Source organism: Pecten maximus, chromosome 13 (genome assembly GCF_902652985.1).
Source record: "Pecten maximus chromosome 13, xPecMax1.1, whole genome shotgun sequence".
In the NCBI taxonomy this organism is placed as follows: Eukaryota; Metazoa; Mollusca; class Bivalvia; order Pectinida; family Pectinidae; genus Pecten; species Pecten maximus.
In genome coordinates this window covers 4,152,636-4,224,724 of record NC_047027.1, presented here as the reverse complement: position 1 = coordinate 4,224,724, position 72,089 = coordinate 4,152,636, and the positions used below count along the sequence as shown (strand labels likewise).

Genomic DNA, 72,089 nt, shown 5'->3' with positions numbered 1-72,089 from the left:
TAATTCAAAACAATTGCAAAAATAGTATACATTATACATGTAATATAGAAGTCTTGTTTCCTTGTACCTCCATATTTGTTCAGAAATGTAGATACTGGTATGATACTCATTTGTGATTTATTTTATTTAATCTTTAATACCTCCCTCACTAACAACCAGTATCATTGCGAGATATCTACTTTGTCCTCAAATAACCTTGACCTTTGACTCCGTGACCTTAACCTGTTATGTCTGTTGATCCGATGTAAATTTCCGACCAAATTTACTTCATAACGTCATAAAAATAATCACCAGTGAAAAGATTAAAAAAAATGAACTGGACCCTTGACCCTGATCGTTGGCCTCAGTATGCGATTTTGTGAATTGAACATCTAGACTTCATTTAATGTGAACGGTTAATTACATGTAAAACTTGAGTTATTAGCGAGTGACTGCTATAGGGCACCTGTATATTCAATATGGGGACCTATCAATTATTAAATCAGATTCTGCTGGTTTCTCAATAATGAAACAATGGGAGGGCATTGGAATTAGTCCAACAAAATACCAAGGGTATAAATCTTACTCAAGCTCGAGGCAATGACTGGTAATTTACTATCAAACGGACAAACATCACAAGCTCTTCTGGTTACACTGCAATAAATAGAAACTATACCAAATTTAGTCATCTAAAGCAACAAAATAAATCATCATCTACATGCTGAAGTATTTAAAAAAGTAAGAATAACTGTTTATCCAGAAAATTGTGTTTGTGTTTCACACAACTATTTAATGATGGATGTTCTTGATTGTAGTACTGTAGTGCCTGTAAAGAAATATATATTTTATCAACAAAATAATGCAATACTCCAGAAATAAATTACAAGGTTTTCCCGGGGTTTCTTTGTTGTTTTTCTATATAGATCTCAGAACTAGATAGTACATGGTAGAATAGAAATAATCAACTTTGTCGCTTGTCGAAGATTATTTTTCTCAATGCTTTGAGGGCTGGACCATCCTTCACAAGCCATTCTTCCTCTGCTGTGTCTTCCAATGTTTCGTGTTGACAAACGTATGTCCCTGATGTGCTGTATGGCAGTAGCCAATCATGCTCATCAACAACATGGTGTACGAGTCCCATTTTTGGAAAATGATAGTGACATATATTTTGTTTCTCCATTTTTAAGACACATTACAACTGACTTCTATATTTGACTACATGGAAAAGATTCAATATCATCAAAAATCAATGTACTTATTTAATTTGAAATTATCAAGGAGTCTAGATAGAAATTGGGTTTTATCAAAGGCAAAAACTGATTATTATTACCACTGTATTCCAATATCAGATAAGGCTAGCTTCATGTCATTAAATTTTCTAGCCCCTCATGCATACTATTGGTCTAATACCAGTTCTCTTAGCTATCGACAAATCATTTTTTCAAGATTTAAACCTATTTGACCCCTGTGACCATTAATGTAGGTCAAGGTCATTCATTTGAACAATGCCCTGCAGGTAGAGCGTAAGAATTGTACCTGCTGCCCCCATTGCATGATCGTAAGAGGCGACTAAACTTGGGATCTTATCTTTTCTCTTCTTTCCTAGCGGCTTTCTTCTTCCTAGTGTCTCTCTTGACAATGCCTCACTTTTGGCCTTTAGTTGAGCGTTCGCCGCTGTGAGGAAGGCTTTGGGTTCTGTCCCCTAGCCGAGACATACCAGAGTCTTTAAAAATGGTAGTTGCTACTTCTGCTTAGCGCTCAGCATATAAGGAGTGGGACGACTAGTTCACCCGTTGTCAGTATAATGTGACCGGGTGGGGTGTGCTGCTGGGTGTCTTCGGCAGTATGCTTCAGTGAGGTAGCGCTATAAATCGGCAAAAGTTCCGGCCTATCACAAGGAGACTTAACACAAACATATCGCAGCCTTCCCAAAACACACATACGAACTCACCTCACGCATGCATGTCGCACGCACGGGAGGCCGTCCTTAAATGACCTAAGCTGTTAATAGGACGTTAACCAAAATAAACCAAACCAAACCAATCATTTGAACAAACTTTGTAGCTCTTCACGCCAAAATGCTACCGGCCCAATATAAAGTTCTCGGGCAGTTTCATTGCTCCACACTCATTGCTCCACACATAACACTAATCTTATAGCAGCTACGACTGACACTCAATATAAATCCAATACTAACAATGAATTCATCTGTTGTGGATGCTTTCTGGCAAACATACCAGAAGTGATTAACAACATGTCGACTCCATTTCTGAAGTGGCCTGCATTGCTTGTCTTGACCAGCCTACAAAATCAAATCAGTAGTATGAATGCATAATCTGGCATCACACAGACATATGTATGAATGTTGTATGTATATACAAAAAAATTAATTTCTTTAACTAGAGTACACTTGGGTATTATAGACCATTTGTCTTATTACAGCTTGATAAAAGTCGTTAAAATGCTGTCATTCATGTCGCTTCTATTACTCATGTAAAAGATTTTGGTTTTGAACACTAACCTGTTGTTTATAATACCATATTTACATCCTGTAAACTAGTGTGCGTGCTGTTGTGATCATCGGTCCATATTGTTTAAACGGAGTATTCCCGTTGGGGAATCTCTTCCGGTTGTATTTGTCGCCGTTTCTAATTGGCTATTGTTCAGGGTATGTGTTTATTGATAATCACCTTACCTGTACATTACTCTACGCTCAGGTATCGGTCTATCTGTAGCCACATGCATGTGTGTGGTGAGTGCGTATGTGTGTTTTGGGAGGCTGCGGTATGTTCGTGTAAAGTCTCCTTGTGATAGGCCGGAACTTTTGCCGATTTTTGGTGCTACCTCACTGAAGCATACTGCCGAAGACACCCAGCAGCACACCCCACCCGGTCACATTATACTGACAACGGGCAAACCAGTCGTCCCACTCCAAATATGCTGAGCGCTAAGCAGGAGTAGCAACTACCATTTTTAAAGACTCTGGTATGTCTCGGCAATGGGACAGAACCCAAAGCCTTCCTCACAGGGGCGAACGCTCAACTAAAGGCCAAAAGTGAGGCAATGTCAAGGGAGACGTTAGGAAGAAGACAGTTGTTAAGAAAGAAGAGAAAAGATAAGATCCCAAATTTAGTCGCCTCTTACGATCATGCAATGGGGGCAGCAGGTACAATTCTTACGCCCTACCTGCAGGAGTAGCAACTACCATTTTTAAAGACTTTGGTATGTCTCGGATAGGGGACAGTACCCAAAGCCTTCCTCACAGCGGCGAACGCTAAACTTAAGGCCAGAAATGAGGCATTGTCAAGGGATACATTAGGAAGAAGAAAGTTGTTGGGGGGCAGCAGGTGCAATTCTTACGCCCTACCTGCAGGGCAGTGCAAATGCCTTGAGGACTGGTGAACATACAAATTGGTCTTCAATCTCACAACGCAATGCCCGGATAAATGGGAAACCAACTGTCCTGAGGAATGTCTCTGGGGTCTCCAGTTCGTGTTGAGCCGGCTGGCGATGCCTTCGTGCCAGTGACGTTCTCTCCAATATCAGCATAACACGTCGTCAATCTTGGAGAAAGACAAGTCAGGATGCCTTGCTCTCTCCCCATACAAGTCAATGAGGTTGTCCAACCGTACAAGGATAGCGGAGACCTTGTGAGGTATATCATTGAAATTCATATTTTCTTTCTGCAGAAACAAACTGAGTTCATTCAGGATCTTCAACACATCGCTTAGCAGGAAGATCATTGCCAACACGTTGCGCTCCAAGAGGGACGAACGAAGTCCATATATCTCTGTCTCTTTCCTTTCTTCGTAGAGAGCGTCCAGGCAGTCGATTATCGCCTCGTATCTATCGACAACACGATCACAGGCTGCCCCATGCGAGAGCCTTTGGTTTGGTCTGGTTTATTTTGTTTAACGTCCTATTAACAGCTAAGGTCATTTAAGGACGGCCTCCCGTGCGTGCGACGTGCATGCGTGTGGCGAGTGCGTATGTGTGTTTTGGGAGGCGTGTTAAGTCTCCTTGTGATAGGCCGGAACTATATAGTGCTACCTCACTGAAGCATACTGCCGAAGACACCCAGCATCACACTGCACCCAGTCACATTATATTGACAACGGGCGAACCAGTCGTCCCACTCCAAATATGCTGAGCGCTAAGCAGGAGTAGCAACTACCATTTTTAAAGACTTTGGTATGTCTCGGCTAGGGGACAGAACCCAAAGCCTTCCTCACAGCGGCGAACGCTAATTAGGAAGAAGAAAGTTTTTCAGAAAGAGAAAAGATAAGATCCAAAATTTAGACGCCTCCTACGACCATGCTATGGGAACAGCAGGTACAATTCTTACGCCCTACCTGCAGGGCAGAGATGATGCCAACAGTCAACTGAAAGTGTAAGTACAATATTTTTATGGAGGCGTTTACGCCTGCCATATTACAATCACCTACGAGTTGTGACGTCACAATCTCTCACTTTCGTTTTCGTTATATTTCCTTTCACAGTTCATTTTGTAGTTTCTTTCGGTTCATATATGATGTAGTTGAACTATATATGCATTTATGAAAACTATCAAGACTACAAATAAAGTGCTTTTACATGAAAAAGGTATATTCAGTATAAATTTCTCTTCGGCGGAAGTTCGGAATTTGAGACCTCTGGTGGTAATTTCTGTAACTAGGGGTAATGATTCGCTTAGTTCCAAGTAGTAGTCCGTCATTCAAAGTAGATGATGTGCACAGAAATGTATTAACTATGCTGATACTGTTGTGAACATTTCAGGAACTATTTTGAATAATCAATAAGAATAATGTCTTGTAAATATCTACACCTGCATCGATTTTTGCAAATCTATATTGAAAATACTGTTTGAAGGGAGATAACTGCGATATGATGACGTTACCTTACAAGTTACAGGGGACAATAGTTCAACTACTAGAAATAAAGATGGGATAACAACCAAGCGCAAACAAATTCTCGTTTTTCATAATCTTCTCCGGGTTTTTTTCCTTTGTTTACAACTTGGTAGATTTTCATGAGATTTAGTCCGATATTCAGCGATCACCTGATCTGTCTGTTTACGTGAACGATGCCACGAAATGTCACACTATGGACCGAAATGTTATCCACTCCAAACCTACATTTATCGACTATAGTTGCCTGAGATCTATGTAGTGAGCGAGCACGCGGTTGGATACGGGCTTCACACGAATCATCAAAGTGTGATGTCTGTCACTAGAAATTAATATCTATCAACATGCATTAAAGGCAAGTTACTCACAAAGTTTGCATATGTTTGTTGACCCACTGAAATAAGTGTTTGTTTATTTATGACGAAACTGTTTACGATATGTTATTAAAGCCTCGCCAGACCCCAATAACTGATCGAAGTTCATGTGTTTTAAATCCGTGAATCAGTAGGGAGAGGCTAAATCTCCGTCACTCTGTCGCGCCCGTCACTTCAGCTACACAACTTCTGATGACGTCATCTACTTTCGTTTCGGGTCTAAATGAAAATAATGCTGTGTGGTAGAGTGCAGAATCGCAAGTAATTAGTCATATCTGAATTCATTATCTAGCATACTATATATACAATCCGTCGGGAACAAAGTTTAAATAAAGCTATCTACATGTAATAACACGAAGAAAGACTTATAATCACATACAGCCCTATTAATCTCACTGTACATACGATAAGTAATATATATCTCACTAAAATGACTTACATTGATATTGTACGTATATGATTGTCACTTCTGTTCATTAATGTGTCTAAAGTTGATTATTACGACCTTTCACTGGACGATTCTAGATCTTCTGACCATCTCACTACTGCTATATTGACATAGAGCTTCTTGTCGTGTATACAAACATCACAACATCTCATTACTGACGTAAATAGGATCCCGGAGGGTCCTCACCTTATTGCATCTTTATTCTGGCCTTGTAGGAGGCACATCTCCTGGGGGTATCTTTATATCGACTTAAATTATACATAGGAGGCCTTTCACCTCAGTGCATCTCTGTACTAGCTTTTATCCTGCAACTGCGCCACGCTGTCGGAATACACCCACCATATATATATATATATATATATATATATATTTGCTGTATTCGGCAGTGCCCGAAAACTGTTGTATTTTAGAATCTTAGTAAGTGCATCAATTCGACTGAGCTATTTCAAAGTGAAACAACATTAAAAAGGCGAACATATTTGGAACATCGTTGATAACTTTTCACTTAAAAATGCTGATTTGTATGACTTTTGCAGGATACATAGAATACACACATATATATAGTCAGTGTCTTCAAATATAAGCTGTATTTTTGACTCGTAAAAAAAAGACAAAAGTGGCTCTTTACCCTCGCCAATATACAGCTTATATTTGAAGACAGTCAAGACACTGACCATGTATTCTCTATATATATGAGGTCCGTCACCTCAGCGCATCTCTATACAGACTTATATAGGAGGCATGTCACCTCAGCGCATCTCTATACTGACTTACATAGGTGGCCCATCACCTCAACCCATCTCTATACTGACTTATATAGGAGGCCTGTCACCTCGGCGCACCTCTATACTGACTTACAAAGGAGGCCTGTCACCTCAGCGCACCTCTATACTGACTTACAAAGGAGGCCTGTCACCTCAACCCATCTCTATAATGCCTTACATAGTAGGCCCGTCACCTCAACGCATCTCTATACTGACATGTATAGGAGGCCCATCACCTCAGCCCATCTCTATACTGACTTGTAAAGGAGGCCCGTCACCTCAGCCCTTCTCTATACTGACTTATATAGGAGGCCTGTCACCTCAGCCCATCTCTATACTGACTTACATATTAAGCCCGTCACCTCAGCGCATCTCTATACTGACTTGTAAAGGAGACCCGTCACCTCAGCCCATCTCTATACTGACTTATATAGGAGGCCCGTCACCTCTGCGCATCTTTATACTGACTTGTATAGGAGGCCCGTCACCTCAGCCCATCTCTATACTGACTTACATAGTAAGCCCGTCACCTCAACGCATCTCTATACTGACTTACATAGTAGGCCCGTCACCTCAGCCCATCTCTATACTGACTTACATAGGAGGCCCGTCACCTCAGTGCATCTCTATACTGACTTACATAGGAGGCCCGTCACCTCAGCACATCTCTATACTGACTTACATAGTAAGCCCGTCACCTCAGCGCATCTCTATACTGACTTACATAGGAGGCCCGTCACCTCAGCGCATCTCTATACTGACTAACATAGTAAGCCCGTCACCTCAGCGCATCTCTATACTGACTTATATAGGAGGCCCGTCACCTCAGCGCATCTCTAAACTGACTTACATAGGAGGCCCGTCACCTCAGCCCTTCTCTATACTGACTTATATAGGAGGCCTGTCACCTCAGCGCACCTCTATACTGACTTACAAAGGAGGCCCGTCACCTCAGCGCATCTCTATATAGGCTTACATAGGTGGCCCGTCACCTCAGCCCATCTCTATACTGACTTACATAGGAGGCGCGTCACCTCAGCCCTTCTTTATACTGACTTACACAGTAAGCCTGTCACCTCAGCGCATCTCTATACTGACTTGTATAGGAGGCCCGTCACCTCAGCCCATCTCTATACTGACGTACATTGTAAGCCTGTCACCTCAGCGCATCTCTATACTGACTTACATATTAAGCCCGTCACCTCAGCGCATCTCTATACTGACTTGTAAAGGAGGCCCGTCACCTCAGCGCATCTCTATACTGACCTACATATTAAGCCCGTCACCTCAGCGCATCTCTATACTGACTTGTAAAGGAGGCCCGTCACCTCAGCGCATCTCTATACTGACTTACATATAAAAGCCGGCCACCTCAGCGCATCTCTATACTGACTTGTAAAGGAGGCCCGTCACCTCAGCCCATCTCTATACTGACTTACATAGGAGGCCCGTCACCTCAGCCCTTCTTTATACTGACTTACATAGTAAGCCTGTCACCTCAGCGCATCTCTATACTGACTTGTATAGGAGGCCCGTCACCTCAGCCCATCTCTATACAGACTTATATAGGAGGCATGTCACCTCAGCGCATCTCTATACTGACTTACATAGGTGGCCCGTCACCTCAACCCATCTCTATACTGACTTATATAGGAGGCCTGTCACCTCAGCGCACCTCTATACTGACTTACAAAGGAGGCCCGTCACCTCAGCGCATCTCTATACTGACTTACATATAAAAGCCGGCCACCTCAGCGCATCTCTATACTGACTTGTAAAGGAGGCCCGTCACCTCAGCCCATCTCTATACTGACTTACATAGGAGGCCCGTCACCTCAGCCCTTATTTATACTGACTTACATAGTAAGCCTGTCACCTCAGCGCATCTCTATACTGACTTACATAGTGAGCCCGTCACCTCAGCGCATCTCTATACTGAATTACATAGGAGGCCCGTCACCTCAGCCCATCTCTATACTGACTTACATATAAAAGCCGGCCACCTCAGCGCATCTCTATACTGACTTGTAAAGGAGGCCCGTCACCTCAGCCCATCTCTATACTGACTTACATAGGAGGCCCGTCACCTCAGTCCTTCTCTATACTGACTTATATAGGAGGTCTGTCACCTCAGCGCACCTCTATACTGACTTACATATTAAGCCCGTCACCTCAGCGCATCTCTATACTGACTTGTAAAGGAGGCCCGTCACCTCAGCGCATCTCTATACTGACTTACATATAAAAGCCGGCCACCTCAGCGCATCTCTATACTGACTTGTAGAGGAGGCCCGTCACCTCAGCCCATCTCTATACTGACTTACATAGGAGGCCCGTCACCTCAGCCCTTCTTTATACTGACTTACATAGTAAGCCTGTCACCTCAGCGCATCTCTACTGACTTGTATAGGAGGCCCGTCACCTCAGCCCATCTCTATACTGACGTACATAGTAAGCCTGTCACCTCAGCGCATCTCTATACTGACTTACATATTAAGCCCGTCGACTCAGCGCATCTCTATACTGACTTGTAAAGGAGGCCCGTCACCTCAGCCCATCTCTATACTGACTTACATAGGAAGCCCGTCACCTCAGTCCTTCTCTATACTGACTTATATAGGAGGTCTGTCACCTCAGCGCACCTCTATACTGACTTACAAAGGAGGCCTGTCACCTCAGCGCATCTCCATATAGGCTTACATAGGTGGCCCGTCACCTCAGCCCATCTCTATACTGACTTACATAGGAGGCCCGTCGCCTCAGCCCATCTCTATAATGCCTTACATAGTAAGCCTGTCACCTCAGCGCATCTCTATACTGACTTACATAGTGAGCCCGTCACCTCAGCGCATCTCTATACTGACTTACATAGGAGGCCCGTCACCTCAGCCCATCTCTATACTGACTTACATAGTGAGCCCGTCACCTCAGCGCATCTCTATACTGAATTATGTAGGAGGCCCGTCTTCTCAACGCACCTCTATACTTACTTACGAGAACCATGTTACAAACCCGACATCAGGTCACTGTGCCTCTTTGTTATTGAAAAGTCGTTGGGATATTTTAGCATATTTGATTCCTGTGACCTTGAATGAAGGTCAAGTTTATTCATTTGAACATATTACTGATCCAATATCATGATCCTGGGCTTTAGTTACTAATCGAAGAGGAGAATGATGCAGGATGAAAAGTTATAAGATTACATTAGTTTAATAGGATGATATAAAAGCCAATTCAATATATGACGATTTTGACTTGGATTACAAATTTTTAAAAAATAACTCATTCACTATAATTTCATTCTTTAAAATAAAAACATGCCTGTGTGAATACAAAGTATTGAAAACATATCCTTATAATGGAAGTTAACGTGTTGTTTCTATTAGATATAATAGTATAGGTAAGTGCTAGTAAAACTCAGTAATAAAAGAAAACGTTTGCGTTACGCTTTTCATAACTTAATTACTGTATCTTCAGTGTCTTTTATCGAGTTTCCAAGTTTCAAACAAAGTACTGCAGATTATGGAGTATCTCTACCAGGGACCTACAATGGTATCATTTGTTATAAAATAAAATTTACTATAAAAATGATATTTCTTTTCTGTGAAAAATCTGAACAAAAACATCATTTTATTACAATACTATTAATATTACTTCAAATAGCCAATATTTCACAAAATTGTCCTGTCTCTCATGGATTATCAGCTGGAGGAAGTGGTGGTAGCTCCACATTCATTGGTTCTACTGGGAGAGGAGGAAATATATCCTGATGCTCACGAGTAGCTGTGCATGATGGCCCAGGGGCCGGGGTAGCGAAACTAGCGACATGTCTATATGACGTCCTAGGGTAGTGGGGAACTGGATAAGTCCTTTCGGACTTCGACATGATTTTCTTTCTGAATGTGGGGTATCTAAAGATAGTGTTTTTCATGATGATTTCAAGTCCTTTACGTTGCCCCGTACAAAAGGGCAAATGTTGAGGTATTGCCCTACTATATAGGGTCAGCTTGAGTGTATCAATTGTATCTTGTGCAGTCTATACACTCATTTGGGTTAAAGTTAACCAGTCTGCATGTGATCACATAAACATTTGTTTTTCTTATATTCCTCATGATAATAATGTTTAGACCTCTAGTACAATTTGAAAGAAGTCATCATTTTTGATGTTACATTGAATGGGGTATCCCACTACTCACAAACAGGCACTGTAGTCATTGTAGGGGACCTTAAAGTTGACAACGCAAGATAAAACGCTTTCGTTTTGAAAAAAAAAAAAAATTGAAATGGTTTGGAGATGTTCCCTGTGATAACTATATATCTTCCGGTCACCGTTTCCAAGGAAGTGGCAGACATTTTAGTTGAAGTCTGCTAGGATACGTGACTGGGAATCTGTGCCTATAAAAGTGCGGAAAAAAATCTGTCACCGATGTTACTGATAACCTTGAAAGTTTGTCTAATGACGATAACTTAACTGTAAATGACGAATTAGATATTCCTATATCCCAAAGTGAAATCATTGTTGTCTTGAAAGATGCTAAATCAGGTAAATCTCCTGTTATTGATGATTTGCTGAATGAGCTTTTTTACCAAATTTAAAGACGTCTTTACGCCATAGCTTACATAACTGTATATTGCTATTTTACCCAGTTTTTAAAAAGGGCGATAAAAACGATAAAAATAACTACAGAGGCATTGCGTTGGTAAGTTGTTTATCAAAACTGTTGACAAGTGTACTTAACAACAGGTTACTGAAATAGTCTGACCATTACCATATTATAACTGACGCCAAGTTCGATTTGTCAATGATGATTGCCCGAGAAACGAAGTCAGCAATTGATATAGAAAATACGTTGAAAATCTGCGTTTAAAAGTAAAAAATCACCAGCATAAAGGCTATCTTTGTTTGAAGTCAAATGACGTTGGTGACGTTTTTTAGTAGCGTCACAAAAAGACGATGTCGTGCTTCGGATTCCCTCATTTTTTGACACTATTAATTTTTGTATGTTTCTAATTTTGTTGTTTTTTTAAACATGAAAATGCAACAAAAAATGAATGGTTTCCCGTTGAATAAACCATATGTTTGACTCGTATGATAGAATATTTCGACAATGCTTCATCATAGTGTTTTTTGGACAAATTTTTAATCGACCCTTTTATTCAGACATAATGACAGTATGCTTACACTCCAATTTTGTACTGTTTGTAAACAATTATCACTATTCTCTGCAAGAAAGTCTTTAAGATAATTTAGGTATATGTCAAATAAAAATGGTGATCAATTTTCCTCTTGTTTTACTCCGACATTACAATTGAACTTTTCAGAAAACTCATTTCCATTCTCAAAAGATTTAGTATTCGCATATAAATTACCAATACCATTGAACATTTTCCCCTTATATTACTGTTTTGTACTTCTTGTACTCCAAAGTTCAAGTCTCCAAACTGAATAAAAGGTTTCCTGAAATCTATAAATGAACCAAACAATTTTGTCCAAAATGAAAAGTTAATATTAGTTAAGGCATGTAGAATGAAAATACATTTTGTATTGTCGGTGTTTGAGTGATATTTCCTGAATACGGTCAGTGCACGAGATATAAGATTGATTTCGTCGACCATCTTGGTTGAACCTTTCCAAAGCATGATACTAAACTGATTACCCTGTAATTATCTAAATGATCTGGATCCCATGAATTCTATTGGAGACACATATCATTTGTTTCTTTGTAAGTTTTGATTCTTTACTGTGTGCATAGTTAAATACGGTCACTCAGCTGACGAAGCATGCTTCTTTGGCTCAGGAGATAGATCATGCCTTCTCACGCCGGAGACCCGGGTTCGATTTCTGTCGGGCAATCGGAAGTGATGTCTTTTCCCCTGTTCTTTTATTGAAATATAATGCATTTTGTATGCATTTAGGTTGATTATTATAGGGGTATATATATATAACCTGTGTTTGTTTTAAAAGAGACACAATGTTGACGTAACCAAAGGTTTTCCATGCTGGTAGGGGGCTCCCCAACCGCTGGAAAAATTTTTGTTCGTCTTTCTTCTTTTTTGTTTGTTTCTAGATTTCAATATGATAAAAATTATTACTAACAAAATTATCCAAATAAACAACACGTAAATTTAACCGAGTGAGTGTAAAAAAGAACGCATGTAGATGTCCTGAAAGAGAGAAAAGAAAGTGACACTTTACTGTTGTTTTTATATATAAAACATGTGTGTATGAAAGAGAGCGGCAGAGTATACTAGTTTAGAGTGTAAATTAAATCAAGAAATATTAAAAGAAAAAGAATATGATGAATGAAAAAAGAAGAAGAAATAATAATAATAATATTAATAATTATTGTACGATGATGAAATGGCTCGGTGCTGTAAATAGCACCAGATACTTCGATGTCAGATGAAAAAATATAGCACGTATGCAGTTACAGACATTTTAGACAATTAACGTCACAAACTAATAAATACTACCCCGCAAGGTTTATATATTTAAAAAAAAGTATTATTATTTATAATTTGTATTGATGGAGTTACGAAAGATGTGACTATATGAGCCAACTCTGAGTACGAAAAAAAATAAAAAAAAAATAGGTTGATTTATCATTAACATTAATTAATATTTTTAGGTAAGAAAACCTCATATTGAATGTGTAGAGATAATATATATCAGCAGCAAATATAGCAAAGAATTGTGATAATTTAGACATTGCTTTCATTCATAAATACAAAATAATGTTCCTCAAAAGAAATAAAATAAAGATGTCATTCAATGTAATTGAGATGCATTTTTTGGTTATAATGATATGTTCAATATAGACTTTGTGCGCTTGTTATAATTATTTCAAATAATGTTTCCAACATACTGTCTGTTAATAGTGATGAAGGGAAGACAAGATTTGATTTGTATATATTTAGAAAGTAATCATACACTTGTAACATTTTTCTATTCCTGTAGTATTTTTCTATATTCTATTTAAAATCATTGCTTGTTGTATGTATCCGTTGGTAATGCGATGGGAAACAAGCTGGGCCGTTAATCCGTGAAGTAATTAATTATCCTCGCCCGTGGCACTACTCATCCGCACGGCTCCCCCTCAGTGTTATTCCCCCCAGTGTTATTCCCCCCCAGTGTTATTCCCCCCCAGTGTTATTCCCCCCAGTGTTATTCCCCTCAGTGTTATTCCCCCCAGTGTTATTCCCCCAGTGTTATTCCCCTCAGTTTATTCCCCAGTGTTATTCCCCCCAGTGTTATTCCCCTCAGTGTTATTCCCCCCAGTGTTATTCCCCTCAGTGTTATTCCCCCAGTGTTATTCCCCCGTGTTATTCCCCCAGTGTTATTCCCCTCAGTGTTATCCCCCCTCAGTGTTATTCCCCTCAGTGTTATTCCCCCCAGTGTTATACCCCCTCAGTGTTATTCCCCCAGTGTAATTCCCCCCAGTGTTATTCCCCAAGTGTTATTCCCCCCAGTGTTATTCCCCAGTGTTATTCCCCCCAGTGTTATTCCCCTCAGTGTTATTCCCCCCAGTGTTATTCCCCTCAGTGTTATTCCCCAGTGTTATTCCCCCAGTGTTATTCCCCTCAGTGTTATTCCCCCAAGTGTTTTTCCCCCCAGTGTTATTCCCCTCAGTGTTATTCCCCCAGTGTTATTCCCCCTCAGTGTTATTCCCCTCAGTGTTATTCCCCCCCAGTGTTATTCCCCCCAGTGTTATTCCCCCTCAGTGTTATTCCCCCAGTGTAATTCCCCCCAGTGTAATTCCCCCCAGTGTTATTCCCCTCAGTGTTATTCCCCTCAGTGTTATTCCCCCAGTGTTATTCCCCCTCAGTGTTATTCCCCTCAGTGTTATTCCCCTCAGTGTTATTCCCCCAGTGTTATTCCCCCCAGTGTTATTCCCCAGTGTTATTCCCCCCAGTGTTATTCCCCTCAGTGTTATTCCCCCCAGTGTTATTCCCCTCAGTGTTATTCCCCAGTGTTATTCCCCCAGTGTTATTCCCCTCAGTGTTATTCCCCCAAGTGTTTTTCCCCCCAGTGTTATTCCCCTCAGTGTTATTCCCCCAGTGTTATTCCCCCTCAGTGTTATTCCCCCAGTGTAATTCCCCCCAGTGTAATTCCCCCCAGTGTTATTCCCTCAGTGTTATTCCCCCTAGTGTTATTCCCCCCAGTGTTATTCCCCCTCAGTGTTATTCCCCCAGTGTAATTCCCCCCAGTGTTATTCCCCCCAGTGTTATTCCCCCCAGTGTTATTCCCCCCCCCAGTGTTATTCCCCTCAGTGTTATTCCCCTCAGTGTTATTCCCCCCAGTGTTATTCCCCTCAGTGTTATTCCCCCCAGTGTTATTCCCCCAGTGTTATTCCCCTCAGTGTTATTCCCCCAGTGTTATTCCCCCCAGTGTTATTCCCCTCAGTGTTATTCCCCCCAGTGTTATTCCCCCAGTGTTATTCCCCCCAGTGTTATTCCCCTGTGTTATTCCCCCAGTGTTATTCCCCTCAGTGTTATTCCCCTCAGTGTTATTCCCCCGTTAGTATATAAGAGAGAGCGGTTCTATACTTTACATTATTATTATACAATACTGACACAGTATCAGAAGTAGAAATATGAAAGTGGAAATTGTTTACATAGGCAATATTCTTTTACGTGAAATTCACATGAACTTCACATGAATTTCATGTGAATTCTTTCATGTGAAATTCACTTTTTTTTGCCCTTTTCACGTGAAATTTTCACATGAATTTCACGTGAATTTCACACGCTGTTCACCTTAGATTCACGTGAAAAAACTAATAATCATTGTGTTTATAAACAATATGCTAATATGTTGTAATTTATAAAGAAGCCTTCCAAAAATATAGTAAACAAAGCAAAAAACATCAAATAAATTTATAATGTTTTATTAAATCAATATTAAACAACATAACATTTTACACACCTTACATACTTCCAACATCTTCTATCCTCCCTTCAATTCTCATTTTCGTTTCTCTCACTACACTCCTTTTATTTCTGTTTCCAGCTTACTCTTTTACACTAGCATTTAAATGCTTCTCTATTCTCCCTTCCTCTATAACATTCTTATCTTCTCCCACTTCCCTTTCTTGAATCCTTTTGCAATTTGCAAATTTTTAAACAGTCTTCACTCATGGCATGTAGCATCTTCTGTCAACTGTTAATTAAATGCTAACATAAAAAATGCCTGTGTCACAGCAGAAGGTACAACAGTAAGGTGATTTTGACGAGTTGGTGGTTTTCTACATAGTTGAACTGATGTTCGAATTCAGTTCCACAGACTTTAGAGATTCCAGGGCCTGAGAAGCAACACTCTGTAAATCTGGGCAGAAATCCGGATCTGCCTCCTGGGAATTTGTCAAGACATGTTGATTGTTATTCCATGATAATACCAGTTGATCTAATCCAGCCATTTTCACTCGACAAGCTGACCACAGCACAACTCTTTCAGTCGATGATGGTCGATGAAGTTTCTTTTCAGTTTTTTCCTTTAGGTATTTGGAGACAGGACTACAGGCTGAGGGATCAGATCTACACCTCAACACAACAAAAGTGTTTTTGCATATTTTTTTTGCAGTCTGGAAAAGAATAGAAACTTAACGTTATATAATTTTGGCACAAAGTGTTAAACCAATAAATCAGTATTTATTACATACTGATTAGGTTAAAAAAAGGTTTCATAAATCTTAGTAAGCATTGAGACTTCAAAGTAATTGTATAATTGAAATTGCAAACTACGATTGGGATACTTGATTGACCAATAATATTGTTCAAATAACTAATGGCCAAGAGGGCCTTCATCACTTACACCCGGATATTTCAGTAATCATGGCAAAATACTCTCCTGAAAGTTGTACTACAAATATTTTCCTACTTTTTGAGCTGCCTCTCCTAACAATGGTTCAAACTCAAAGGTGGACTAAATCATGTTATTCTTAAATAAGGATGCTTAATGTTTTTTTCTTTTTTCCCTTTTTTGCTATTTTTATCCTATTGAGCCCCTATTTCTGGCCCTATATAGGAGCCATACCATGTGTTTATCATCATAATCCATTCTGGAATTAAGAAACAGTTTGATATTTAAAGGAAATGTTGATGGATGAATGGATAACAGACATTGAGCCATGGCATAAGATCACTGGCCCTTCAGGCCAGGTGAGCTTAAACCAGCATACTATTGGCCTAATATCAGGTCTTGGTGACTCTCGGCTATGGCAAGATTTAAAAATATTTCACCCCTGTGACCTTGAATGTAGGTCAAGGTCATTTATTTGAACAAAATTGGTAGCCCTTCACCCCAGCATGCTAAAAGCCTAATATCAAGTCCCTGGGCCTCTTGGTTATTAAGGAGAAGTCAATTGAAGATTATAGCCTATTTGAACAATGTGACCTTTAGTGACCTTGAATGAAGGTCATTTATTTGAACAAACTTTGTAGCCCTTTACCCTAGTATGCTACAGACCCAATACCAAGTCCCTGGGCCTCCTGGTTATTGAGAAGAAGTCGCTTGAAGAGTATAGCCTATTTGACCCATGTGACCTTGAATGAAGGTCAAGGTCATTTATTTGAACAAACCTGGTAGACCTTCACCCCAGCATGCTACAGGCCCAATATCAAGTCCCTGGGTCTCTTGGTTATTGAGAAGATGTTGCTTAAATGAAAAGGTTGACGCCGGACAGACGGACGGACGGACGACGGACGCCGCACCACGACATAAGCTCACTTGCCCTTCGGGCAGGTGAGCTAAAAATCAGCAATGCTCAGCTGGCATTTAAAACACATGAACATATTTTTCATCGGCTATTTTTCATTGTTACCCATATTATATAACCATTAATTAGAAAGAATATATATAATGTCTGTGTGACATTTTCATGTTTTTACAGAACCTACATGCTACTCACACTGGGTCTGGAGGTGACGGGCTTACTATGTAAGTCAGTATAGAGATGGGCTGAGGTGACGGGCCTCCTATCTAAGTCAGTATAGAGATGCGCTGAGGTGACGGGCTTACTATGTAAGTCAGTATAGAGATGCGCTGAGGTGACGGGCCTCCTATGTAAGTCAGTATAGAGATGCGCTGAGGTGACGGGCTTACTATGTAAGTCAGTATAGAGATGCGCTGAAGTGACAGGCTTACTATGTAAGTCAGTATAGAGATGCGCTGAGGTGACGGGCCTCCTATGTAAGTCAGTATAGAGATGCGCTGAGGTGACGGGCTTACAATGTAAGTCAGAATAGAGATTGCGCTGAAGTGACAGGCTTACTATGTAACCCTATATAGAGATGCGCTGAGGTGACGGGCCTCCTATATAAGTCAGTATAGAGATGCGCTGAGGTGACGGGCCTCCTATATAAGTCAGTATAGAGATGCGCTGAGGTGACGGGCCTCCTATATAAGTCAGTATAGAGATGCGCTGAGGTGACGGGTCTACTATGTAAGTCAGTATAGAGATGCGCTGAGGTGACGGGCTTACTATGTAAGTCAGTATGGAGATGGGCTGAGGTGACGGGCCTCCTATGTAAGTCAGTATAGAGATGGGCTGAGGTGACGGGCTTACTATGTAAGTCAGTATAGAGATGCGCTGAGGTGACGGGCCTCCTATGTAAGTCAGTATAGAGATGCGCTGAGGTGACGGGTCTACTATGTAAGTCAGTATAGAGATGCGCTGAGGTGACGGGCTTACTATGTAAGTCAGTATAGAGATACGCTGAGATGACGGGCCTCCTATGTAAGTCAGTATAGAGATGCGCTGAGGTGACGGGCTTACTATGTAAGTCAGTATAGAGATGCGCTGAGGTGACGGGCCTCCTATATAAGTCAGTATAGAGATGCGCTGAGGTGACGGGCTTACTATGTAAGTCAGTATGGAGATGGGCTGAGGTGACGGGCCTCCTATGTAAGTCAGTATAGAGATGGGCTGAGGTGACGGGTCTACTATGTAACCCTATATAGAGATGGGCTGAGGTGACGGGCTTACTATGTAACCCTATATAGAGATGCGCTGAGGTGACGGGCCTCCTATATAAGTCAGTATAGAGATGCGCTGAGGTGACGGGCCTCCTATATAAGTCAGTATAGAGATGCGCTGAGGTGACAGGCCTCCTATGTAAGTCAGTATAGAGATAGGCTGAGGTGACGGGCCTCCTATATAAGTCAGTATAGAGAAGGGCTGAGGTGACGGGCCTCCTATATAAGTCAGTATAGAGATGCGCTGAGGTGACAGGCCTCCTATGTAAGTCAGTATAGAGATAGGCTGAGGTGACGGGCCTCCTATATAAGTCAGTATAGAGAAGGGCTGAGGTGAAGGGCCTCCTATATAAGTCAGTATAGAGATGCGCTGAGGTGTCAGGTTTACTATGTAAGTCAGTATAGAGATGCGCTGAGGTGACGGGCCTCCTATGTAAGTCAGTATAGAGATGCACTGAGGTGACAGGCTTACTATGTAAGTCAGTATAGAGATGGGCTGAGGTGACGGGCCTCCTATGTAAGTCAGTATAGAGATGCGCTGAGGTGACGGGCCTACTATGTAAGTCAGTATAGAGATGGGCTGAGGTGACAGGCCTCCTATGTAAGTCAGTATAGAGATGCGCTGAGGTGATGGGCCTCCTATGTAAGTCAGTATAGAGATGCGATGAGGTGACGGGCCTACTATATAAGTCAGTATAGAGATGCGCTGAGGTGACGGGCCTACTATGTAAGTCAGTATAGAGATGCGCTGAGGTGACGGGCCTACTATATAAGTCAGTATAGAGATGCGCTGAGGTGACGGGCCTACTATGTAAGTCAGTATAGAGATGCGCTGAGGTGACGGGCCTCTTATGTAAGTCAGTATAGAGATGCGTTGAGGTGACGGGCCTACTATGTTAGTCAATATAGAGATTGCGCTGAGGTGACGGGCCTCCTATGTAAGTCAGTATAGAGATGCGCTGAGGTGACTGGCCTCTTATGTAAGTCAGTATAGAGATGCGTTGAGGTGACGGGCCTACTATGTTAGTCGATATAGAGATTGCGCTGAGGTGACGGGCCTCCTATGTAAGTCAGTATAGAGATGCGTTGAGGTGACATGCCTACTATGTTAGTCGATATAGAGATTGCGCTGAGGTGACGGGCCTCCTATGTAAGTCAGTATAGAGATGCGTTGAGGTGACATGCCTACTATGTAAGTCAGTATAGAGATGCGCTGAGGTGACGGGCCTCCTATGTAAGTCAGTATAGAGATGCGCTGAGGTGACGTGTCTCCTTTATAAGTCTGTATAGATTTGCGCTGAGGTGACGGGCTTACTATGTAAGTCAGTATAGTTATGTGCTGAGGTGACAGGCCTCCTATATAATTTAATAAATCAGTATAGAGATGCACTGAGGTGACGGACCTGCTATATATACATAGGGAATATACATGGTCAGTGTCTTGACCGTCTTCAAATATAAGCTGTATATTGGCGAGGGTAAAGAGCCACTGTGAAGACACTGACTTGATATGTGTATTCTTTGTATCCTGCAACAGTCATATAAATAAGCATTTTAAAGTGAAAAGTTATCAACGATGTTCCAAATATGTTCGCCTTTTGAATGTTGTTTCACTTTGAAATAGGTCAGTCAAATTGATGCACTTGCTAAGATTCTAAAATACAACAGTTTTCGGTCACTGCCGAATACAGCAAATATATATATATATATGGTGGTTGTATTCCAACAATGCGGCGCAGTTGCAGGATAAAAGCTACATTATGTAGTACAGAGATGCACTGAGGCTGAAAGGCCTATGTATAATTAAGTCAATATAAAGATACTCTGAGGTGACGTGCCTCCTATATAAGGCCAGAATAAAGATGCAATAAGGTGAGGACCCTCCTATTTACGTCAGTAATGAGATGTTGTGATGTTTGGCCTAGTATACAAGAAAATGTAATGATGAACTGAATTAAAAGAATGGCTTTCCGTCATTATAGTATAGCTCTATGGCAATAGCAGTAGTGAAATGGTCAGAAGATCTAGAATCGTCCAGTGAAAGGTCGTAATAATCAACTTTAGACACATTAATGAACAGAAGTGACAATCATATACGTACAATATCAATGTAAGTCATATTATTGAGATATAGACATCTATACTTAATTTTCCTATGTCAGCACTACAATGTACGGTGAGTGTGATTATAAGTCTTTCTTCGTGTTATTACATGTAGATAGCTTTATTTATATAGTATGCTAGGCCTAGATAACGAATTCAGATATGAATAATTACCTCCGATTCTGCACTGCACCACAGCATTATTTTCATTTAGACCCGAAACGAAAGTAGATGACGTCATCAGAAGTTGTGTAGCTGAAGTGACGGGCGCGACGAGGTGACGGAGATTTAGCCTCTCCCGAATCAGTAGGCGATGGCTTGATGGCGTGATGGAATTCGATCGTTTAGTTTTTAAAACTTAGAAAACTGGCACATATGTCGTGGTGGTAATTTTGTACTGTCCCTTCCCCGACAAAGACAATATGTAGAATCTAGATTTTGTGAGAAGATTTACTGCAGTAGCCAGGTATAGCTTAATACAAAATGATAATTGAACCAGCTTGTCTTATTTATATATTCAGCTATTCAACCTGTTCAAATGTTTTCATGTGATCTACGCAAAGCTGTGAAATGTTTGTATGACATATGCTATTTAAACAATACAAAGTAATTGTAGATTAACAAAATGTATACAAATTGCTTTTACCCTATTAGACTAATAGATCTACCAACTTTTTGTTGTTTTATACTGTTTTCATGTTATATGATTAATCAATATAATAGGACTATAAAACTTTCTCAAATATCAATATTCATGTTGGATTTCATGTCGCAAACATTATAAATCCCTTAAAATAATCACCAATCTCCTTATTGGTCTCCAGCAAGTGTGGAAAAATGAAATTCTTTTTGTCAATAATTTCATTTGTTATGAATAAATGTGTAACCATTTGGGTATTTTCAAATATTGACCTTCAAATCTGTTAAAACTACATATATACAAGCAACAATCTGCGGGATGTCAAATATGGAAGACCGTTTCAGGTTAAATTACCAAAAATGCTTAAGTACTGTTTCTTACCACGGATCACATATAATAGGATTTTTGACTATTATGTGTTATTGCTACTTAAGTGTGATTTTTTTTTCGGCTTAAGTGACAATGTATTTCTTTGCACTTATAATTATGTGCAACAGACATCGCGAGAGTTTAATTCACATACATATATTATTGACTCCTACAAAAAGAAGCTAAGCGAGTGGTTGACCGACGAGAGGCATGCTATCAAATCTCATATTGACTTAGTATTCAGATTGCTCATATCATATTTTATTGTTCCGGCCTGGTGATGAAAAAAAATCATGGCGGTTTATATGAACATTGTGTTTCATTGTCTGGGAGATATCAACTGATATTAACAATGTCAGCGGCGCCTAGACTCAAAAGATATAGCATTGTTAACAATTGACAAATATATTTTAGTCAGCTCTAGAAAAACATCTGCATTTATGAAAGTAACTAACTCCTTTAATGTTTGTGTCAAAATTAAGTATATATAACGTACAAAAACGTCAAACTTCTAATATTATAGATATGAAACATACATTTATGCTGACTGCCTGATAATATAATTATAATACAGTATGTACAGAATTTACAATCCTTTGACATTCAGCTCATAATATACACCATCATAATTATAATTTGATCTGTCGTCGTGCGTCGGTCTTCTTCTCAAGACCCAGATATAGCAGAATGGGGTACAAAAGGTTCTTAAGCTGTTTTATCAAAATGTGTCGCATTCCCCCTTGGAAGGGGATACATTTTACTACTGTAAGGAAACTCATCCCACATATTTTAGCACAATTTGTTTCATTTTCATTAGAAATTGGTTAGCATGTGGTCAGGGGCTAAATTTTCTCAATGACATATCAGAGAATGTCGAGGTCAACAACTTAATGGGGTCGAAAGAAGGTCAAAAATAAAAATATCAAATTGAGCATTTTTTTCATTTCATATGAAAGAACATACCAAGTTCACTGAAACAGAATGTGCATATTTTATTGTCATCAGATGAAAAATGACCGAGATATGACACTTGGAGAAGAAAAATAATTAGCTATTTTCCAGCCAAAATTAAAAAATAATAAATTGCATGTAAAAGATTTATGCTCTTTTATCTACATACACATGAAGGCTTGATGTTTGGCACATCATAACATGTATAGCTGGCTACAAATGTTATGCTTATCTTTGACCTTGACCTTCATTCAAGGTCACAAGTATAGTAGTGTAAATCCTGTTAGCCCGGTAGATTATGTAAGTGCTGTTAATTGCGATTTGGGTTGGGTAGGTAAGTGTCATACTGGCCCAGCATCAAGATGGTCAGATGGGTGATACCCCACTGGGACAGAGATAGGCTTGACACTTTACCTGTATAAATAGTTGTTTTTGTATTTTGAATTAAAGTTATTATTTCTAATTGATAATAATCATTTAGACAATACTATTGGTATCATTTGATAGTGTAAGTTATGTAGTTTATGGAAGTGTTTTTATTAGTTTAAACAATGCAGTAGTTTGGGCACTGTATTGATTTATATGTCATTTGAGGTATCTAAATATACTTAAAGTATAAATTGAATTAATATGAAATGTTGAAGTAAAATATTATTAATAGGGTTATAAACTAGAGTGTGTCATCTAGAGATGCTAGATTATAGATTTTGGATATCAGTATTGGTTTGGTAAATAATGAAGTTTAAAGATGATAGAGAAACACAGTACTGGGGATTCAGAGATCAACCTGTGGATTGGTAGGTGGCCTTAGGGGGTGACTTCTCTGAGGGTCAGAGAATCTTTATATGTATGTGAGATGTATGTGCGAAAAGGGGGAGAGAAGAAATTAAAGGAGAGAAGAGCGAAATAATTAGAAAGAGGAGAACAGAGAGAGAAGGAAGAACAGAGAACAACAGAGAATAATAGAGAACAAGGACAGAATATTGGAGAGTTAGTAAGAACAGAGATTTAAGAGATTCAGAAATAGAGAGGATACTAGAAAGGAGAACATTGTGTAAATTGGATATATATGTTTGGATGAATAAGAAAATAAAGAAGAAAAACCTAAAATTGGATTTGGACTTATTACAACGTGACAACAATTATTAAAACCCGACAACACAAGGGTCAAATGATGGGGGAAAAAATCAAAGTTCTTTTAAAATTATTGATTTGGGTCACATTTTAAAGAATCTTTTTTAAAGGTGTGTGCAACGTATCGAGGTCAAATAATCAAAATGACGCAGATATGATGGCACTTTGAAAATGAAATTCCTGCCAAAATTCAAAAATCACCCAAAACTGCACATACACATGAAGGCTGGATTTTTGGCATACAGATACATGTACATGTGTGACTGGCTACAAATAGTATTTTTATCTTTCACCTTGACCTTCATTCACATTTTAAAGAACCTGCTCTTATGAAGGTGTGTGCTTAGTTTCAAGGGCAAATTATCAAAAATGATGCAGATATGGCCCTTTGAAGAATGTTTTCCTGCCAAAATTCCAAATTATCCATAAATTGCAATTCAATTGTTAGCTCACCTGGTCCAAAGGAACTGCTGGTGGGAATTGAACAAAATTTGACTGGTAGGATCATTATGGGATGGGGACTAGAAATTATACAAATGGTGGGGCTGGGGGCTGAGGGGCCGGTCAAAAAGGGTCAATTTGGCTTAATTGATATAAACTTCTCTGGAACTAAGCGTTGGATATCGCTCATATTTATCTGGTAGCATCCCTGTGGGGTAGGGATTCAAAATTGTACAAATGATTGGGCTGATCTCCCGGGGGCCAGATAATGAGGCCAAAACGGGTCAATTTGGCTTAATTAAATAAAACGACTCCTTCTCTGAAACTAAGCAATGTATATCACTCATATTTGACTGGTAGCAGCCTTATGGGGTATGCATGTAAAATTGTACAAATGGTGGGGCTTACCACCTAGGGGCCTGAGGGGTGTGGCCAAAAGGGGTCAGTTTTGCTAAATTGATGTAAACAACTTCTCTGAAACTAAGCAAGGGATATCTCTCATAGTTTTCTGGTAACATTGGTATGAGGTAGGGAATCATATTCGCTTGGTAGCATCCCCTTGAGGTAGGGATTCAAAATTGTACAAATGGTGGGGCTGACACCAGGGGCTGAGGGGCGGGGCCAAAAGGGGTCAATTTGGCTAAATTGATACAAACAATTAATTGTCTGGAAGAAGGCGGCGGATTTCTATCATATTTGATTATTTTCATCCTAGCTAGGGATTCAAAATTGGTAAAGCTTTTCCCACCATTGAAAACTGATTACTTTTGTTTTATCTGTGAAATCATTCAGATCCCCACCCGATAATCATACATAGCCTTGCTTGGCATCAAGAGATGAACACAATCCTGATGCAAAAATAGGCCCTGTGTTCTTTCCCCACCCCAAGGGACTTCTAGTTTCTTTAAACACAATCATATTGAATTTGTTTCAAATATGAAAGTTTTCTTCAATACAATTGTATTTTGCATGTTAAACACTGTATATTTATATACAGTACCTAATCGGCTAGTGTCTACATCTTGGTGGTAAATTGAAAAACAACAAATTACAAATCACAGTTTATTGTTAATATTGATATTGGATCTAGCTATTAAAATAGATGGAATTGAAACCCTTATTTTGAAATAATTCTCCTTAAAAAATGTCTTTGTTGAATAAAGAAGTAATAATTTTTAAAAGTCGTCAATCTAAATTTTGATATTATTCTAAGATCAAAATAGAGAGGAATAAGCAATTTTTTACAAGATATTGAAACACATTGCACACTTTCAACAAAAAAGTAGCAGACACTCCTGTATTTTCAATACATGTCGTGTATTGTTATAGCGTATCTAAATGTGTATCATATCCTTTCGACCTTTCTAATACCTAGGCCTATTAGGTATAATTACGATTTAAACACATAAATGCAAGTTTTGAACTACTTAAGTATAAGGTTGGTTTAAAGTATGAATGTTAACGACATGTACCCAAGTAGAAGTTGGTTTGAAAAAAAAAAAATGTTTAACTTCTTAAGTAAAGGTTTGTTTGAAATTAGAAATGTTTAACTACTTAAGTAGAAGTTGGTTTGAAACTTGAAGATGGTAAAAACCATTATGTACATCGGAACAGTCTAAACCATTACATTCATCAGGACTGTGAAAACCATTTTGTCCAGTTGACACACTTAAGCAGAAATGTTTCATCATGTTGATGTTTAATTTCTATTCTTGCTATATTTCAAATATCACCTTTTACATCTGACTAACGCCTCCTGCAGTACTTCCAGTACTTTGATTAATATTAAAATTAGATTTTTAATTCAACACTTCTTCATGTGTGTTGTATACACTACATAACTGGAAACTAAATTTTAATGTCTAATTTGGTTTGGTTTATTTTGTTTAACGTCCTATTAACAGCTAAGGTCAATCTAATGAACATATCCACCAACGTAAACATACGTGTTGTTCGTTCAATAACTTAAATTCGGTACTTTCTATTACCGAGGTTTTTCATATCTTGAACTAGGTGGAAGCGGTATATTGCATTGTAGTTAAACTGCAGTATTTTACTACCTACCGTGTCCACACAAAATCTAATCTTGGGTGAATATTTTCATTGACACCACTGTTAATAAAGCGGTTTGGTTTGGTTTATTTTGTTTAACGTCTTATTAACAGCTAAGGTCATTTAAGGACGGCCTGCTGTGCGTGCGACATGCATGCGTGTGATGAGTGCGTATGTGTGTTTTGGGAGGCTGCGGGATGTTCGTGTTAAGTCTCCTTGTGATAAAGCGGATTAGAAAAGCATGTTTTTGAATTGGTCAAAAAATTTAATGAACTTATCGATTAGTGCAGACTTGCATTCACCGATTTGGTGATGATTATGGATGACAACATTCATTGAAGTATTAAGTTTAGTGTAACACATCTGTATACCACAATATGTGCCGAACCGTTAAGTCTAGTTTTAACGTTTCACTCCTATTTTGAACATACATTATTCCAGGGAATCAATGTACGTTTATAATTGATAATAAAACAATGTTGATAATGTATTTATTTTCATGTCAAGACATATACTGATCTCTTTCAGCCTCCTTTAAACAAAAGGCAGAGCAACACACATGAAGCAAGTGCCAAAGAAGAAATTGATGGTGGCGAACTGGCTTGTACAGGATCATCTGAAAACGGTGACAATATTGAACAAGCTGATGTTAATGAACGACCAACTACATCCCAATAAGTGCCCAAGAAACTGTTGGCAATGATGAAAAAACACCTGAACAGCCACCGTAGGTAATTCGCAACAGGCTGAAACACAACATGAAACTGCCACTTCAAACCAGGTTACCGGTATACAAGATCCTAGACTAACAACAGGCAGTTCACAACATACTATGACGCAACACAATCAAATGCTAAATACCAAACCCACATGCAGGAATGCCAGGTTCTCAAACATCAAACCCTACATACACAAACCTTTCATCACACACAAAAACTCGCCTTCCAATCACTGCGACTACGACATCTAGTGGCAAGACCTTCGTTTAATTATCTTTAAGAGGAGGACACGGTGGCCATTCAGAATGACAAAATCGAACTGGTTTTGAACAAAACCGTGTAGTGAAAATCCATGGAGAGTGATCTCCCCTGGTTGGAACTTGCTCCGTGCACGAGCTGGAGGTGCGCTCTCGTATATAATCCCGCGAGGTGACGGAGAGCGACCTCTTTGATCCTGAACCTATACAAGAACAGACCACACAGCATGCCCATTATCGTATTGCAGTACGTGTTTCACGTGCAGTTGGTGATTTTCATGCAACAATTTCAGACAGCATACTCGCACCTCGCGTACAAATAATTACGGCTACGCACGTTTGTAATGTCACCAAACGACAGTCACGCTTGTTTGTTTGGGTCTGTTTAGCCTGCGGTGAAGCGGGCTAAAAATAGAAGTAGAGTTGATCGGTAAACAAATGAACCATCGGCTTTTTCCGACACGAACCGATTGTTAATAAGTCTACCCACGGCTTCACTCGTCCAATCAAATTGCGTGTCATAAAATCGTTTGGGTAACGGAAATTCCCGAATCAAACCACATGTAGCAGGAGGCCGCCATATCATTTGCATGAATAATGGCTCATCGACTCCTGTCGAACTGGGTCAGTGGGGCATCTAAACCACCCAAGCATGTTAACAGTGATACAACACCACAGGCGACTGACACAAACGATCACACCTCGGGAAAAACGACGAGGGCTAAGAAATTCCAATCGAAATGGTTTTCAGAATTTACTTGGTTAAAATGTAAGGATGATGTGTATTGATTGCGAAGAGGCCAATGGCAAAGAAAAATCTAAGTATGTGCCTGTTTGTTGCAGTAGTGTCGAAAAACGTTGTTATCTTGGATTAAATACTGCTGAAAATAATAAAAAATAACACCCATATTCATTTTATTTTGTTTTAATTCAAATATTAATTCACAAATTTCAGAATAGGCATGAAATAGGTGCATGGTCATAGTGCATGTACCCCCAGTCAAAAAAAGTAGTGGGCATGCTGCCACAAAACGCGAGTACTGTTTGGGTTTTGGGATACGGGAGCATTCATTTGTCTTTTAGAGAAGGCTGGTGAGAACCCACACCAGTTTTCTCTACACCCGAATGTGTGGGACAGATCATTCTTGATCTGTCGAAATGTATCATGGATAAGTTTTATTACAAGTACCTAAAACCCAAATACAGGGATGGTATAAAATTACTCATGACAGATACGGATAATCTCCTGTAGATTTGTCATTGCCAATGACTTCAGCATTCTTATTCTAGCAGCTGGATTAAACCACAAACACCATTCAAGTTCTTCACAAGCATGGTCTCCATTTATTTCACTGCGTATGATCACATGTATACAGACAATAACTTCCGGTACAAGATATTAAGGATGCTTGACCGTTACTTTTAACTATTAATTATAATATTCCAGTAATACACATGTAGCTTATACAATGACATGTATATGTGAATACTACAATCTCTTCCTTTTTTCTCAGACTAGAACTTATAGGTTTTTCAAATAATAAAACTAAATATGATTTTTTTCCAGTTAAACGTTTACTGTCTCTGATGTATAACTGTCCATAAGTAATATTAATTTCAATAAACACTTGTTTCACTAAAACTACCTGGTTCTATTATTTTAAACATAATTGATAAATTCCTCCATATAATATGTCCTCATTCTAGTCTTATCTATCTGATAACTAGTATAAATTCTAAATAAACCAAATTAACGTTCATAATAGAATGAACTATTGAAATGAACATGTATTCATCTATATACAACACTGTCTTTGAAGCGTGCTGGTAACTGTCCTTTCGTTGCGCGCGCGGATCGTCGGAGCGGTATATCAGGACTACCTGGCTTGTCCATTGCGTCATCTATGACGTCATCAAAATCCACATCTACGTCATCATGCGATCTTATCGGTTCGCTATCATTTTGTCGAAAGTTCTTCCTGCAACTTTCGGTTAGATTGCGCTCTTCATCGTTTCTGTCATGATGCGCGTCAACACTCTGATCTGGTTGCGCGTCACTAGCTTCATCGCGTTTTTCCACACGAATATCTGGATCCTTGAATACTGAATTCCTATTTCCATTCGAATTCCCATTTCGCTTAGACTTTTCATGAAACTTTTTCACACTGGTAATATTTCGCTCATATTTCTGACCACAACTTTAACTGGTTTCGGATCAAACACTGGATCTAACTTATTTTCACGATCTTTCCTTAGCAACACTTGATCGCCTACACCGATAACACTTTCTTTCGCTCTTCTTTTGTCGTCCCCATAGACTTTTCCCTTTTCTTTGTTTTCGCCGTCGCGATCCCGTACCTTGATGTCGATGTCTGTTGATCGATATTCCAAATCCGGTAATTTGGTTCGCAGTTTCCTTCCATAAAGAAGTTCCGCGGGACTGATTCCTGTTGTGGAATGTGGTGTGGCGCGGTGCATCATCAGATACGTCTTGAGATCGTCTTTCCAGTTATGCTTCTCAGCATGATCGATCCGTATTCGTTTCAAAATAGATCGGCTCTGTCTTTCGACCTCCCCATTTGCCTGGGGTCAATGCGGCGTTACGCGCCTATGTTCAATGCCAATTTTCCTTCGAAACGACCGGAAATGATCACTTTTGAATTGTGGTCCATTATCGGTAGTGACACTCACTGGATTTCCAAAGGAACTAAACAGTTTTTTAAGACTAGCGACAGTCTTTTCAGCTGTTATCGACTTACTTATGCTGACCTCTACCCATCTCGAGTAATAGTCAACAACGACAAGCAAGTTGTCTCCTGATGGCAAAGGTCCCAAAAAATCAATAGCAATATCTTGCCATGGTCCTTGTGGAAGCTCGGTGCGGGTCATAGGTTCAGACTTCGATGGATTACTTACGAGTTGACACCCATAACATGCTTTACAGTGACTTTCCACATCCTTATCCATCTTGGATACAAACCTTTGTACGCAGTCTCTGCTTCATCACAACTATCCCGGGATGTCCTTCATGACCTATTTCCATGACCTCAGAGATGTTGGCATAACAATCCGAGTACCCCTGAGTACTAGATTGTTAACACATGACAGTTTTTTAGAGAGCTACGGAAGGTTTAATAACCCGTCCTCGCCTAGTTTAAATCGGTCCTGTCCCAGCATATCTTTGTTTATTATCTACACTGTCCTCATCCGAAGACATCTCATTCCGAGAAGTTTTATCCTTTGTATCCTGCCCCTGTGTATCTAGCCAGTTTTTCGGCGGGTTTTGCCCCACATGAAGTTTTAAGTGGTCAACATGGACACTGATTGGTTTTGCTATACTGTCTCTTTGTATTTTGCACGTTAGTGAGCTGACTACCTCAACAATTAGATATGGTCCTGTCCAACCTAACCCCAGTTTCTGGTTTACCTTAGGAAGATACCATCGCCACACCCACATACCCGTTTCGTAATCTCTTTCCCGCAAATGATTGTCATGATACAGAAATTTGCAAATTGAAAATTCTTTTGCATACTGTCTTTTAACCATTCCACATACTGTATAGTTGTTTAATTTCGCGGGGTGAAAATTTCGCGTTTTTCTGTTCAGGACTATTTCGCGGGGAGAAAATTTCGCGTATTTTCAATTTCTTACAAACATGAATTATATAGGGAAATATAAGAAATTATACTTACGATGTACACATTTTATGTGACTATATCGTGAAACAGTAGAAACTACATGTATACTTACGATGTACATGTTCTGCTTAACAATATGCTTTAAATAAAGATTGTTTATTATTCATTGTCATAGTGGTCACTCATCACAAGGTGAAAAATATTCACGGGTATTTAATTTCGCGGACATTACCTTTACCGCGAATATAGCGAAATTAAATCCCCCGTGAATAAAAGCAACTATACAGTATTCGACTGGGCAATCGTAATTCACACCTGGTGGATTTCCTACCATTAAATACACAGCAAAAACTTGTAATACTGAATTTCTGATCAAATTTCGTTGCTTATTGAATAAAACAGGAGGAAGGAAATGGTTTGTTATAAGTTCTTTCACAATGACAGACTTAATCGTTTCCTTTGGGGTTTTTTGCATTGTTTAGGGGATTAACATTTCCCCCTTTTCTCTCTCCAAATGTTACCATTCCTTGGTGTAAGAGCTTGGACACCAACTGTCCTTAATACTGTCATAGTGTTGCGTAGTGTTGGGAATCGATTGGGAAATCATAATCGATAATCGGTTGAAGACAACTTATTAATTATCGATTATGTAATCGGTTGGGACGGTTGCTAAATAGTCCAACATAAGTTACAACTTACATGAATGAAAGTTACAACAGTGAACAGTCATTCTTTCTGTCAATATTCGCTAAAAATGCATAGCAGCAACGCTGGTCTCTCGAGACGAGCAACAAACTTTTTAAAGTACAACCAAAACTTAAACATCAAAACCAAGTCGGAAGGATCGTAGAGAGGAAATAGTCCTCTCTCGGCTCCGTACCGGGCACACATATCCTACTCATTCGTTCCTTTTGAAACGAGAGGATCCACCGGTGTGTTATGCATGTGATGCTCAATTCACAGTGGAGCATTTTTTAATAGAATGTTCCGATTTCAAGCACATTCGTGATAAATACTTTCGAGTCCCGGATATGAAAACCCTTTTCAGTTCCGTGGATTCGAAAACAATATTTAGCTACTTGAAAGAAATCGATCTATTTTATAGACTTTGATGTCTTTTACGTTACTGTCTTTGACGTTCTATTTATATAACAATGTTCACATAATCTATTCGTACATATACATATTTTACCATTTTTAACCAACTTTTTAGCCCACCATCATCAGATGGTGGGCTATTCAAATCGCCCTGCGTCCGTGGTCCGTCGTCCGTCCGTCCGTCCGTAAACAATTCTTGTTATCGCTAATCCTCAGAAAGTACTGAAGGGATCTTTCTCAAATTTCATTTGTAGGTTCCCCTTGGTGCCTAGTTATGCATATTGCATTTTGAGACCAATCGGAAAACAACATGGCCGACAGGCAGCCATCTTGGATTTTGACAATTGAAGTTTGTTATCGCTATTTCTCAGAAAGTACATAAGGGATCTTTCTCAAATTTCATATGTAGGTTCCTCTTGGTGCCTAGTTATGCATATTGCATTTTGAGACCAATCGGAAAACAACATGGCCGACAGACAGCCATCTTGGATTTTGACAATTGAAGTTTGTTATCGCTATTTCTCAGAAAGTGTTGAAGGGATCTTTCTCACATTTCATATGTAGGTTCCTCTTGGTTCCTAGTTATGCATATTGCATTTTGAGACCAATCGGAAAACAACATGGCCGACAGGCAGCCATCTTGGATTTTGACAATTGAAGTTTGTTATCGCTATTTCTCAGAAAGTACTGAAGGGATCTTTCTCAAATTTCATATGTAGGTTCCCCTTGGTGCTTAGTTATGCATATTGCATTTTGAGACCAATCGGAAAACAACATGGCCGACAGGCAGCCATCTTGGATTTTGACAATTGAAGTTTGTTATCGCTATTTCTCAGAAAGTACTCAAGGGATCTTTCTCAAATTTCATATGTAGGTTCCCCTCAGTGCCTAGTTTTGCATATTGGGACCAATCGGAAAACAGCATATGGCCGACATAAGGCCATTATCGCTAAATCTTAAATTTTATATATAAGTTCCTCTTGTTTGAAAAGTACTAGAGGGCTGTTTCTGAATTTACACAGATTAGTAAGACTTAGAGGAAGGGAAAGTAGAGAAAAGATCAATCTGACATTGAACCTATGAAGATCATTCAATGGTGGGCGCCAAGATCCCTCTGGGATCTCTTGTTTATCATAATGATCTAAATATACAATACGGATGCTTTTAAAAATGACAAATTTTATCTGATTTTAACTTACAAAATAAAACATGTTAGTATATTGTTTGGCCCTAAATGACCCTAGTTGTCGATGGGCCGTAAAACATAAACAAACAAACACACAGCATAGCAGAAAAACAACTGAGCTATGTTTCAGACTCAATTCAGCGAACCCGGGGGAAAAGTGAAATTGACTTAAATTCGCGGAACACCGATTGTAAAACGAAACTAGTTTCGTGCACTTAGTCTAACCTCTGTTGGCATATGACCACCTGCACAGTTTGCATATCGCCTTCGTCATATCCAGATTTTCTTTGGTTGCCCGCCCCCCCCCCCCCCCCCCCCCCCCTTCTCTTATTTTATAGAACCCGAAATGGGTCCAAACCCGCGACCGGGCTTTGCCGCCTGGATAGATTTGGGCAACCGCGTCCATTTTATTTTACAGCGGAAGTACCTTCGGAAGGTTACACGTTCGGAACATTTTTGTTACTTTCGTTTTCAATGTACCAAATCTACCGCCGATGGACCAAAACCAACTACGTTACAACTGTTTCATAATAAGGAAATCACAATCGTTTTCAATTAAGAAAAACAGTTCTAAAACTGTTAATAACATTTCTTTTTCGGATATGATGTGTTATATTCACTTGATAATAATAGTACATGTAGTTATGTATGAGTTACCTCCCGTCCTATATAATCGATTGTTAGTTAGCTTTCATAATCGATAGTCTCTACCAGGACAAGAAACAATCAATTATCGATTATAATCGATAATCGTCCCAACACTACTGTTGCGTACATCATACACTGTAGGATTTTTATTGTGACCGCCTTAATGGCGATAATGTCCAAAATGTTGCTCTAAAGTGAATTGATTAAAATGATGAGTTAATACAAACTTAGCTCCTTCATTCAGCATAATTTTAAGGCATTTAACAATGGAGTTGACACTAACTTCAACCCACCCAGTCAACTTCATACCATTCCTTTGAGACTTGGTAAAGTCACCAGCTCTGTTTAAGTCTGGGTTTCTTTTGTTTCTCCCCTCATGTTTCGCACATTGAGACAGTAAAAAAAATGTTAATATTCCTCACAAATTAAACAGTCTCGCATACCTCCTCTTGATAAGTTCCTCTAATGCATTGGCCACTGAATTGCTCAAAACGTGGGCTGCAAGAAAACCTTTGATACAGCCAAGTCAATATGAGCACGCTTAAGTTTAGGACACGGATTATAGATGGCCAGTCGCAATGTTCTTCAAGCAGTTCCACAATGTGAAGCCGGGAGATATCTTTTCCATTTTTCCACAACTTCCTTGTTTGCGAACCAGTCTGTTGTCAGTATAATGTGACCTGTTGGGGTGTTCTGCATGGAGACAACGCATATACCACAGCCTCCTAAAACACACATATGCACTCACCACACGCATGCATATCGCAAACACCGGAGGCGGTCCTTAAATGACAGTAGAAGATAGTTTCTGCATTTCTAGCACTTGATTTCATATCGAATCTCAATTGGAATAGCCTGTAATTTCTCCTGAATGTTTATCATAAACAAGATCTTCTTTCATCCTAATGTCATCAAACAATAGTCCTACATAGCACTTGTATTGTTCATCCTCTGAATAAAAACCGTTCTTATCCGCTTCTTTCCGCAACATTTTAACATCTCCTTGAAATCCTAAAGCACTTTTAACATAGTGAGAGTAATCGAACAGAGTTCTAGCACTTGGCAAAACCTCATTCCCGCATTGCATCATATGCTTTTGAAGACTTCTACTTCTACTTAAGATAGACACCTGATTTCCATCGCTAATGTTTATAAGTAAAAATTGGTTCGGTTTTCTCTATATTTTTCCCAGTACGTGCGACATGCATGCGTGTTTTGGTTTGGTTTATTTTGTTTAACGTCCTATAATATCCCAAATTCAGTCGCCTCTTACGATCATGCAATGGGGGCAGCAGGTACAATTCTTACGCCCTACCTACCATGAGGAAAGACAACCTAACCCGCCATAAAAGAAGCATATCCAAGGTCCCATAACGTCTTTGGCAGATGAGTCTGCTGACTCGGATACTGGGTCCCAGCAAGCAACAGTAGCCATCGAATTCCCAGACTCAGATGAAGAATCATTGAAGGAAACCGACCCGGGGGATCTAAGGAGTGTCATTGGGTATATCACCTCCAGTGTATACTGTGTATATATTATTGCTACCATTTCTTGAGCAAGGCATGCCCAGAATATATTTTTTGTATATATAGGCACTTTTGAGTAACCCCCCCCCCCCCCCCCCCCCCCCCCGACACGTTACATCATTTTCTTGAAGAGCTGTATGTAGTTTTATGGGTTTAATACAGTTTACCATTATTGTATTAAGACGAATTGTTTTGCATAATTTAAAAAAGAAAAGAAACAAGAGGCCCATGGGGCCTGTATCGCTCACCTAGTTGGATTAGACCAAATGTTGAAATAATGTTCATATTCAAATTGTTTTATTTGTAAAACTCTAACAATGCTATATATGGTTATAGTGTGGGAATCCGAACTGCTTTAAAGATTAATGAAGTCCAGACTCTCTAAGGTCTGAAAGACCTCAAGAATTGTTTATAGAACATGCATTCATCACTTTATGACTAGTAGCGATTTAAAGGAATTACCTCTATTTCACCTATTGGGCCCGCCCCTTTGGCCATTCGGGGGTCAGAGTCACAATTTATGCAAAATCTGTTCCCCTGTTTCTGACCAAATTGGGTTCAAATCCATTCATCACTTGATGACTAGTAGCGATTCAAAGGAATTACCTCTATTTCCCCCACTGGGCCCCTCCCTTTTGGCCCCTTTAGGGTCAGAGCCACCATTTATGCAAAATCTGTTCCCCTTCCCCCAAGGATGTTTCTGACCAATTGGGTTCCTCCCTTTTGGCCCCTTTAGGGTCAGAGCCACCATTTATACAAAATCTGTTCCCCTTCCCCCAAGGATGTTTCTGACCAAATTGGGTTCAAATCCCTTGACAACTTTATGACTAGTAGATATTTAGAGGAATTACCTCTTTTTCCCATATTTGGCCCCGCCCCTTTGGCCCCTCGGGGGTCAGAATCACCATTTATGCAAAATCTGTTCCTCTTTCCCCAAGGATGTTTCTGACCAAATTGGGTTGAAATCCATTCATAACTTTATGACAAGTAGCGATTTAAAGGAATTACCTTAATTTCCCCTATTGGGCCCCGCCCCTTTGGCCCCTCGGGGGTCAGAGCCACCATTTATGCAAAATCTGTTCCCCTTCCCCCAAAGATGTTTATGACCAAATTGGGTTCAAATCCATTCATAACTTTATGACTAGTAGAGATTCAAATGAATTACCTTAATTTCCCCTATTGGGCCCCTCGGGGGTCAGAGCCACCATTTATGCAAAATCTTTTCCCCTTCCCCCAAGGATGTTTCTGACCAAATTGGGTTCAAATCCATTCATAACTTCATGACTAGTAGAGATTCAAAGGAATTACCTCTATTTCCCATATTTGGCCCCGCCCCTTTGGCCCCTTGGGGGTCAGAGCCACCATTTATGCAAAATCTCTTCCCCTTCCCCCAAAGATGTTTCCGACCAAATTGGGTTGAAATCCATTCATAAATTTATGACTAGTAGCGATTTAAAGGAATTACCTCTATTTCCCCTATTTGGCCCCGCCCCTTTGGCCCCTCAGGGGTCAGAGTCACCATTTATGCAAAATCTGTTCCCATTTTGCCAAGGATGTTTCTGGCCAAATTTGGTCAAAATCCAATAAGAACTTTATGACTAGTAGCGATTTGAAGCAAATGTTGACGGACGGACGGACGACGGACGCTGCGCCATAGCATAAGCTCACCGGACCTTGGGTCCAGGTGAGCTAAAAACTATTCCTTCACTTCCCCGTCAAATGTTGTAGTACTCTAGCAGAGTGTGCTGCATAACATCGACCCCGTGAGACCTGACGATGTTATATGATCTAATCTGACCTAACTAACGTAATCACCCTTTCTACAACTATGCAAATACCTTTGTATGAAATAGGCGGGAACTCTTGTCATTTTCTCGAAGAGATGCGTGTAGTTTTATGGGTTTACCATTTTTGTATTATGACGGCTTGTTTTACAGAATTTTATTTTTAACGAACACTATATCCATTTTTATTTTACCGTAGGATATTATCAAAGTTAATCATAGGAAAAATATGTTTAAACGCTGGTATGAATACTCTTACCCATGAATTACCAAATTAAAAACCTGACTTATTAAACATTATCTAAATGTTTTCATAAGCTGTAAACGAGAGCAGCAGAAAATGAATCGATTGGTTTGGTTCATTTTGTTTAAAGGGGGAGCTGCCCTATAAATAGCTCGAGATCTCACGAGATTTTCATAATGGACGTGGCAATTTCAAAATAAAGCAGCCCCCTGCTTCAGCTTAAAAATCACTGGATAACAGTAGATTTATCAATTAGTTTATAATGAAATTTGTCGCATACATTCATCTAACTGGTAGTTACATACAGAATGAAAATTAGAAAAGTTAATGTTGTAATATGTGTGTAATGTTGATAAATACATCGTCGTCCGGTAGTCAAAACCTCGTAACTGCACTTTCACTTTTTGTGAAAACACATTTTTGCACTATTTGTTATCTTACCGCCCCAAAATATATCATCTCTCAAAAGCTTGTATATGTAGCCCAACGAAAAGTTGCATTTTCATCATGTGATCAAAAACACGAACTTTCATTTGGCATGATATAAGGATGACAAAACATTGTATCTACAAGGAATTAAATGCATGGCACCAAGCAGCAAGAAAACGACTGACATGCGAGTCTTTTTTTATAATTCATGTTATGTAGTGGTAAAATCAGTGATAATAGAATATTCTGTTCTATATTTATCGAAAGAAAGTGATTATAGAAATATCAACAGCATCGGATGATAAATTAGATGTCTATTGATTCATTGGACAGATTTTAGAGATACTTTTGTGAATATGGGTTCGAGATCGAATTTTTAAAATATCCATTTAACGATTAGCCTTCATTGATAAACATTGAAAGTAAAAGATACATTTTAATAACTTTCATACTTACGAGGTTTTGCATGTCATACGGGAAGCATGTTTTAGCGGAAAATTATACATTTACGAGGTTTTGCAATTGAAATTCATTTAGCTACGTGGTTATGCATCTATGTAACAATAGATATTAGTTCCATGAAGTTGCTTAATCAACATACAGTTTACTCAATATTATGTGTCCACAAATACACACGAGTAGTAGGTAAAGAGTAGTGTTCTGCTTTCGATTCCAGGTAATGTCAGGGTCTGACTCGGATACAATATCTGAAGACGATTGGGAATGTGTGACATGTGGAGAAAAACCTGTTGATGCTGGACATTTAGAAGACCCAAGTTATACTTAGAGAAAGAACTATATTAAGAATCTGATAAAAGTATAGATGATGGACAGACAGAACACACAAGGATATGGTTCTTTCTTTTACAGACGTTGATTTTGCAAAAAATACAACAGGTGATGATTCCAAGAACAGGTAGTTCTAGAGGATGGAATGACGTCACAGACAGTTGTGTATTGTGATGTAAGAGAAGTTGTACACACCGATGTATGGGAACAGACAGTGGTAGGTGGTGGTGCTAGAGAACAGACAGTGGTAGGTGATGGTGCTAGAGAACAGACAGTGGTAGGTGATGGTGGTGCTAGAGATGACACCGAGATAGATTCAGAAGAATTAAATATAGATGGTGAGGGAATAGCAGAAAGACCAAGGGTAAATAAAAAGCGCGATCCAAAATCACAGAGACAGAAAAATTATCTTTTACGAATGAAAGGCAAAGGCTATAAAGGGATGAAGAAAGGCATGGAAGGGAAGTATGAATATTCAGTAAGGAAAGCACCAAAAGTTCTAGGTCCGAGGGCTTGCGCTTCAACGTGTCTTACTTTACAGAAGAATACAGGAATGAAATTTTCCATGCATTCTGGGAAATGGGTTGGAACCCAAAAAGAGTATTTGTGGCTAGTATGGTTGATTCAAAGGAAACAGACAAAAAAACAAACAGAAACCCAGCAATCAAGGCGGAAACGAACACTTCTGTATCACTTGAAAAAGAGACACTCGAATTCGAATATGCAAACATGTTCCTGTCAACGCTCGGTATAGGGGAGTGGACAATGTTGTCGTGGACAAGGGAATCAAAAGGTGGCACACATAAGTCCTCACTCACGACCAGAACACCGAATCGTGCGAAAGAAGTGAACTTGCGTAAAACGGATCATGCTACATATTTCGTCAGGTCCTTACCGAAACTTCCATCCCACTACTGTAGGGCATCTACTAACAGGTTATATCTGCAACCGGATATACAATCGTTCATTGAATTGTATCGTCAGTACAAGGAATTTGGTGGAGAAGAGGTCGTTAGTGAACGGACCCTTAGGAACATATTGGATAAGATGAACGTTTCCATTTTCACCCTAAAAAAGATCAGTGTGATATTTGTTGTGGCTATGAGACCAAAAATGTGAGTGACAGTGTGTATACCGAACATATACAACAGAAGACTGGAGCGAGAGCGGAAAAGGCAAGTGATAAAGAGGCTGCTTTAGCTGGTGATGGCAAGGTTATAACTGTTGATCTGCAAGCGGTACTGTTAGCACCCCATTTAAAAGCCAGTGCCATGTATTACTACTATAAGCTAGCATGTCATGACTACACATTGTATGACCTTGCGACTGGCCATGTTTGCTGTTATTTTTGGCACGAGGGTGAAGGGGATCTTACAGCTAACACTTTTGCTTCCTGCATTAATGATTACATACAGCGTGAGATTGGGTTTGGTTTGGTTTGGTTAAATTTGTTTAACGTCCTATTAACAGCTAAGGTCATTTAAGGACGGCCTCCCGTGCATGCGACATGCATGCGTGTAGTGAATGCGTATGTGTGTTTTGGGAGGCTGCGGTATGTTCGTGTTAAGTCTCCTTGTGATAGGCCGGAACTTTTCGACACTGACCATATTTAGCGATGGGTGCACATATCAAAATATGAATGTCACTATGGCAAATGCTCTCCTAAGCATTGCAATGGAGAAAGGAAAACAATATACCAAAAGATACTAGAAAAGGGTCACACTCAAATGTAATGCTACAGTGTCCATAGTAGTATGCGCAACCGGTCTGTTTATGTACCCGCAGATTATGTGGATATAATGCAAAATGCAAGGCTTAAAAAGCCATATGACGTACAGTACGTCAACTACAATTTCTTCAAAGATTTCACCAACACAAAGTTGTACAGCTCCATTCGCCCTGGAACAAAAGTCGGTGACAAATGTGTGACCGATCTCAGAGTGTTAAAGTACTGTCCAGACGGCAAAATACAGTACAAAAATTATAGTTAGCTTCAGTGAAGCGGAGTTTCAAGAATTTCCAAGGAAAGCAAAACTTTCGCACACTATGCCCTGTCGCGCAAGTGCCCTTTATAAGGAGCCACTCAAAATTAAAGGGACCAAATTCAAACATCTGATGGACATTAAATCCGTCTTTCCACGCGACTACCACAGCTTCTACGATGGTCTTAACCTTGAATGAAACAACATACGCACACGTAACATTGCTGAATGATGATGACGAACATACATAATATCATGACCTTGTTTAAACGGCAGTTCTTTATGTTATCACACTTCAGATTTCTTGAAGTACTTTATAGTTTGTAAAATAAAGTGGATAACTATATTAAGTGTTGCCAGCAAACTTTATTATTTTTTTTTTTGTATTTTTTTTGTGAATAGCCTATATTAAGTGTTGCCAGCAAACTTTATTATTTTTTTTTGTAATTTTTTTGTGAATAGCCTGTCAAACTGCCTATGACAATATCCAGGTATTAATATTACAATTTTTTCATACTTATTCATTAATTATTTCTGGCTGGCACTGCTCAGATCAACAAAGAAGCTACAGACACTGATACCACTGGAAATGAACAAGAGGTAATGTTTCGTTCGCAACCTATACCTATTCTTGTGCCTTATCTTAGGACCCTAGATTATGATAAGCTCATTGTGGTGTCCGGTGGCCTCTGTCAACAATTGTCTTCTTCTTAACACCTCATCAAAATTTAACTAAATTTAGTTGGAAGAATGGCAATGCTGGCCATGGGCATCTAAAGACAAATACGTCCATGTCGGGAAAATAGGCCCAGGGGTCTTTTCACAACCCCAAGACTCAAGGTTTCTCTGGGTGATATTTTCAAAGCAGTCGACATCACCACCCCATAATCATACACATAGCATTAATAGCATTATCAGGCATCAACATATAAAGCTATTAACAAATAGAAAATGAACATAATTTTGATGATTGTTCAAATAAAACAGGTGAGCCATACAGGCCCTCTTGAGATCTTGTTATGTTTAGTTACAAAGACAGACATGTAGGGAAACCTAGGTTACTATTTAGGGCCCTAAAAGCCCTAACAGAGAAAAAAGAAAAACAATACAAGGTATATCTATTGTTGTCATGATTAATCAACGATGGACTCCAAATATTAATGTCATTCCATTACCTAATAACCTAGAAATATGCAAGTGTATGATAATATTAAATAAGTGTATAATATTAAATAAGTGTATGATCATATTAAATAAGTGGCCATGTTCATCTTATTTATAAGTTCAATACTTTTCTGACACAATCAAGTATTTTTTCCTGTACATACCGCTTTATTATTTGTGTAGAACTTTTTGTACTAAATGTGTTTAATTCGGTATAAAACATTCACTTAGTCAGGTAATCATAATAAGTAGTGAAACTGGCAGTCAGAAATAATAAGTTCTATTAAATTGTTGCAGGTTCAAGGAGCTGCAAAGAACACAAATAAGACTGCTGCAACAAAAGAGGTATGTAATCAACAAAGTAGAAATCAAACCATCAATTGGGAGTGGAGGTGGGGGTGGGGGTGTCAAAATGTCAATTGTAGGCTTTAACATAAGAAATAAGAGTAACACGTGATAGAACAATAAAACAGCTTCTTAATACAATGTCTTCATTTTGCTTGAGTAGCAGTGAAAGGGGATTGCTCTGTAACTCAGTGGTCTATGAAATATCTTTTGAAGATCAGTCGATGATTGCTTACTACAGGTAGTAGGGTTTTGTTTAATACTGAGAGACAATCCAATCTAGCTGAAACAAAAGACTTTTAAACTGACTAAATTCAAAATTGTAAAAGATGATATTCCATGTGATTTTTCAGACCTTTGATTTTGACTGATATGTGTGGTATTGAAAGATCTGAGATTTCAATAGTTCATCTGTGCTTTTTCATGATCTTTACATCCAAAACTAAACATAACTTTCTTACTTTCAAGTATATGTATGTCAATTTCTGTTGACCCCATTTTCTGGTAATCAGTGAGCTCAAACAGCAGTTTTAGTTTCAGTTAGGTATTTTTCTTTGTCCTTAGGCCTTTCACGATAGTTTCTCAATAATCTCAATAGCTTTTAATAATTGTCCGATTAGTTGGTACATAAGCCGATGACAGTAGTGATGTAAAGTGTTCTATCAACTGTAATTTCTGAAAAATTGAATATCCATAACTTGAAACATATCTTAAAATTAATACTCCATCCATTTTACTTTCAGGGTCAGAACGGTCGAAAGATTGTGGTGTGCTACGAAGGGTCAGGTGACAACACAGACAATGTCTGCATTCCACAAAGAGATCCGGCCTTTCTGGATGGTCTTGAAGATGATGAAGTGGGCATTATTCAACTGCATGTATCAGAGCATGCATCTGGCAAGACATCATGTTCTACGCAAACAGAAACAGTTGTCGTTATATCAGGTGACGATGATCCCCGGAAGATGTTTAACAAAACCACTAAGGATATGGCTGTTCAGTGTTCCCTAATAGACAGTTCGATGTCCTCCAAAATGGATGGAATGGACACAAAGTTAACCAACATTCCTGCAATCCTAAGCGCCATCAACATCGGGAAACTGGAAAAAGTGATAACAATGTTCGATAGTTTCACCCCCTCATTAACAGACTTTGACATTGATAATGTTTTAACTTCATTAACAGACATGCCTCAGCCGAGCCCTGCACCATCAGCTCCTTCACCAACACTTCCTCAAATGATGTCACCTCATATGCAAGCAGTATCTCCAACTCCAGCAGTCTCAACAACTCCAACAGTAATATTACATAGACCAACTTTCACCACAGCAAATGCTACACCGCCCATCGCTCTGATGACGACAGTTCCTTCACCACCAGTAACAACACACAGGCCAACTTTCACCACAGCAAATGCTACACCGCCCATCGCTCTGATGACGACAGTTCCTTCACCACCAGTAACAACACAGAGGCCAACTTTCACCACACCACCATCAAATGCAACACCGCCCATCGCTCTGATGACGACAGTTCCTTCACCACCAGTAACAACACAGGCCAATTTTCACCACAGCAAATGCTACACCGCCCATCGCTCTGATGACGACAGTTCCTTCACCACCAGTAACAACACACAGGCCAACTTTCACCACACCACCATCAAATGCAACACCTACCGTTACTGTGATGACGACAGTCCCTTCACTAACCCAACATTTTTTAAGCTGTTGTTCGGATGGTAGGCTGGTGGAGATAGGTTCATTCAATGATATGACCTACGTGCCAGGAGATGCTGAGGTGAGGGTACGACAGCCAATTATAAACAGCACAATGGGCAGGGCATGTCCCACAGTAAACTTTGCATGGACCCTGGCGCAAAAATTGTTCCAGGAAGAAGAGCTTGTTGGGCGAAACTACCGAGGGAAGAGAGGAAAGGTGGCCTTGTCCCCAAGACGAACACACGCCATTGAACATTGTGTTGTGGCTTGCTATGGACAGTCTTATGATAACCTAACTGAGACCCGTCGGGCAATTAACACTGGCATTCGAAACCTTACCTACAAATCCAGATGCCAAAAAAACCTATATTGATTCAAGTGAATAATTAGAGACTACAAATCCAGATGCCAAAAAAACCTATATTGATTCAAGTGAATAATTAGAGACTTGTCAAAGCTATTAGTGACCATGATGTTGACATCATGATGATAGTGAGAACTTGTTATACACTGCTTGATGATAGTGAGAACTTGTTATAAACTGCTTGATGATAGTGAGAACTGTTATAAACTGCTTGATGATAGTGAAACTTGTTATAAACTGCTTGATGATAGTGAGAACTGTTATAAACTGCTTGATGATAGTGAGAACTGTTATAAACTGCTTGATGATAGTGAGAACTTGTTATACACTGCTTGATGGTAGTGAGAACTGTTATAAACTGCTTGATGATAGAGAGAACTGTTATAAACTGCTTGATGGTAGTGAGAACTGTTATAAACTGCTTGATGATAGTGATAACTGTTATAAACTGCTTGATGGTAGTGAGAACTGTTATAAACTGTTTGATGATAGTGAGAACTGTTATAAACTGTTTGATGATAGTGAGAACTTGTTATAAACAGCTTGATGGTAGTGAGAACTGTTATAAACTGCTTGATGGTAGTGAGAACTGTTATAAACTACTTGATGATAGTGAGAACTGTTATAAACTACTTGATGATAGTGAGAACTTGTTATAAAGTGCTTGATGATAGTGAGAACTGTTATAAACTGCTTGATGATAGTGAGAACTTGTTATAAACTGCTTGATGATAGTGAGAACTGTTATAAACTGCTTGATGGTAGTGATAACTGTTATAAACTGCTTGATGATAGTGAGAACTGTTATAAACTGCTTGATGGTAGTGATAACTGTTATAAACTGCTTGATGGTAGTGATAACTGTTATAAACTGCTTGATGGTAGTGAGAACTGTTATAAACTGCTTGATGATAGTGAGAACTGTTATAACTGCTTGATGATAGTGAGAACTGTTATAAACTGCTTGATGATAGTGAGAACTGTTATAAACTGCTTGATGGTAGTGAGAACTGTTATAAACTGCTTGATGGTAGTGAGAACTTGTTATAAACAGCTTGATGATAGTGAGAACTGTTATAAACTGCTTGATGATAGTGTGAACTGTTATAAACTGCTTGATGGTAGTGAGAACTGTTATAAACTGCTTGATGATAGTGAGAACTGTTATAAACTGCTTGATGGTAGTGAGAACTGTTATAAACTGCTTGATGATAGTGAGAACTTGTTATAAAATGTTTATTGTAACCATGTCAAATACAGTGATTAATGATGACAATGAAGTTCCAATAAAAAAAATTGGAAGCCTGTTAAGAATTTTTTGATCTTTGCTGCTTACAGTAAGGTTAGGGTTATTCCATTGAAATGTCTCCCTGACACATGAATTCCAAAATCAGTTTATTTCTGTTCCTAGTTAAAATATTGGATAAATTCTATGTAAGGTATTCCGAAACAAACACTGGAGGTATGATAGATGTTTGAGCTGAAAATGCTAAACTGAAAACTGATGTTTTGTTTAACTTCTTTTGGAGGCATGTGTATTTAAATTTGATAGGTTGTCAGAGAATCCATATCTTTTCTAGAACTTTGCGGGCATTCTCTATATATTACATGGTTTATGAGGGTCCCCTCTCACACATTCAATCTCAGCTGTATGCCTTATCTTAATCCGATTTTAGAAGCATGTTTAGAAGGAAAGTTGTGATATTTTAGTTTCATCCATACATTTGTGATTATTAAATACAAGGGTAGATATTTTCCCACTTCTTCATGGATTTTTTTTCTCTGAATTTTTTTTTTCAAAATCAAAACCATTTTAAAACAATTTTACTGCAAATGTTATTTTTTATTTATCAATACTGATTTTTCTTTACAATCATAACTAACGCTAAAATGATCATAATCCAATTGCATTACATACTTCTTTAGCACAAAATCTTCAAAATCATTTTCTATACCGCATGTACATAATCCTTAACAGTGTCTTACATTATGATGATCCACCCAACAAAATCATATACATTTGTTTTGCACCTTAAAGCTAAGCATCATTTACATAACATAATTCTGTACAGCTTTGATGAAAAAACCAACATAATTATTGACTAAGTTATCTGAACTATTTGTATGAATACACTATCCGAAACATCATTTGTATTATAACATAATTATTCAAGTAAAGAACCTAAAAATAATCAAAATTATGTTCATCACAAAATAATTCTCAACATAGTTTGTGTGCACATAACAATGTTAAATGCTAAACATAATTCTATACAACAAAAACATAACAATCGGACACAGAACAAGAGGCCCATGGGGCCTGTATCGCTCACCTGGTTGGATTTGACCAAATGCCAAAATAATGTTCATGTTCAATTTGTTAATACATATACAAAAATGTACTCTCTGAAAGACCATATGGATTATTTTTACAACATAATGGTGTTTAAAGAAAGTAAGTCCCTTAGGGTGGGGAAAACCCTTTGGCCTATTTTTACATAAGAATTGTGTTTATCCCTTAATGCCCAGCGATACTATACATAGTTATGGGATTGAGGGTCACGGTAACCATTTATGCAAAATCTGTTCCCCCATCACCACGGATGTTTCTGATCAAATTGGGTTCAAATCCATTTAAAACTCAAATCTCTATTTCCCTTATTTGGCCCCCTCCCTTCAGGCCCCTTGGGGGTCAGAGTCAATATTTATATAAACTCTCTTTCCCCCTTCCCCTAAGGATATTCCAGACCAAATTTGGTTCAAATCCATTCATAACTTTATGAATAATAGCGATTTAAAGGATAAACCCCTATTTCCTCCGCCCCTCAGGCCCCTGAGGGTACAGAGTAAAAATTTATCCAAACTCGGTTCCCCTTCTCCCAAGGATGCTCTTGACCAAATTTGGTTAAAATCCATTTAAAACTTTATGGCAAATAGCAATTTAAAAACGAATCTCTATTTCCCCTATTTGGCCCCGCCCCTCAGGCCCCTCAATATTTATACAAACTTCCCCCCCTTCCTCTCTGGATGCTCCTGACCAAATTTAGTTAAAATCCATTCGTAACTTAATAATTAATAGCGATTTAAAGGATTAACCCCTATTTTCCCTATCGGACCCCACTCCTCAGTCCCCTGGGGATTCAGAGTAAAAATTTATACCAACTCGGTTCCCCTTCTCCAATGAATATTCCTGACCGTATTTGGTTAAATTCTATTTAAAACTTTATGACTAGTAGCAATTAAAAGACTAATCTCTATTTCCCCTACTTGGCCCCGCCCCTTAGGTCCCTAGGGGTACAGAGTAATAATTCATATAAACTCTGTTCCCCCTCCCCTCAAGGATGTTCCTTACTAAATTTGGTGAAAAGCTATTCAATACTTTAGGACTAGTAGCGATTTAAAGGATTAACCCTATTTCCCCTATTTGGCCCTGCCCCTCAGGCCCCTGGGGTTCAAAGTAAATATTTATACAAACTGTGTTCCCCTTCTGCCAAGAATGTTCCTGACCAAATTCCGTTCAAATTCATTCATAACTTTATGACTAGTAGCGATTTAAAGGATTAACCCTATTTCCCCTATTTGGCCCCGCCCCTCAGGCCCCTGGGGGTTCAGAGTAAAAATTTATACAAACTATCTTCCCCTTCTACCAAGGATGTTCCTGACCAAATTTGGTTCAAATTCATTTATAACTTGACTATCTTAGGAGGCGATTTCCTCCTAAACTACTGGACGGATACTTATGAAACTTCACATGAGTATTGGTGGGGGGCAGAAGGTGTGCAACGCGCATGTTTCGTAACGAAACAAAATGGCCGCCATTTCCTGGAGGTTTCTGATTGGTCGAAATTTAGATATTTTGGTCGATTTCGGTGAAAATAAGTACATAGGGGTATTGACGGATGCCGAACACAATGGTACGACTGCGGGGCGTTTGGGGGACTTCTGTAATGGTTTCCCATTACAATTAGTACTTGTTGTATTAATTATTAACACTTGTTTCATATGAGATTAATTCAAGTCACAAATCTTAAATCATTCCTTGCCAGAGACTTAAATTACCTGGCTTGTCTTAAGTACCCTCAAATTTCTTAGATTTTAGAGTCCAAGGAATCAAAACACGCATAGTGAAGTGTAAAATTTTAAATATTTTGGGAGTCCTTTGTCAGATTAAGGAGTAAAATTTCAGTTTTCTTAGTCAGAGAAACCACTGATTTAATACTTGTTCTTACAAACTTTCTTCTTAATAATAAAATAATAAAAGTTCACAGCCATGTGTTATGCAAAATTAATACAATTGTGTAGTACGATTGCAAGAATTTAAATTTTTTTTAAAGTGGTCATCACATTTGATTTTCAGTTTCTGCAAAATTTTTAATGTATATATCCACTGGATTGATATTTTCTTATATGTAGTTTAGAGCATTTCGATGACTCCATGGTAGATTCTGATTATAGTCCAAATGAAAGTGAAAGTTTGCAGTCAGATTCAGACAGTGAAGTTGATATAAAGAGGTATGAACTCCAACTTAAGGGGTATTAAATGTTGACCATTCTGTTAAATTTATTGAAAGCAAGCCAATTGATGATGACATTGGCTGTTCAAATTGCCCGTGGTTAGTCGCCAATCCTTTCAATATTACCGGATATTGCTATTTCTTGAAGATCACTGGATTGATGCTTATTAGAGAAACAAAATGGCTAACAGGCAGCCATCTTTTATTTTGTGAATGACATTTTGTTATTGTTATTTCTTGAAAGTAACTGGATAGATCTTCTTCATGTTAAAGCTTGATAATAAAAGTTAATAGCAAAAACGCCGGTGATGGCAAGTTTTGTGTAGTCAATAATTATGCTCTGAGATTTATAATCAGCACTACAGCTTTAAAAAAAAAACCCATTAACCACTTGTCTTGTATTTTGTGAATGGCATTTTGTTATTGTTATTTCATGAAAGTTACTGGATAGATCTTCCTCAAATTTCATATGTAGATTAGTTGTTCTGTTTTTAAGAGTATTAAACAGAGAAAAAAAAGGGAAAATATCTAACTTTTAAAGAACAAATAAGATAAAATGATAGTGGACACCCAAGATCCTTGTGGGGTCTCCTGTTTAGGAATCATACCCATCAAGGAGACACATTTTTATCGTTTGAAAACATTTTATTTAAATCATCTGGAGAGTTTTATACTCTCGTCAAACACGACGGGAGTGTTATGGTATGGCGACCGTCCAGCATATAAACTTGTGTTTGTTTAGAGGTCTCCCTTCATTTTTAGCTCACCTGGCCCGAAGGGCCGGTGAGCTTATGGCATGGCGCAGCGTCCGTCGTCCGTCCGTCGTCCGTCCGTCAACTTTTCCCAATAGGGGAATATTGCATATTCTTTAAAATCCTTCTTCTGCAGGAATAAAGGGATTTGATCCATGTTTGGTCTGAAGCATCCTTGGGTGAAGGGGAACCAATTTTGTATAAACGGTGGGTCGGCCTCCCAGGGGCCTGAGGGACGGGGCCCAATAGGGGAAATATAGCAAATTCTTTGAAATCCTTCTTCTTCCGTAGGAATAAAGGGATTTGATCCATATTTGGTCTGAAACATCCTTGGGTGAAGGGAAACCAATTTTGTATAAATGGTTGGTCTGGCCCCCAGGGGCCTGAGGGGCGGGGCCCAATAGGGGAAATATAGGAAATTCTTTAAAATCCTTCTTCTTCTGTAGAAATGAAGGGATTTGATTCATATTTGGTCTGAAGCATCCTTGGGTGAAGGGGAACCAATTTTGTATAAACGGTGGGTCTGGCCCCCCAGGGGGGGGGGCCCAATAGGGGAATATTGCATATTCTTTAAAATCCTTCTTCTTCTGCAGGAATAAAGGGATTTGATCAATGTTTGGTCTGAAGCATCCTTGGGTGAAGGGGAACCAATTTTGTATCAACGGTGGGTCTGGCCCCCCAGGGGCCGTAGGGGTGGGGCCCAATAGGGGAAATATAACAAAATCTTTAAAATCCTTCTACTTCTGTAGGAATAAAGGGATTTGATCCATATTTGGTCTGAAACATCCTTAGGTGAAGGGGAACCAATTTTGTATAAACGGTGGGTCTGGCCCCCAGGGGCCTGGGAGGTGGGGCCCAATAGGGGAATTTTGCATATTCTTTAAAATCCTTCTTCTTCTGTAGAAATGAAGGGATTTGATTCATATTTGGTCTGAAGCATCCTTGGGTGAAGGGGAACCAATTTTGTATAAACGGTGGGTCTAGCCTCCCAGGGACCTGAGGGGTGGGGCCAAATAGGGGAATATAGCATATTTTTTAAAATCCTTCTTCTGCAGGAATAAAGGGATTTGATCCATGTTTGGTCTGAAGCATCCTTGGGTGAAGGGGAACCAATTTTGTATAAACGATGGGTTGGCCTCCCAGGGGCCTTAGGGGCGGGGCCCAATAGGGGAAATATAGCAAATTCTTTGAAATCCTTCTTCTTCCGTAGGAATAAAGGGATTTGATCCATATTTGGTCTGAAACATCCTTGGGCGAAGGGAAACCAATTTTGTATAAATGGTTGGTCTGGCCCCCAGGGGCCTGAGGGGCCGGGCCAAATAGGGGAAATAGGGTTAATCTTTTAAATCACTGCTAGTCATAAAGTTATGAATGAATTAGAACCAAATTTGGTCAGGCACATCCTTGGGAGAAGGGGAACAGAGTTTGTGTGCATTTTTACTCTGAACCCCCAGGGCCTGAGGGGCGGAGCCAAATATGGGAAATAGAGATAAGTCTTTAAATCGCTACTGGTCATAACATTTTTCATGGATTTTAATTAGATTTGGTCAGGAACATCCTTGGGGGAAGGGGAACCGAGTTTGTATAAATTTTTACTCTGAACCCTCAGGGGCCTGAGGGGCGGGGCCAAATAGGGGAAATATAGCAAATTCTTTAAAATCCTTCTTCTGTAGAAATGAAGGGATTTGATCTATGTTTGGTCTGAAGCATCCTTGGGTGAAGGGGAACCAATTTTGTATCAACGGTGGGTCTGGCCCCCCAGGGGCCGTAGGGGTGGGGCCCAATAGGGGAAATATAACAAATTCTTTAAAATCCTTCTACTTCTGTAGGAATAAAGGGATTTGATCCATATTTGGTCTGAAACATCCTTGGGTGAAGGGGAACCAATTTTGTATAAACGGTGGGTCTGGCCCCCCAGGGGCTTGGGAGGTGGGGCCCAATAGGGGAATATTGCATATTCTTTAAAATCCTTCTTCTTCTGTAGAAATGAAGGGATTTGATTCATATTTGGTCTGAAGCATCCTTGGGTGAATGGGAACCAATTTTGTATAAACGGTGGGTCTAGCCTCCCAGGGACCTGAGGGGTGGGGCCCAATAGGGGAATATAGCATATTTTTTAAAATCCTTCTTCTTCTGCAGGAATAAAGGGATTTGATCCATGTTTGGTCTGAAGCATCCTTGGGTGAAGGGGAACCAATTTTGTATAAACGATGGGTCGGCCTCCCAGGGGCCTTAGGGGCGGGGCCCAATAGGGGAAATAGAGCAAATTCTTTGAAATCCTTCTTCTTCCGTAGGAATAAAGGGATTTGATCCATATTTGGTCTGAAACAATCTTGGGCGAAGGGAAACCAATTTTGTATAAATGGTTGGTCTGGCCCCCAGGGGCCTGAGGGGCCGGGCCAAATAGGGGAAATAGGGTTAATCTTTTAAATCACTGCTAGTCATAAAGTTATGAATGAATTAGAACCAAATTTGGTCAGGCACATCCTTGGGAGAAGGGGAACAGAGTTTGTGTGCATTTTTACTCTGAACCCCCAGGGGCCTGAGGGGCGAAGCCAAATATGGGAAATAGAGATAAGTCTTTAAATCGCTACTGGTCATAAAATTTTTCATGGATTTTAATTAGATTTGGTCAGGAACATCCTTGGGGAAAGGGGAACCGAGTTTGTATAAATTTTTACTCTGAACCCCCAGGGGCCTGAGGGGCGGGGCCAAATAGGGGAAATAGGGTTAATCCTTTAAATCGCTACTAGTCATAAAGTTATGAATGAATTTGAACCAAATTTGGTCAGGAACATCATTGGGAGAAGGGGAACAGAGTTTGTATAAATCTTTACTCTGAATCCTCAGGGGCCTGAGGGGCGGGGCCAAATAGAGGAAATAGGGTTAATCATTTAAATCGCTACTAGTCATAAAGTTATGGATGAATTTGAACAGGAACATCCTTGGGAGAAGGGGGAACAGAGTTTGTATAAATTTTTACTCTGAACCCCCAGGGGCCTGAAGGGCGGGGCCAAATAGGGGAATAGAGATTGGTCTTTAAATTGCTACAAGTCATAAAGTTATGAATGAATTAGAACCATATTTGGTCAGGAACATCCTTGGGGGAAGGGGAACAGAGTTTGTATAAATTTTACTCTGAACACCCAGGGGCCTGAGGGGCGGAGTCTAAGAGGCCCAAGGGTCTTTCCCCAGCCTAAGGGACTTAGTTTCTTCAAACATAATTAGGTTGTAAAAATAATCCATAGGGTCTTTCAGTCCCTTAGAGAGTATGTGTATGAATAAATTGAACATGAACATTATTTTGACATTTGGTCAAATCCAACCAGGTGAGCGATACAGGCCCCATGGGCCTCTTGTTTAAGTGATCCTTTGAAACTTAGCATGTAATAGAATCATGATATGTAGTTTTGTTTCTCTGAACGGTATTAATTTTGATTTGACTGTTTTCGCAAAAGTTATTGCCCTTCGTTTATTTCAGTATTTAATTTTTGTCAGGAGACCGCCTTCAATCGTATTTAGCCCACCATTCAAATCGCTCTGTGCCGTGGTCCTTCATGCTGTGTCCATCTGTCTATAAATAATTCTTGTTATTGCTATTTCTGGAGAAGTACCAGATGGATTTTTCTCAGACTTCATATATGTGGGTTTCATTTGGTCCCTACAGAAGGGACATTTCACAAACTTCACATGTAATTGTCCGTAGTTGTGCCAATTTGTTTTGGATTCAAAATTTGAACTGGAAATTAACTTTACTGCAATAAAATGGAAATTTGACACATATGAGAAACAAAAATATGTTGCTTACAAACTACGAAAACAGGTACAATGTGTTTCTGTATTGAACAAAGATTTTCAGCTAGGTCACCTGAGCCAAAGAGTTTTCTACAGGTACTCCAGTTTCCTCCAAAATTAAAGCCCCTAAAATTGTCCTCTTCCATCTCGGAGTTGGTAATAGTCATTGATGCAAGCTTCAGGCTTGTTTTTCAATAACATAAAATAAATATTTTGATCATTTTTTGTATCATATTTTTGGTTAACAAGTATACTTACACAAGCCAAATCCACTCCCTCAAAGCAAAGACTAAGGACTGGACTATGAATTGGTTGCAAAATTCTGCCATGTTCAAACAGTAACAAAGCATTGTTTATTTCTTTCATAATTGACTTGTTAACCTCTAAATTATGATATCCATAATTTGTTTTAACCAGGAAGAAGCCAAGGATGATCTTAGATGAATTAGATGAAGTTGAAACTGTTGCTGCAACTGCAAAAAAAAAACAGCAATGAAAAACCAACTCACAGATGACCAACTGCATACGAGTCCACTGTCTCAGACTAAAATGAACAACCAATTCGCAGATGACAAACTCCTTACAGCTTCACTGTCTCAGGATACAATGAACAACCAATTCACAGATGACCAACTGCATATGAGTCCACTGTCTCAGATAATGAGTCACTGTCTCAGACTACAATGAACAACCAACTCACAGATGACAAACTGCTTACAGCTTCACTGTCTCGGACGATAATGAACAACCAACTCACAGATGACAAACTGCTTACAGCTTCACTGTCTCAGACTACAATGAACAACCAACTCACAGATGACAAACTGCTTACAGCTTCACTGTCTCAGGATACAATGAACATCAAACCAACAGATGACAAACTCCTTACAGCTTCACTGCCTCGGAATACAATAAATAATCAACTCACAGATGACAAACTGCTTACAGCTTCACTGTCTCAGACGACAATGAACAACCAACTCACAGATGACCAACTGCTTACAGATTCACTGTCTCAGACGATAATGAACAACCAACTCACAGATGACAAACTGCTTACAGCTTCACTGTCTCAGACAACAATGAACAATCAACTCACAGATGACCAACTGCTTACAGCTTCACTGTCTCAGGTTACAATGAACATCGAACCAACAGGTGACCAGCCATTGTTAGGTCCACTTTCTGAGACTACAGATCCTGATCTTATGTCCAAACACAAAGTTTCGCCTGTCTTGAAAACAGAAGACGGAAAGAGAATATATGATAAACGCCATGCATGCTTCTTTTGCCAGAAGACCTTTTATAAAATATCTGATCATCTTGAGAACAAGCATTCCAAAGAAAGAGAAGTAGCAGAGATTCTGTCTAAACCAAAAAAAAGGAAGTGAAAGGCAGATTATGTGGAAGAAACTAAGAAACAAACGAAATTTTCATCATAACCTTAAAGTAATTACTGAAAAAGATGGATACCTAATAGTAGATAGGCGCCCTCAATTTGGGAAAGAACATCAAGAATTTCTACCATGTCCTCATTGTTTGGGGTTTTACTTTGCTGTTGATCATGGAGACATGCTAAAGACTGTCCCTTGAAAGTGGAAAAAACTGAAACAGGAGCTGATGAAGAATTTTCAAAATTAGTTCTCGCAGGAATGAAGAATGATGAAGTGCTAGATGCTGTGAAATCTGATAAGACAGTTTTATTGTTGCGTTCAACAATGCTGAAAAAGATTGGAAAATCTCGAAATGCCCAGGTACGACAAAAAATCAGAGAGCTTGGCAGACTTTTGATTCAATTGAGAAAGAAATCTGAGCCTGCTTCAACATTTGAAGACTACCTTAACCCAAAGAAATTTGATGCTATTGTTGAAGGAGTGCGTAGTCTTTGTAGAGCAGAGGACATAGATGATACAACAGAGAGAGGGTGCCCAAAGTATGGTAGACCATCTCTTGCACTTAAGCTTGGACATTCCCTGAAGAAAATGGGGCAAATAAAACGCGGACAAGCCCTGAGAGATGCCAATGACTTCCGAAGGAAAGAAGCAGAAGCTTACATAACCCTGCATGAAAGTGAATGGGCAGAGATGGTAAGTGGACATGCACTTCAAAGCATAGCAAAGAAGAAATACAATGAGCCGCATGCACTTCCACTGACAGAGGATGTTGTGAAATTCAGAAAATACTTGTTGGATCAAATGAATGAACTAGGAAAACTCTTAGATGAATCTGAAGTGTCCAACTGTCTGGAGAAATCTCACCATGGTCACTCTTTGTCGGGTCACTATCTTCAATAAAAGAGGCGGAGAGACTGGGCAGATGCTTCTTTCCTCATATTTGAGAAGAACAAAGAATGGGAGAGATGCGCAAAATGAAGAAATTGTATCTACATTGCAACCAATTGAAAAACACCTGATGGACAGGTAATCGAGGCCTGATTTTATATTTTTTTTTTATTGCAGTATTTGATTTTTGTCTGAATCTGTTTTAACACTCTTTCAGCGTGATTCGTGGGGAACATTTCCCTTCCCCAAAATAAAGACACACTTCTTAAATGTAACTGGTTTATGAGGAAGACGATTTGTGAGGAATCTCACTGAGCTGTTTTAACACTCAGTGTGATTCGTGGGGAACATTCCCCTCCAAAATAAAAACACACTTCTAAAATGTAACTGGTTTATGAGGAAGATGATTTGTGAGGAATCTCACTGAGCTGTTTTAACACTCAGTGTGATTCGTGGGGAACATTCCCCTCCAAAATAAAAACACACTTCTAAAATGTAACTGGTTTATGAGGTAGATGATTTGAGGGATCGCACTGCACCGTTTTAACACTCTTTCGGTGTGATCCATGAGGACCATTGCCCTTCCCCGAAATAAAAAAAAAAAACACTTCTAAAATGTTATTTGTTTACGAGGAAGATGATTTGTAAGGAATCTCACTGAGCTGTTTTGACACTTTTTTGGTGCGATTCGTTGGGAACGTTCTCCTTCCCCAAAATAAAAACACTTCTTAAATGTAACTTGTTTAAGAAGAAGATAATTTGTGAGGAATCTAACTGAGCTGTTTAACACTCTTTCAGTGTGATTCGTGGGGAACATTTCCCTTCCCCAAAATAAAAACACTTCTTAAATGTAACTTGTTTATGAGCAAGATGATTTGTGAGGAATCTGATTGAGCTGTTTTAACACTCTTCCAGTGTGATTCGTGGGGAACATTTCCCTTCCCCCAAAATAAAGAGACACTTTAATACATGTATGGTCCCGTCAGTGGCTTGTAGACTTCAATCCCCAAAAAACTGAAACTATGCTAATAAGTCGAAAAAGAAATCCTATTAATCATCCCTCTATATATATGAACGATACTCCTATAAATAATGTATCTTCTCATACACACCTGGGTGTGTTCTTCTCAGGAGATGGTCGTTGGATAGAGCAAGTAAATTACTTAATTGCCAAAACTTCATCTAAAATCAATATGATGAGATCGTTGAAATTTCAGTTGGACAGAACATTTTTTCAAACTATTTATTTCTCTTTTATAAGACCACTACTTGAATATGCCGATATTGTATGGGGAAATATTCCTAAAGAATTGGAAAAAAAACTTGAAAATTTTAATATTGAAGCTGCACGTATAGTAACTGGCGCAACAAAGCTAACCAGTACTGATAAATTGTTCAATGAGGTAGGATGGACTAGTTTATTTGATCGTAGATAAAATCGAAAAATTCTTCAATTTCATAAAATATTCTATCAATATACTCCTCAATATTTATATGGTCTTATACCTAACACAGTTTCGGAGGGACATAACTATGATACAAGAAACTCGGACCAAACATTTGTCACTCCAATATTTTGCAAAACTGCTTTTTATAAACAATCATTTTTACCCTCTACAATAGATCAATGGAATAAACTTCCACCTCACGTTCGATCAAACCCATCTGTTTCTGCTCTAAAATCTTACCTCGATCAACAGTTAAGCAGGAACATACCTAGCCACTACACATTTGGAACCCGAAAGGGTCAAATTTATCATGCTCGTCTACGAATGGAATGTAGTTCCCTTAACAGTTATTTATATAATAAAAACATTGTTCAATCTCCGCTTTGTCTGTGCGGGCAAGTTGAAAACGCTACCCATTTCCTTTTAGAATGTGCCAGGTATGACGACATAAGAAGGCAGTATTTATATTCCTTACCTTTTAATATTACAACAGATATCTTACTTTTTGGGAACCAAACACTTTCACCACAAGAAAATAAGGTCATCGTCTTAGCTGTTCAAGATTATATACTTAAAACAAACAGGTTTTCATAAAATTTTATTTATTCCAAAAGCATGTTTTTGTACTTAAAGTCAAGTTGTCTGTCTGAACAATCTGAACTCTACACCAAGTATTCACCATTTTCCTTTTCTTTTCCTTGCTTAAACTTTTGTTATTCAATGTTAATATATGGTCTTATATGCCAATAATATGTTGTCCATCCTCAATATATTTGCTGTTTATGATAAGGTGATAGATTTACATAAGTGTCTGAGACACTTGTTTCTATTTCCTATTCTGTACATCCAATTTTGTAACTATACATGTTTTTGAAATGTCTGAATAAAAGAAAGTTTAAACTAAAGAGACACTTCTAATACAGAGGTATAGAACTTAGAAACACACTTTCGTGAATAACTAAAGTTGGAGCTGTGGCAGTGAACCCCATGTTTTATCAAGGAGAACTAGCTACATATGTAGGCTAGCTAAAGTATGCGAAAATTTAGGTAGGGTACTGTAGCCTAGAGAGTTCCTGTTATATTAAACGGATAAAAGTATTTGAAGTTTATTGGGAGGGACGATTCGAAGGTAAAACGCATATATAAAACATCCACATAAATGTTACTTTTTGTCTGTTAGTGTTAGAATCCTGGATTAAAAATGCTGTGTTGGCAGATTTAACAGTAATAGAGTTATAGTAGGCATAGTGTTTGCTAATTTTTATTGGAACATGTACAGTATAGACTGTAATCCTAACGAAGAAAAGAGAAATAAATGTGCGAGAAGTTTATACTTAATATTTTGAGAAACAGATTTTATGGGGAGACATTTTACATAGCTTTACATTATACATGTGCCTATTGCCTAGCCCTAGCATGCACGTGTCATTCAGCTTTTGAAACATTTGTTTACATGTTTGCATTTTCAAATACAACTGTTTATTAAATAAATTAATTTATATTGCATCATAAAAGGATCTATTTCATTTTCTGCATTGATAATTTCAGAACTATATATTCCTCCTTTAAGTGCATTTAGATATAGTCTGTGTATTAATTTAGAGAATGCCAAGCTGTATTCATGTTGCATAAGGACTGATCTCAACATTGAACCAATTATCAAGCAATGGATGCTGTTACAGTTCGGGAACTTCCAGTTGGAATAGCTTTGTTTGTTTGTGACATGGAATTCAGTCAAGCAATTTCATTTTGTAATGATTTTTCCATGGATGTGATGGACACCAATGTGTATATTTTCAATGCAATAATATACTTTGATGAGAAAGAATTACAATCCAGCAAAGCATTTTGCTTTCAAAACCATTTTGATGTCAAGTTCTTGTTGCCGCATTAAAAACATTATGACTACATATGTCATATTGAAGTTCTTAGTAGGTATGAAATTAGGATATCATTTTTCAATTATTTGACAGGAAGTCAAAGTAGGAATATACATAATAATGTATATACATATATATTATATTATTACCTAAACAGATTTTACTTAAAAAAATAAAAGTCGATGTTTTGAAAGGCGACATTTATATTCCAAAGAGTGTTCTGAATATGGTAATTAATAAGTCCATTCATCATTTCATATGTATTGATCATAGGAAAATATCTTTTAGGAAAAAAAGCACCATTACATGTACATGGTAAAAGAGCGAACAGCAGTATTTAGGATTTTATATGTGACAGTGCAACTATACTAACCACCTGATTCAGAATGCAATGGACCAAAAAGACCAAATATCATTTAAATCATGAAAACTAAGCATATTATTTTCCAAAACCTATTAATTTAATTTTGCATTTTATATATAACCAGTGGATTACATAGAAATAGATGGGTTTTTTTTCCTTTTCGTTCCATAGTGCATAAGGTGCATAAAAATGTCTCATTTATCCATAAATGTTAGGTAGGTGTTAAACCCTGCCAGATTTTATTCTATTGCACCAAAATCTTAGTGACAGGCCAAAAAAACTTTTTATTTTATTGCATTTTATCCTGTAAATTCAACGAGTCTGGATCACTTGTAATTGTCCACCTAGCCCGAGTTCCTCTTGCCCTGATCATGATTATGTCTGTTGTAGTCCATAAACGTACCACAATATGAAAATGTGGAATTCTCCCAACACCATTAGGAATGGAAAGCCACTGATATGCTAAAAATATCCTAACAAAATCGGTGTTTTTGTTGTGTTTTTTAAACTTTACATTATGTTCAGTAATGGGACGATATTTCCAGTATTTTTATTGCCTTAACTTTAACAGGATATGGTGTTTTTGCTACAAAAGATGGGTGATTTTTTTTGGAATTTTTTTGTCTTGTGTATCTACATAATACACCATTTAAATTAAAAAAATTCTTATAGAATTGTAAATAAAGATTTATGTTCCATTTGTTCATGTTATCAAATTATAAAAGGGAAGAAAAAGAGGTAAAAGCAGAGAGAAGATAAGTCTGACATGGAACCTATAAAGATCATTCAATGGTGGGTGCCAAGATCCCTCTGGAATGTCTTGTATGTAGAGGTTCATGCTACACTTTTACCATTTGTGTGATATTTTATAAGAATATTGTGAACATTATATCATGTGTTGTGATTAAAACTTTTAGCTCACCATCATCTGATGACTGTCTGGGATATTGAGTTTTTACTATTTTACAAAAATTCTTAGATTTTGCTCAGATATCTTAGAAAATTATTCCAGTACTCCAGGAAAAATGAGATTCTATGTATTAGATCACTTCTAATTTAATGGTGGTCCTTAGGTAAACAAACCTGGAGTTGTCCTGTAAATATTTTACTGGAATAGCCCTAACTAAATTTTGTAGGAGGAAAAAAGACATGAATCAGTGAATTTTACTCAATACTGTATATTTAAAGATCTAAGATCTGTATTAAGTTTTTCATTCATTATTTTCAGACTTGAATACTACACCTGTTTCAGTCACAGATTCTCAAACAAGTACTGGTAATGAAATCAAAGGTATGAATATGTTGACAATGTTTATGTCCGATGTTATCACTATTACCTGAATCACTTTATTATTACGATATACATGATGACAAAATGATCCCTATCTGTAATAAAGGCCCCCATATCAGAGATACGGTGCCCTAGCTATAGTAATCACTCTGTCAGCCTGTCAACAAATTTTATTCCTGACTATAACTTTGATGTTTATTGATCGTTTTACATGAAACTTGGTAAAGAAAATTGCACTCTGGTCAAAAGTCAAAGTCATCAGGTTCAAAGGTCAAGGTCAAATTTTGTATATATTCACTATTGGAAACATTGTTATGACACCATGAAGTATAATGTTGCTTGGATTTTAACAAGAAATCAACATATCAAAGGTCAAGTTCATTAGGTCAATGGTCAAGATGGACATCTAGTTGTGACACTTTGAAGCAATTTGTTGGTCAGGATTAAATAAAGAGTCAACTTACCTACGGACAAGGTCAAATTCTGTATCTTTTTAGTGATGATCATTTTGTTATGATATTATGAAGCAAAGTTTGTCAGAAGTAAGGAAGAATTCCACTGATCATGAGCATGGTATAAATTGGGAGATTGATAACGTGTGAATGCCCTTGATTTCCTTGCAACTGGAAAAATATGGGATGTAAGTCAGAGGTAAAATGGTGCCCGTTAAAAGTTTGTTGCCTAGTTGAACCATGATGTTATAGAATAATTTAAAGTTTGAAATAAATGCTAACAGCTTTCAATCTTAATTTTCAGTCACACCGGTTTCCCATGGAATGAATGGACAGAGAGTTTATGACAAAAGGCAAGTTTGTTACTATTGTGGACAGCTATTTGCTAAAATTTCTGAACACTTGGAAAATAAGCAAAAGGATCAAATGGAGGTGGCCAGAATTATTGCTATGAAAAAGGGAAGAAAAGAGAGGACATTGGCATGGAAAAAAATTAGGAACATGGGTAATTTTCAGCACAATGTTTTAATTATGTCAACAAATGATCAAAATGATAATGATTTGCAGTTGATTGTGGATAGACGTCCGAAGAATGTCAGGTCCTTGAAAGAATTCTTGCCTTGTAGTTTTTGCCTGGGATTTTTCCTGAAGAGTGAACTCTGGCGCCATTCTAAGACCTGTCCTTTGAAAATGCAAGGCTCCGAGGAGCAAAAGGAGACACGTGTACAGTTATCATCTAAGTTACTGCTTGAATCATCAATGGCTTTGACAAAGAACAGTTCGGTAGATCAAGAGTTTTTAACAGTTGTTACTGGTATGAAGCAAGATAATGTGCTAGATTGTATTAAAAGTGACAGTCCAGAATAGCTAATGTTAGACAAAAACTTCGGGAATTGGGTCGTTTGCTAATTGAAATGCGCAAAACAACTTCTTTACAAAACTTCAATGACATCCTCAAACCTGGAAACCTTGATAACATTACTGAGGTTGTTTGGAACATTGCTGCAACATCACAGTCAGGTGAGGAAGCTTTCACAAAAAGAGGTCTGCCAAAATATGAGAAGCCATCTTTGGCTTTAAAACTTTGACATTCTTTGAAAAAAATGGCAGAAATGAAGCGAGGATGTGCAATACGAATTGGAGATGAAGTTGGGCGAAAAGAGGCTGAAAACTACATTATATTGCATGCAACTGAATGGAATGACAAGATCAGTAGCCATGCTTCTCGGACGCTGTCGAAGCGTCATCATAATGATCCAAACCTCCTTCCACTAACAGAAGATGTGGTAAAGCTGAGGCGCTATCTTCTTAATGAACAACAACACATTATTCCACTACTGCGTAGTACTCCGTCAGTCAACACCTGGGGAAACTTGGCACTGGTTGCACTTACTCGTGTGACTGTCTTTAATAAAAGTATGTCTGAGAAACTTAAATCCATAAAATACAAATGTTTCATCAATTTCAGAAATGTGATCCCAGTAATGTGAACTGTTTATTAACCATGTTTTTAATTTTATATGCCAATCTTTGATGTGATAGAAGTCTACTAAATAACATTGTGAAGCAAAGTTGGTCGGAATCAAACAAAAAGCAATTCATGTTAAGTTCATAAGGTCACAAATGCAGTTTAATTTTATAAAAGGGCGTACATGAGGCTTTTCTTGTTGATACTTATAAACCCTTAAATTGCAACGACATTGTGGGAGGGTATTTAATCTGGAACATCAGTCAAGTGTTTTCATTAATTCTCTGCACATTTTTTCCTTATAAACAGGAAACAACAATTTCATGTTTCCGGACAGGGAAATCTCGCGTGCCACTAGTGCTAGATGATGCGGTGTAGCACACCCTGTAAATGCTGTATAGCACTCCTGACATCACAATAGATTTGACATCATTTTCAATTTGTGACATCAAAACATGTATGATTAAAATGGTGTCAACATGCATATATCTCTTCATGTTTTGTACCCATAGATATGTGATAACCATATGTCCCCACAAAATTGTCAAAATCATGTGATGACATTTGTACGATTGAAACAGTAGAGTGAATTGATCACACCCTGGGATGTCTGGCAATATATGATTCCTTTAATTTTATTTTTCAGGACATTCCAACACTCCAGGAACAGAAACAAACAAGTCGCACGGTCTATTTATGCCCATGGTTAACCAAAGAACAGAGACAAACGAGGCAACCGGTTTATCTATGCCCATAGTCGACCCTGGAACAGAGACAAACGAGGCAACCGGTCTATCTATGCCCATAGTCAACCAAGGAAGAGACAAACGAGGCAACCTGTCCATCCAAACAGAAAAGTAAGTTATCAGCAGTCTCGCTGTACACAATCACACAAAATTATTACTGTTGATGAGTCATATATGTGATTAATGAAGCACCACTGATAAAAAATGACCAAAATTATGCTTAACAGTTACTGAGTGTCAAAGTTCTTGGTTTCTGAAGCTGAATGATGTAAAATTCAAGTTAACCTAACCAACATAATTTTAATTTAATGACATTTGTATGATTGAAACAGTAGAGTGAACTGATCACACTCTGGGAAGTCTGGGAATATATAATGAGTCCTCTAATTATTTTATTTTAGGACCTTCCAACACTCCAAGAACAGAGACAAACGAGTCACCCGGTCTATCTATGCCCATGGTCAACCCAGGAACAGAGACAAACAAGTCGCCCGGGACAAACAAGTCACCCGGTCTATCTATGCCCATAGTCAACCCTGGAACAGAGACAAACGAGGTACCCGGTCTATCTATGCCCATAGTCAACCCAGAAACAGAGACAAACGAGTCGCCCGGTCTATCTATGCCCATGGTCAATCCAGAAACTGAGACAAACGAGTCGCCCGATTTATCTATGCCCATGGTCAACCCAGGAACAGAGACAAACGAGTTGCCCGGTCAATCTATGCCCATTGTCAACCCAGGAACAGAGACAAACGAGTCGCCCGGTCTATCTATGCCCATGGTCAACCCAGGAACAGAGACAAACGAGTCGCCCGGTCTATCTATGCCCATGGTCAATCCAGGAACAGAGACAAACGAGTCGCCCGGTCTATCTATGCCCATGGTCAACCCAGGAACAGAGACAAACGAGTCACCCGGTCTATGTATGCCCATGGTCAACCTATCAACAGATATGGTGTTCGACTTGGACATAGATTCTGATGCTTGTTCAGATGTTTTTCCTGCCCTTGAACCTGTGATGGTACCTTTTATTAATTATTACCGTATTCGACGCTGGAATTAGCACCCAGGGCGCTAGAAAAATTTGAAATATGAAAGGGTACTTACTATGACTTTTACAAAACAAAATAGATCACAATTTAATGAAATAATTCTGTTTAAAGTAAGTAACAATAACATTCAAAAGTAATCATATTATACACTAATCTGCTACATTGCTGTAGTGTTTGTAAGCTTTTCAGGATTTATTTGCTGATGAACAGACTCAGAAAGTTTCTCAATCAGGAATAAAGGTAAATACCAAACCGACCAAAACGTTGTTTTGAACGGCTGAAAAATGGGAAGTGGCGCTAATTGGGTCGAATACAGTATGTTGATTTTCATTTACATATATAGTATATAATAAGTTCCCCAAAACAGCTGTCAATCGGTTACACACTCAACTAAACCTATTGGTGTGAGAGGTGATCCAAAAGTATAGACTAATGCCTTTTGTTATTGTGACCTTTGAAAACTGGAATATGTGTTTATTTAAAAAAAAATCTATATAGAATCTTATTTACTATACAGTGGAATCCTTATTTGCATACACTATTTTCTAAAGAAAAATATACAATTAACTGGAGTATGCAAATATCAGGAGTTCTGTCTTCATTCAGTTAGTACCGGAACCACGGGAGATGCGTGCGCAGCTTCATTATTCATAGCGTGCTTTCTACTTCAGAAAATTCAGTGCGAACTCTGTTTCACTGAAAATTTCTTCGTTTTTATCACATTTATAACGATTGTATGATTATAAAAAGTGATTATTTTGATTGTGTAGTGTACGATACACAATTTGACTTAAAAATTGTCGGGAGCGTACCCATAGAGGCGCAGTTATTCCCGAGACTTTGCCCGAGGGGCTGGTTATCCTTTGTCCACTTGGCGGGTCGTATAGCCGCCATCTTGGGGACTCAAAGGATTTTGAAAGAGTTTGATTTTGTTGGGGAAATTCTCGGTAACATGGAGCCCCGCCTTCTATAAAGGATCTAGAAAATCCGAGAAACATTCAAAGGCAAAATCTGTGACTGGTAACTCAAAAACTGTCAAAAGTATCCCTTCAAAACCGTGTCAGGAACACGACCTCGACCTGTCAAAGGCCATGGAGGTCGAAACACAGTCAAGTGAAGGCCTAGGTCACACTCCGAGGAGTGAAAGTCGGCCCGCACTGGAGACAAATCCTGTACAGAACAAAGACTCCAATGATTTGTCAAATACCATGGCAGCATTTATGGGTAATATGCAAAGTCTCATGGAACAACAAATGCGTATGTTCCAGATGATACCCATGGATAATGGCGGTCACACCCGCGACTATTCCGACAGTGATGAGGAGTCAGAAATGGACGTCTGTGATAAAATTGACGAAATTTTACAGGACGATGCTCGGTCTATGCCAACATCGGTAGCTGGTGAGAGCTCTGGGACTAAAGCTAGTTCGTCAAACGACGATCTCCCACAGTATCTTACGGAAACGACGAAAGAAATTACTGCCGAGGAACCGACTGGTCCGGACATAAAAAATGAAAAATTGGCGGCCTTAATCACAGACATAATCAGTAAACGTATGTCTGAGGACAAAATCAAGGCAAAGATGGCCGATTATCCTCGCCCAGCTAAAATAAAAATGTTTGTGCCGCCCAGATGTAACAGCACAATATACAGAAGCTCAAATCAACATATTAAGCAGCGTGACGTCACATTTCAACAAACGCAGAAGCGACTTGTGTCGGGGTTAACTCCCCTTGCCCGAGCTCTCGAACTTTTGACAGAAATGAGGAAAAAAGAAAACACCTCACGTGCCGACATCGATGAGCTGCTTAAGCTGACTATGGATGGATTTCTTCTTGTGGGAAATGCATCACAGATGTTTAGTCAACGGCGTCGTGAATTGATCAAGCCTGATCTTAATAAACACTTCGCAAATCTGTGCTCCGTGAGTAACCTGTTACAACAGAGCTGTTCGGGGATGAACTTTCACAGGCTGTCAGAGACATAAGTGAAACGAACAAACTTTCACATAGCGTGTCCAAATACGCTTATGGTAACGTCAAGGGTGCTTCCCGATATAACAACAAAGGGAAGGCTGGCTGGAGGCCTTACAACAACAAACCCTATGACAGGCCGCACTACAATCATGGCGGACCAGGTGGTGGTAACTACCGTCAACAAAATCATGGCCATGGGGGCCCACCAAACTATCACAAGAAGTCAAAAAACTTCAAGAAGGGACAGGAGCGAAAATAACTTTGCCCGACACTACTCCTGTCCTTACCAAGGTAAGTGCTGATAAAGATTGGCAATATTTTTTAACATGCACTCTTCCACAACTGCCAAGGCAGGTGGAAAACTTTGTAGCAGGTAACATTAAGAGCAAAATTCAATTTTGGAAAACTCTTACATCTGATTTTGTACTGCTGGAAGCTATCAATGGTGTAAAGATTGAATTTGTTGATGAACCCTGTAACAGTCTGTCATATGGCAATGTTCAATACAAATTCAGTGAAAAAGAAAAACTGATAATCTCTCAAGAAATTGAAAAACTGCTAAAAAAGCAAGTTTTGGTGGAGGTAAAAACCTCTAGAGATCAAGTTCTTTCGAACATTTTTATACGTCCCAAGAAGGATGGTTCATTTAGAATGATTTTAAATCTGAAAGAAGTCAACTAATCTGTTATTTATCGCCATTTTAAAATGGATACTTTGAAGACTGCCATTAATTTAATATCGCCAGGCTGTTACATGGCATCAATAGACTGGAAAGATGCATATTATTCAGTCCCAATACATCATAAACATCAAAAATATCTGAGATTCATGTTTGAGGGGAAAGTGTATCAATATACTGCAATGCCTAATGGCCTTGCCTCAGCCCCACGTATGTTTACTAAAATCACAAAACCATTTTTTTCAATGTTAAGGAAACTAGGTCACACTAATACATCATATATTGATGATTCCCTGTTAGTAGGTGATACAAAAAGAGAGTGTAGACGGAACGTGATCGACACAGTGTCATTGTCAGCAAGCTGTGGGTTTGTGATCCACCCACAGAAGTCTATTTTTGAACCTGTACAACAAATTGAGTATCTTGGTTTCACTTTGGACTCTGTGAATATGACAATCTCTCTGCCGCTGCGTAAGCGAGTTAAAGTGAAAGATATGTCTTTGTTGCTCTTAAATACACCATGTCCTACAATAGAAACAGTCGCACAGTGTATTGGGGTAGTAGTGTCGTCATTCTCAGGGGTACAGTATGGTCCACGTCATTACAGGTCACTTGAAAAGGACAAAATCAGGGCTTTACAGAAGTCAAGGGGTAATTATAGTGCCCAACTGCAGCTTTCGAAGGAAAGCAAAACTGATCTCCAATGGTGGATCAATAATGTTGATAGTGCTATGGCTCTCATTTCGCACCTACCTCCATCAGTCATCCTTACATCTGATGCTTCAAAGAAAGGATGGGGAGGTATTCGGTATGACAAAGATGGCACTAAAATGCAATCAGCAGGGGGAAGATGGTCAGAATTAGAAGGTAATCAACATATCAATGTCTTAGAACTTAAGGCTGCATGCTTTTCTTGTTAAGCATTGTGCAGAAACGAGAAGAATTGTCATATACGCATTAATATAGAAAACACCACTGCGATTGCATACATATCGCACATGGGGGGTAAAACTCCAACTTGTAATGCATCAGCAGGGCAAATATGGGACTGGTGTGTTGACAATAAGTTATGGTTAACAGCTGCGCATATAGCAGGTCGAAATAACTCTGACGCAGATCTTGAGAGCAGACTTGAGCATGACAATACTGAATGGAAGCTAGATTCCAATTTATTTCATAAGGTCACTCAACATTTTGGTAAGCCTGAGATCGATCTTTTTGCGAGTCGTCTCAACAATCAACTGCCAAAGTATGTCTCTTGGCGTCCTGATCCATATGCTCTAGCTGTAGATGCATTTACATTTCCCTGAAACTCTTTTGTGTACATTTTCCCTCCATTTACACTTTATGGGAAAATTTTGCAAAAAATTAGACTTGATAAAACAGAAGCAATTATTATTGCTCCATATTGGACCACTCAAGCTTGGTTCACACAAATTGTGAAATGTCTGATAGATTGTGTTTTTATTATTCCCTACAGCAAGAAGACATTGACTCATCCTCATCAGAGGGAAAAACAACCGCCCAGGATGACACTTCTAGCATGCAAGGTTTCCGGAGTGCAATCCAAAAATGGAGATTTTCTCAAGAGACTCAATCAATCTTGTTGTCCTCATGGCGTGATGGAACCTACAAACAATACAACACTTACATTCAGAAGTGGTATCAGTATTCAGACCAGAGGTCATGTGATCCCATGTCACCATCTGTGACGGACATATTGGAATTTCTCACAAATTTATTCCATGGAGGCATTGGGTATAGTGCACTGAATACGGCGCGGTCAGCCTTATCAACATTTATATATATTGACAATCTACCGTGTGGAAACCATCCCTTAGTGAAAAGGTTTTTACGAGGTGTATTTCAACTACGACCAGCGCTACCGCGTAATGCTGTTACATGGGACCCTCAACAAGTACTCGTGTTCCTGGAACATTTAGATTGTGCTACAATTAAAAATCTCACCCTGAAGCATACGGTGTTGTTGGCATTGTTGACAGGGCAACGGGCCCAGTCATTACATCTGTTAGACTTGAGAAACATAACAAAATTGATGCAGAGTCGTGTATTGTTAATGTACTTACACGATACTTGGCTCAAACTGAACAGCTCCGAGTAGGGGCCACCCAGTTGCTCATAAGCTACCAAACGCCTTATAAACCGGTGACTCGTGCAACCATATCCAGATGGATTAAGACAGTGTTGTCCCAGGCTGGGATTGATATGACAATTTTTACGCCACATAGTACGAGGTCAGCTTCTACTTCCGCTGCACTACTGACTGCATTACCTTTGAGTACTATCCTTAAAACAGCAGGTTGGACAAATAAGTGTACCTTTGGGACATACTATAACAAACCTGTGACAGACCCTGTCTACAAGATTTGTTTGTAAAAATGTTGCAAATTTGCCTTTTTAGTGAGATTGGACTTACATGTGTTACATATGATGGATACAGCATTGACTTGTATTGCTAGAATAAATATGTGTGTTGATCATGAACCTCCTAATAGATCAGATATGAACTGATGACTTTACAGTTATAGTAGAATAGTAGTTATACTTAGAGTAGTTATTAAGTACATTGTACTATCATTTTCCTTTGGATTGGTATTTATAGTGAGGAACAGATAGTGTTATAACTTGTGAATGCCTGTACAAGTAGTGTGATTTCAGTTCATGTTCTAGTCAGGATGAAGTCATTTTTATCATGTTATTGGTAATTATAATGATGTTTGAGAATAAGTTTTTGTTGCATTGTCATGACAATACTTGAATTGATACTGGTGATTATTTTGAATATAACATTTGACGTTATTTCGTTCTTTGTTCTTTTGTTCATGAACGCTGTCTTTGAACATCTCCCGTGGTTCCGGTACTAACTGAATGAAGACAGAATTTGATAATTAAATGAGACTTACCTGGAAGTTGAAATTTGATTGTAATTCTGTCTTCATTCCGGCTAGTACAAGGGATCACGGGCCCTCCCTTGTTTACCCCATCCCTTGGTTGGTAATTGTAAGTTTTAATTTACATTGGTTACACAGTTAGTACTAGTGGTTGTGTACTTTTCTCTGTGATCCCTGATAGTTTATGATAGCGTTCATTCAACTACTTTGAAGAATGAATAATGAAGCTGCGCACGCATCTCCCGTGATCCCTTGTACTATTATTTGATTATTATTATTTGATTGAGACAAACCAGATTTGACAACTACTTCCTACCCTAGGTTACACTACGGGAGGGGGAAAGGTAAGTTAGGCAAGCGAACACAGGTGGTGTGTGTAGGCACAAATGCAGGTGGTGTATAGGAGTAGATAGATAGGAAATGCTACTATTCCAATTCATACAATGCAACTCTCAGTAAATTCCATTGCAGGATTATAAATGGACATCCTAGAGTTGGACCACCGGGAAGATGGGCTCGAGGACCTCCTTAGGGAGGTCCAAGGGTTATTAGAACCCGAAGCCCCATTGCCATCGACCCCCAAAGGGCCGGTGGGTGGGACTTCTCCCTCAGGGACTCCACCGTCCACAGGGACGGAGGAGTCCAAAACGTATGCAAATCCGACTCCTCAATTGGAGTCGGAGACTTCCTCGCCCCCAGGGCCCGTCCGTGCTCCCCTGGCAGAGCCGGAGAAGACGGACCTCGAGGGCGACAACATTCCCTCTGAAACGTCCGGGGGGGGGGGGGGGGGGGATACCCCTTCACCAACCCGGGGCCCCACTAAAACACCGGACCTGCCTTCTGGGGAGACAGAATCTGATCCCCGGGAGGCCAGTCCAGAGCCCCGACAGTATCCCCGGGGGATACCCTTCAGGACTGCTGATCGCCCGGACGGGCCATTGGCTGTCCCGAAGGTGCCCCTAGGGGTACCGCTGCCCACTCTTAGGCTCATGGAGGAAATAAAGGCCACCGCGGTTCCATTGGAACCCCGCGTGGCACCTTCCACGAGCCACCCCACATCCAGACCAGTTCTCTCGACCCCTGCGGATGAAGCATCCCTGCTGATACCCGGGGTGGTCCCCGCGGGAGCCGAGGGGACATCATCACCAGGAAGCGCTTCCTGGGGATGGGAGGACACCGACCGTGTCCTCCACCCTAGGAAGAGGAGGAGATCCCGGAGGAGGCGGGGTAACACCCCCAAATCCGGGCTCCCCGCTTCAGAGTCTCCCCTATCCAGCAGGGAGGGGGATTAAGAGGGACTCCGGGCCCAAAACGACCTCTGCCCTCGCTGGGCCGCCCTCCTATACAAGGAGGGGGCTCAGCGAAGACACACAAGCGAAACCAACAGAGGGCCCGTAAAAGGGAGAGGGAGGCCGCGTCCGATGCGCAGTTTGGCTTCGCCGTTAAGCCTACAGCATTGCCGGCGACCTCCCTAGCCGGGAAGCACCCAGAATGGCCTCTGAGATCCCGGCCGCGTCCGGCAAACACCGACGGTGATTCAGTCACCGTCCGTGTCTGCCAGGATGGCGAGTTATGCCCCCTTTGCGGTAGGGAGGTGACCAGCCTTCGGTTCATTTGAACTTCCTTGCTAGCGTGGACGGTGGTTGTTTCACATGCCGGCAGAGGGGGGCCTCCAGGATCTCTCACTTAAATGGCCACTCTGGTCATCATGGGACCCTGGAGGAGAATGTGGCCCCGTGGATCGCGGGCCTGAAGCGCATGCTCTGCACTCAGGCCCACGATTGCGGGTGCGAGGAGGTCGGGGAGCTGTTAGGCCTAATTAAGGGCCTACATCTCCCTACAGAGGAGGGGCCTTCCGGGGGATTCTCTTTGCGAGAAGGCAGAAGGGGGTGGCAGAGGCCATCAACTCCGAATTCCAAGATCCCCGGGATGTCTCCCTCTCGCCTCCTCGGTCAGTTGGGAGTCTCCTCTATTGGAGGCTCCAACTGAGCATATTAAGCAAGATACCCCCACGCCTGAGGGAGGGCTAACTACGCCTACCCGAGGGGTTGGTCACTGATGAGGACGCAGGTCCAGGGAGATACCAGGATCGTGGTATCCGTGGGCCTGCACCCTCTTCAGGTGGAGGAGGGCCAGCACCTTCTACCATTTCTAAGGTGTTTGGACAACTCGGCCTACGGGGAGTTGGGGGAGGTCGTTTTGACCACGGTCCTTCAAAGGGCAGTGGTCAAGGCCTCCCTACCGTTGGTCCTTCACTGCAGGGATGGAGGAAGCGGCCAAGCGGCCCTGAAATGTATTCGCCAGGTGCTCGGCGCCACCGAGCTTGTGATACATTGGCACTGTCTCACAGGATCGGTGGAACAGGTGCAGGAATGGGAGAGGTACCTCCCAAACCTGTACCTGGGGGTGACGGCTCTGTCCCTCAGGACCGAAGCCTCTCGC

General features: G+C 39.4%; 4 protein-coding genes across 4 annotated transcripts in view; 2 read left to right on the top strand and 2 right to left on the bottom strand.

Annotated features, from left to right (window-relative positions):
- Positions 1 to 13,695: 13,695 nt before the first annotated feature.
- LOC117340366 (uncharacterized transmembrane protein DDB_G0289901-like) lies at positions 13,696 to 14,714 on the bottom strand (the record flags this gene model as incomplete). The annotated part of the gene is given in 4 exon segments (XM_033902126.1): positions 13,696 to 13,776; positions 13,990 to 14,097; positions 14,551 to 14,603; positions 14,606 to 14,714. Coding segments are annotated over 4 exon segments (351 nt in total), but the record flags the coding sequence as incomplete, so codon positions are not given.
- Positions 14,715 to 15,344: 630 nt separating this feature from the next.
- LOC117341451 lies at positions 15,345 to 20,847 on the bottom strand. The gene is made up of 2 exons (XM_033903300.1): positions 20,724 to 20,847; positions 15,345 to 16,053 (listed from the first exon to the last, which is right to left on the bottom strand). The coding sequence occupies exons 1-2, from the start codon at positions 20,757 to 20,759 to the stop codon at positions 15,718 to 15,720; spliced, it is 372 nt and encodes a 123-aa protein (XP_033759191.1). The 5' UTR covers positions 20,760 to 20,847; the 3' UTR covers positions 15,345 to 15,717.
- A 49,279-nt stretch (positions 20,848 to 70,126) lies between these two features.
- On the top strand, positions 70,127 to 70,939 carry LOC117340364 (leucine-rich repeat extensin-like protein 5). Its single transcript, XM_033902125.1, has one exon. It carries the CDS (start codon positions 70,127 to 70,129, stop codon positions 70,937 to 70,939), a length of 813 nt encoding a protein of 270 aa, XP_033758016.1.
- A 766-nt stretch (positions 70,940 to 71,705) lies between these two features.
- Positions 71,706 to 72,089, top strand: part of LOC117340363 (3'-5' ssDNA/RNA exonuclease TatD-like) — a 591-nt gene continuing 207 nt past the window's right edge. The window contains exon 1 of the mRNA XM_033902124.1: positions 71,706 to 72,089. This exon is cut by the window's right edge and continues 207 nt beyond it. Within this exon, the coding sequence (XP_033758015.1) occupies positions 71,706 to 72,089 (384 nt within the window).

What these genes read in the sequence shown, in the direction of transcription:
- LOC117340364 (XM_033902125.1), top strand. Translation starts at nt 70,127, where the DNA reads ATGGACATCCTAGAGTTGGACCACCGGGAAGATGGGCTCGAGGACCTC.
- LOC117341451 (XM_033903300.1), bottom strand. Translation starts at nt 20,759, where the DNA reads ATGAAAATAATGCTGTGGTGCAGTGCAGAATCGGAG. An exon ending in GGTGCAGTGCAGAATCGGAG is followed by an intron (nt 16,054 to 20,723) that starts GTAATTATTCAT and finishes ATTCTTTTCCAG; the next exon opens with ACTGCAAAAAAAATATGCAA.